Source organism: Poecilia reticulata, chromosome 17, assembly GCF_904066995.2.
Source record: "Poecilia reticulata chromosome 17, P_reticulata-male-v2, whole genome shotgun sequence".
Lineage (NCBI taxonomy): Eukaryota > Metazoa > Chordata > Actinopteri > Cyprinodontiformes > Poeciliidae > Poecilia > Poecilia reticulata.
In genome coordinates this window covers 24799723-24871811 of record NC_088846.1, presented here as the reverse complement: position 1 = coordinate 24871811, position 72089 = coordinate 24799723, and the positions used below count along the sequence as shown (strand labels likewise).

At 42.5% G+C, this 72089-nt stretch overlaps 1 protein-coding gene and 3 long non-coding RNA genes across 7 annotated transcripts in view; 2 read left to right on the top strand and 2 right to left on the bottom strand.

Moving 5' to 3' along the window:
- The window catches only part of LOC145548069 (uncharacterized), an 8984-nt gene extending 6387 nt beyond the window's left edge, over positions 1-2597 (bottom strand). The window contains exon 1 of the long non-coding RNA XR_014084359.1: positions 2305-2597. This is a non-coding gene — a long non-coding RNA (uncharacterized LOC145548069). The remainder of the gene's footprint in view (positions 1-2304) is intronic.
- Positions 2598-14993: 12396 nt separating this feature from the next.
- LOC145548094 (uncharacterized) lies at positions 14994-28284 on the top strand. Of its 3 annotated transcripts, none has more exons than XR_014084389.1 (5): positions 14994-15418; positions 26604-26706; positions 27186-27418; positions 27554-27657; positions 27795-28284. It is a non-coding gene; the product is annotated as an uncharacterized LOC145548094 (long non-coding RNA). The 3 variants fall into 3 exon arrangements; XR_014084388.1 differs by lacking the exon at positions 14994-15418 and having other exon boundaries at positions 25553-26706; positions 27795-28124; positions 28206-28284; XR_014084387.1 differs by lacking the exon at positions 14994-15418 and having other exon boundaries at positions 25553-26706.
- A 26711-nt stretch (positions 28285-54995) lies between these two features.
- LOC145548117 (uncharacterized) lies at positions 54996-57711 on the top strand. 2 transcript variants are annotated; one of them, XR_014084409.1, is made up of 5 exons: positions 54996-55627; positions 56021-56123; positions 56612-57084; positions 57222-57551; positions 57633-57711. It is a non-coding gene; the product is annotated as an uncharacterized LOC145548117 (long non-coding RNA). The 2 variants fall into 2 exon arrangements; XR_014084408.1 differs by having other exon boundaries at positions 55348-56123.
- An 11156-nt stretch (positions 57712-68867) lies between these two features.
- LOC103461088 (uncharacterized) overlaps positions 68868-72089 on the bottom strand; it is a 12695-nt gene continuing 9473 nt past the window's right edge. The window contains exons 7-9 of the mRNA XM_081598240.1: positions 70716-70888; positions 70360-70632; positions 68868-70262 (exon numbers count right to left, since the gene is read on the bottom strand). Of these exons, the coding sequence (XP_081454366.1) occupies positions 69985-70262; positions 70360-70632; positions 70716-70888 (724 nt within the window). The 3' untranslated portion in view covers positions 68868-69984. The remainder of the gene's footprint in view (positions 70263-70359; positions 70633-70715; positions 70889-72089) is intronic.

Here is a 72089-nt window from a genome sequence, read left to right as displayed (position 1 = left end):
TTGATTGATTGATTGATTAAAGCCACATTAGCAGCATTGAATTAAATCTCCCTGTTGCGGCCCTGCATGATGAGTAAATCACTGCGTAATGCAGCAGATTGCCTCATCATGCAGGGCCGGTCCAAGGCTGTTTGAGGCCTTGAGCAGAATTTGACTTAGGGGCCCCTCTAGCTGCTAAAATCATCAGCACCTCTAACATCTTCTGTGTTAGATTTAGTGAAATGTGGGAGAAGGGAGTAGTTTAATTGACAAACCTAAAAAGCAATAAGTTATTTGTATTTGTAAATTCAAAGATTAAACTCACAGCATCCGATTGTTGCTATGGTAACAAAACAATCTAACTATGAATATGGTTCTTTGAAGTTTTACAAAGTAAACTTGCCAGCTCCTTAAAATTTTGCACTTAAATGTTAAACAATTTAAAATCTTTTAATTTATGTACGCCTAAACAATTGAATCAAATTCGACAGCATTGATAATCTCAATAAACAAGTGTTACATTTATGTACCTGTGGTCTGTTTTAAAATATTAATGTTTATGGGGCCCCTGAAGCTCTTGGGGGCCTGATGGAGCCGCTGACTTAATTTGGATTAAACAGAAGTGGAAATTTGTTGTTTTTAGACTAATTTTGGGTTTAAATAGCATTTAACTAGAGATGTTTTCCTGTAACATATAATTACACAGTAATACTTTTACATTTCCTATCAACTTAACATCTTTTAATACAAAAACACGGTGGACCGTCTTTACTCCCCCACCACCACTGGGCTTAGCAAGTTTTCTGGGGGAAACCCTGGAGATGTGAAATTGGCTGTAGATTTAACCCCATTTGAACTGACATATTTATTTTACCATCACATCTAAATTCAAAACCACTGTGCTTTATTTGCAATGAGTGCATTGCGTGTTGGATTTTTAAAAGAACACATGATCCAGGGTTTCCGCCAGAAAACTTGCTAAGCCTGGTGGTGGGGGCGTCGAGGCGGTCCACCGATGGTTTACTGTGTTTTTGTATTCAAAGATATTGAGTTGACATGAAATATTAAAGTATTACTGTGTAATTATATATATATCACTGCCCCCTCCCCCCACCCGGGGCCGCAGCAACATTTCCAAGTCTTGACCGGTCCGCGGTAATAAAAAGGTTGGGGACCACTGATCTAATGTCGAGATCGATTCAAAACCTTCTGACGTATTGAGTTCAGAAACAATATGAAATGAGAAAAAAGCTATTAATCAACTGATTAAGTCGTGTTTTAGATTGCTCTTGAAAAACTAATTAGATTGTTCTTAAAAAAAAAAACTAATCAATCACTGCGAACTCACGGCTCACGGTGAATCCATTGATTATTTTTTTACAGCAGAGAGCCGCTCCTCTCTTGACGGTACTGCGAACCGTACCCCCTTAGTTTCACCCCTGCCTCACAGTAAGTTGATGTAAACATCCATACAGGTCAGCCAGCTGTGTGAAGCTGACACCCCACCCACGTCAAAAAAAAATCCAGCAAATAGTCTGAATGGTTAGTGCTCCGTTTGTGCCGTTAACATTTTCGTTTGTGCAGTTTTGGTTTCTGAGATATTAAACATTATTTCATCATCTAGAGTTCACCATCCCCCCATATCGCTCCAAAACAAACGTTAGTGCTCCGTTTGTGCAGGTTTGTTGCCGTTCAAAATGACGACTTGATTGATGGTCGACCATCAAACAGTAGATTTAATGCAGTAAACAATCTATTGTCAATATAAATTCTCAACACAGATTTCTTCAAATACACCCGTACCTGTCTAATTTTGAGTCTGAGAATATGAGACATGTCTCTGTCTGCTGCTGACCGAGGAGGGGGGAGTAAAACTAACGTAAGAGCCGTGGGGGAGGGGGGTGGGGTGTTTATGGGAAAACACTAATATGGGAGCAGGGTGAGAAAGGGGTGTAATAAACCGTAGTTTCCCTAATGAATACACCATCCATCCTGTGATGGGACTGGACCCGGTTCATCATTATGATGGAACAGAGACAAACTTTCTTCCCCGGCTTCAGTACACAACCTGCTTTCTGACCCGGACCCCGTTTCTGACCCGGACCCCGTCCACCGGCTTCCTGAGCTAACACGATGCACATTAGCTTCCTGAGCTAACAACACGATGCACATCATTTGTGGATACGTTTGAATCACCGAATTTATGTAGCATGACTAAACACAGCATACAAGTGAAAGAGAAGCGGTATCACCAACGTAACCCAGAGCTGCTAACACGACGTTAGCTCGCCAGTTGTCTCATAGTAAAAGAAAAGTACCGCTTACCTCTTTGTGCAACTTCAAATGCCGAACAGCTGAAAGTTGTATTTCCATCTGAGATCCTGGTCTGTTTTAGTTGGCTATTTCATGGTGGATGTACCCAAAAGGAGATTACTCACAGGACCACACCTTCGTTGAGCGGTTTATATGTCTCTCGTTTTTCTCCCTCCCTTTATTTTCTTCTTCTTCTTGTTGTTTAATGGTGGTTGGCAAACAACTTAAAGGTGCGCATTACCGCCACCTGCTGGTATGGAGTGTGGATCAGAATGAAACATATAATATATCCCCCCCCCTCACCCAAAAAAATATTAGTTTATTATGTAACGTAAATATTCAGACGTAGAAGAATTCCCCAAAACATCTTGTATTTTTAACTGTAACTTATTCTTTACAAGTCGACTTTCTAACTTCCTTCTCTCCTCAGAGACCTGAGGACAGAACAACTAAACATGTTTTACTGTCTCTGCTGGGAAACTAGAATCACAGTTTCCTGTTGGATGTTTCCCCGTTTTAAATAGTGAAACTGTTTAAACCTGAGTGACCAAAACGTCACCTGGATAAAATGTTTTCTTCTTTTCTGATTCTTCCTGTTCCCATCATTGGAGCAACTTTCTTTTGAATACTATAAAGCCATCTACCAGTTCTCTCTTCTTCCCACTGCTTCTGCCATCTTTCCTTTACCTCTTGTCTGAAATAGCTTCACAAATAGAAGAGTTTATACTATCAATATCCAAATCTAAATTAACCTTTAGCATTTCTTCATTACTTATTATTTTAGATTTTTCCCAATCAACATTTTTAAATCCTGTTAATTTGATTGGTTGTGCTGCAGCTTACGCACACATACATGTGGAGTGTCTGCGCCTGTTAATACGGAATAAGTGAAATGAATTAATGGGGCCACTTTATAAATAATGTGTTTTAAAGTTTTGACTTCAGTGAAATATCAAGTCTTTTCAAATAAACAGCTTCAACTCAAGTCTCAAGTGTAGATTTGAATGACTCGAGTCATGTGACTGGAGTTCGCACCTCCAGTCTATAGAAGAGCAGCTTAGCCAGTCTCATGATTAGATCATGCAGAGACAATAATCTCATCAATCTAAAGCGCAAGAGGGGTGAGGGGCACAATCTAAAAATTTACATTACAATGTAAAACTGGTATCAATGAGTTGGAACCAAGTTGAATAACATATAAAACACAGAATTAGGAAATAATTTTATGCTTAACAACCAACAACAAATTGAGAAGTAAATTTAAAAACTAGATCTACAATAAAATACAATAAATGAAATAGTTAAACAGTTTTATTAAATGGTTAATTTTTTGGATACTTGTCTGTAACACTTCTGTTTATTGCAACCTTTTGTTTAAACACCTCTCAGCTGAAGTTTCATTATTTTAAATTTTAATTTGACAATGGTGGTTTTTCTTGTTTATTTGCTCTTTGTCAGATTAAAATAATAATTTTATTTCCAAACTCAAAAGACATTACATATTCAAGTTAAACAGAATGTAATTTATGAAAAAACTGCAATTGTGTGTCTAATAGAATAAATAAAATATCTTCCACTTTTCCAGGATGTGGAAAAGTTGAAGATCTTGAGATCCATCAGCCGACCGATGTGCCGGTGTCTCTGGGGGATGGACTGGACGGTCTCCAGCAGAAAACCAAAGGCATCCTGCGCAGCGGGAGCCTCCCGTACCTGATGGACGTTTTGACTCGAGAAGGCAGTGGTTTAATCTGTGATGAAAATTAATGAAGTTTTTACATGTAAGACTAAAGAAATCTGTCAAATTAAGCTTAAAACACTCAAAACATGTATGATGTTTTATGTTAAGCACATAAACGCCGAGTCAGCTGTCAGCTTAACTTAATACTTTATTACACTGAAGCATCAGACATTGTCCCCTGGATGTCTCCCTGGTGAGGCACTCCGGGCACATCCCACCAGGAGGAGGCCTCGGGGAAGACCCAGGACACGCTGGAGGGACTATGTCTCTCGGGTGGCCTGGGAACGCCTTGGGGTTCCCCCGGAGGAGCAGGAAGAAGTGGCTGGGGAGAGGGAAGTCTGGGCCTCCCTTCTGAAGTTGCTGCCCCTGCAGACACCGTTAGCTTAGCTTATTCATGGAATTAGCATATCATGAAAAGGTTCTCTGAACGAGCAACTAACCTCATCATCTGAATCAACAAAGTAACTCTTAACACCTGCAAAAGATTCCTGAGGCTTTTAAAAACTCCCAGCCTGGTTCATTACTCAAAACCGTAATCACGTTTCAGACTGCTGACCTGACTGCTGTCCAGACGGCCATCATTGACGCCCTCAAGCAAGAGGGTGAGACACAGAAAGACATTTCTGAACGAATAGGCTGTTCCCAGAGTGCTGTATCAAGGCACCTCAGTGGGAAGGAAAAAGTGTGGCAGAAAACGCTGCACAACGAGAAGAGGTGACCGGACCCTGAGGAAGATTGTGGAGAAGGACCGATTCCAGACCTCGTGGAAGCAGTGAACCGAGTCTGGAGTAGAAACATCCAGAGCCACCGTGCACAGGCGTGTGCAGGAAATGGGCTACAGATGCTGTCAAGCCACTGTTGAACCAGAAACAGCGGCAGAAGCGCCTGACCTGGGCTACAGAGAAGCAGCACTGGACTGTTGCTCAGTGGTCCAAAGTACTTTTTTCGGATGAAAGCAAATTTTGCATGTCATTCAGAAATCAAGGTGCCAGAGTCTGGAGGGAGACTGGGGAGAAGGAAATGCCAAAAGGCCAGAAGTCCAGTGTCAAGTAGCCACAGTCAGTGATGGTCTGGGGAGCCATGTCAGCTGCTGGTGTTGGTTGGTCCACTGTGTTTTATCTAGGGCAGGTCAATGCAGCCGCTATCAGGAGGTTTTGGAGCACTTCATGCTTCCATCTGCTGAAAAGCTTTATGGAGATGAAAATTTCATTTTTCAACACAACCTGGCACCTGCTCACAGAGCCAAAACCACTGGTATTGTTTAGAGCTCTCTGGGTTTTTTTCTGCCTCTGGAAGTCGCTGGTTTTCTTTAACTTGCCGCCATGAAGCAACCTGTCACTGCACATCCCTCCACTCTCATCATTCATTGATGCTCTGAGCAGGAAAAACATTTCAAATTTCTCACCACACATCCTGCATGTTGAGAAGCTGCAGACCGAGATTTCAAACCCTGGAAAGACAAACAGGAGTGAGTTGGTTACGATAAGATTAGTTCTCATGTCCATGTTTAAAACTGTAACAAATAATATATGGCATTTATTGCTGAGGTAACACAGAGTTTCAGCTCCCTTCAAACGTTTACTGTTTGTTAGAGACGTTTTAGGGCATTCACTGCAAAAACACAAAATCTTACCAAGTATTTTTGGTCTAGTTTCTAGTGTAAATATCTTAGGACATTTAAAATAAGACACATTTAGTTTAGAAGTAACTTTTCAGCAAGATATAAGGGCTAGCTTCAAGTCAATAATTCATTTATATTAATTCAAAAGTACTAGTTCCACTTCAATTATAACAAGATATTTTTTCCATGTTAAAAGTGAAATATTCTGCCCATGAAACTAGAACTTCTTCTTCCATACCAATGCATTACTGAATTAAACTCCCATATCTTGCTGAAAAGTTGCTTATATGCTAGTTTTTTTCTCATTTCAAGCACACTAATCATTTGCACTAGAATCCAGACCAAAGACACTTTGTAAGATGTCATGTCTTTGCAGTGATGAAGTGGATATGGGAATAACATAAACAGACTCTCAGAATCAAGCCAAGTCTGACAGCAAACAACCAAATGAACTCGGGCCGTAACAGCAGCTCATACCGAGCAGCGCCAGAAAAAGCGCTCAGGTTCATGTTATCGGTTTGCAGAAAAAGCAGATGAACTCAACAGGTAGTCTCTCTCAAGTAGAACCCCCTCAGCAGCAGTTAAGTGCTTTGTGCACCAAACCAGCTCCCTGTGCAACAGTTAACAAGCCAAAAGGATTTATTAGTGATCAGGCAGAAAGAACTGTTATTGGATGCAAGACGGTAGCAAACACAAGTAGACTTGGGCTGGTAATTTATAGTCCCTGTAGTGACCATTTGTCTCTAAACTTAAATTCAAAAATCAAAAAACTCAAAACTCGAAGGTGATCTAAAGAAAAGGTGAATCAAACTCAAATAGTCACCTGATGCACCGTGGATTCTGGTTTACGCAGCAAAAAAGGATCAAAGGTCAAAATATAGTTCTTTGGTTTTATTTGCAGATCAGGCAAAAGGTTACAGGCTTCTGCTCCTATTCCTGCACCTGCTCTCTGACTGACAATAGAAACCGATATGACTTATTGGCTGATTCTGTAGGCTGGTAAAAAACCTTATGACCACCCACGTGCATAATATGCTACCTAAGACCCACCTATTTATACCGTGAAATGCCCACATCCCAACCTGAAATTAATTAACTAATTAAGTGAATTCCTAATCAAAGAACTTATTCTAAGCAGCAAATTAAACAAAAATTCTAATGATAAATCAACTAGGAAATAAACAATAAGAATAAACTAAACAATTTAAATTCTAAGATTTAACCAAAAAATGGGAAAATAGCTCCTACACTCCAGCCCCTAATTGTGCATTAAAAGTCACAATTACATCTATCACTAAAGGAGCTATTCTAACAGCAACCTCAAACTATATTATTGCAAAGACATAATTCTTCTGGTTCTTCATTTTCTTAATGATGAACCTGCAAAAAAAAGAAAGAAGAGAATAGAAGGGATAGAAATGTCTTTAGTCTGCTGATGCCTCCAGAAGCAGACAGAGCTTTGTCACTGGCCTCTCCAACCCACTGGTTTTGGTCTGAAGTTGCGCTGAACGAACCAGGACTTGTGCATCAGCTTTGACTGCCAGGACTCTCCCCATCTGCCAACATCCTCTGGGTGCTGCAGCATCTGCAATCAAGATAATATCTCCAAGAGAGACATGTCTTCTCCGTCTCATCCATTTTTGTCTTTCTCGCATTAAAGGCAGATACTCAGAGATCAATCTTTTCCAAAAGAGTTCAGCCATATACTGTGCTTGCTTCCGTCTGCGTCTGAGGTACAGATCTTGTTTTTGAAACAGTCCCGGTGGCATAACAGGTTTCCTCTTTAACATCAAGATGTGATTTGGTGTGAGGGCTTCTAAATCATTAGGATCATCAGAGACCAAAGTGATGGGCCTGTCATTCAAAATGGCTTCAGCCTCACAGAAAACAGTTTGCAGTGTTTCATCGTCCACAACCTGCTGCTTTAAAACTGAGGTGAGTACATTTCTAACAGAACGAATCAAGCGCTCCCAGATACCACCTTGATGTGAAGCTGCAGGGGTATTAAAATGCCAATTTACGCCATCCTGGACCAGAGCCTTTTGAATTTCACTCTGGTTCAAGACAGCTAAACTTTCTTTTAGCTCTCCATTGGCTCCCACAATATTTGTGCCATTATCTGATCTGATGGAAGAGACTGGACCACGTCTGCAGATGAATCTTCTAATTGCATTAATGCAGGAATCAGTGTCGAGGGTATAAGCCACTTTCAAATGAACAGCACGACTAGTTGGGCAAGTAAATACTACTCCATATCGTTTAAGAAGACTTCTGCCTCTCTTCACATCAATGGGGCCAAAATAATCAACACCAACATCTGTGAAAGGAGCTTTGTCTGGCAATACCCTTTCCTGTGGCAGGTCAGCCATTTTCTGTTCCAGAAGCTTAAATCTATTTCTTCTGCAGGTGACACAGTCAGACAGGATTTTTCTGGCAGCAGAGTTTGCATTGATTATCCAGTATCTCTGACGCATTCTGGACAACATGTGGCTTCTTCCTGCATGGCCAAGTAGATTGTGAATGTAACGCAGAATTAATGTTGCCACATGCATGTCTTTAAATTCTTCTGTTTTTTTTTCCAGTGACCATAATCTTCTTCTGTAAAATACAACAACTGAGAAATTATTTGTTTTTTTTATGACATTAGCAGAATATAAAAAGAAAGTTTTGCACACATTTGTAATAGAAACTTCTGACTGTGGAGAAGTTCTCGGTCAACAAGATTGTGCACAAACATTTCTGAGCACATGAGCCACAACGAGGCCTGTGGTTCACCAGGAAGCTGCATCCAGCCCCCTGACTCCACCAGCTCCCTCTACAGGTTACTCAGGTCAAATCAATCTCTGCTTTTAACCCTTGTGCGTGTGAGGACTGAAGCAAACGTAGAGGACTGAGGCAAATGGTACAAGTTTTACGTGTGTGGGGTCAGTTGGACCCCATTTGTAAACACAGGGGTTAAGCACAGGATGAATGATTTCTTCTCTCTCCATCTCCTGAATGTCTTGGTTTGCTTTGCATGTTGCATTTTCATTTCTAGCTCACTTTGATGCTGCTGAACAAAGATTTGTTTTCATTGTTTGCTTTTTGTTGTAACCTTTCCAGTTTTATCAGCTCTGCAAAATGATAGTTGTTTGTGTTTTATTCAGTCCAGCTGTTGCCGCTTCACCTCAGATAAGACTTTTGGTTTGAGTAGTTTAGAGTTCTACAGGGTGAGAAATAATAATTTAGCCTCCCACGTGCGATGGTTCAAAGCGGCCTAACTAACGCGTAGTCCTTCACAGTCTCCAGAAAATTCATCCGACATCTTTGGAAGCCCATTGACCCCCTGGTGCTTCAGGTCAAAATCATCTCTTGACCTGAATATTGGTCTTGTTATAATGGAAACTAGTAACTAAAAGCTGAGTTGGAATTTTGACCTCCTTGCTTTCCTGTGAACAGTAGCTGAATAGGAACTGGAACAGTTCGATGCAGTCAGATAGGCTCCTGTCAGGTCACTTTGTTCATTTCTACATGAACTATTCTACGAAACAAAATGCATATTTTATGGGCTAAATAGAAGCACTCTTATTTCCGGGAACATTTTGAACTTTGGAGATGTTTTTGGCTTTTGAATCCAGGCTTCTGTAAATATGAAAATGATGTTTAAGCCTCCTCCTACATGACAGGGCAGACAAGATGAGCGAAATAAAATCAAAATCTGTGGAGAATTATCCCTCTTTAATCACTGTGGGGGGGCTGCATAGTTAAAAAAAAAAATCTTCAAATTTACAGCAGCCTTCACAAAATAAACTTCTTGCTAAAATAAATACAGCAGCAGCATAATTCCACACTGATTTTAGTTTAATCCACCTTTTACTTTCGTCCTGTTTTTGCAGTAAGGATTAAATGGTGCACTTGGTACCAAAAATACCTTATAAGGTCTGAAAAAACTGTGAGCTACATTTGAGACAGACTCCTTTGATGTATGAAAGAGTGATGTCATCACTTCACTGCTGATGTCATTGTTACCATAGGAACTGAACATTCTAATGGTGCATTCACACCAAACACATTTTGAGCGTCAGGCGAGTCTGGTTTACATTCATAGTCTATGTGAAGCGTCCAACGCCGCGCTAGACGCTCGAAGAGCGCCATGATGGCCCTCGACGTGCCAACACATAGACTTTGAATGTAAACCAGATGCGCCTGACGGTCAAAACGCATTTGGTGTGAACAAACAGTGTCATATTAGGTCCATCATATTGGACCAAGGCCCGGTCCTAATATGATGGATTCATTGTTTTGGGTCAGGGATAAAGTTTAGAGGTAAAATGCCAATTAAATTTCAGTTAATATTAGTGTTAGGAATTGAGTGGGGTTAGGGAAAATGTTAGGGAAAATGTCTGGGTTAGGGCCACAGCTATTAAAATGAAGGGAAATGAATGCAAAGTTCTAATACGGGTCACAATAATTTTGACAAACCTGTATAGAATTTTGTTTTCTAAATCATTCTATAAATAACAATTATATAATGTTAGGTTGTTTTTCCGGGATTTGCATAGCTGCAGCATACCAGTAGACTGATGGGTTGAATGTGCTGAGACACATTAGAAACCAATCAGAACCAAAGGGTTTTTGGTTCTGGATTGGTTGTTTCTGGACAGAAGCAAAGACAGAGGAATTTTCACAGATTCTCTGTTTCATATTTTATTGTGAGACACTTTTAACAAATATTCATCCATCCACTTAAGTGTGTTAGACTTAAGTGTGTCTAAGTGTGTTAGACACACTTCAGTGTTAGTGTGTTAAGTCTAACACACTTATCCTTGCACACACTCAAATAAAGCTCAAATAAAGCTTTGAATTTTCATAAAAACCCAGTGTTGGCAAAACCTGGGTTTGCTAACACTCAGTTGCTAACGCCCACCTGGGTCTGGGTCGGTGTAAAGGCCGAGCTGGGCATAGCTTGGACTTCATGCCAGCATGAAGTCCCCCCATGTAACCAGTGGAGGTTGGTCGCATGGATGTCTGTCTTTCCTCAGACCTCCCTGGCTGATTGGAGGTCCATCCGTTTTCGGACCTCCCTGGTTGATTGGAGGTCCATCCGTTTTCGGACCTCCCTGGTTGATTGGAGGTCCATCCGTTTTCGGACCTCCCTGGTTGATTGATGGTCCATCTTTCCTCGGACCTCCCTGGCTGATTGGAGGTCCATCCGTTTTCGGACCTCCCTGGTTGATTGGAGGTCCATCCGTTTTCGGACCTCCCTGGTTGATTGGAGGTCCATCTTTCTTCTGACCTCCCTGGTTGATTGATGGTCTGCCTTTCCTTGGTCTCTTCTGTTGGTAGGGAGCCATCTCTTTGCAGGGGGACCTCTGGTTGGGTGGAAACTCTAAGATGGTTGTTTTCTAGAGCGAGCTTCAACTTCACCTTCAGGTCCGCAACCTGACCCTGCAGAGATTTCACCATTTCCTCCTGCTCTTTGAACTTTGAAGCTTGCTCAGAGTGACATTTGAGCTGCTCCTCGTATTTAAGCCTCACTCTATATTCTTCGACCATTACCTCAACCAGACCTTTATTGTGGGAGGCGTATTTTTCAGCCTCCCACTTGGAGCGCTCCAGCTGTCGAAGAAGGCTCTTGTCAGTTGTAACATTGGAAGAACAAGCAGCCTGTTCACGTTCAGCTCGCAAGTGACGTTCTTCTTCCAACATTTTTGCAGCTTTTGAATCTCCTCCTGCTGTGATGTCACTTCAGCCTGGTTTGCGATCCTTCGATCTTTTTCCTCGTGGAGTTCAAAGATCTTATTCTGCAGTTCTATTTTAAGATCGTCTACCTGCTTTCTCAGATCGCTAACGTGCTGGCTTGTCTCTTCCACTAAGGGGGTGATCTTGGAGTCAGCAGATGGAGTTGTTTCCTGCTTGACCTCCAATGACCTTGGATTCTTCAAGTCGTCTGAAGGACTTGATTCCCCCTGGATATCTGTCGATTCATCTTCCAACTTAAAGGAAGATGAATCAACAGATTCAACAGAATCGCTGTCATCTTCTACAGGGAAAATGATGGCGTCATAGTCAACTTGGATATTGAGATCCATTATGTCGACCCATGAAAGCTCAGATGGAATAGCTTCATGTTGACAAACAATCTGTTGTTGATTCATATTTAAACGGTGGTAAAATCTCGCTTCTTTAAAAGGAGTGTAGTATATGTAATCCGATAAACGTCGTACGTGCTCTGAAGAGGGATCTGCCGCAATTGAACTGTGGAACAGGTCAGAGAAAATGCTATCTGTGAGCTGCATTCAAGAGAAAGATTCCCTTATGACATCATAGAATGATGACATCAATGCTGATGCCATAGATGCCATTGGAACATTGGCACATTCTATTGTAGCCTGAAGTAAAAACATTTTGCTAGACAATATTAAACCATTGAGAAGTTTTAATTTTTGTTATCAAACATTATGAAGCAAAAAAAATAAAATACAACTCAGAAATATACAGGGCCAACCTCGAGAATCAACTCAAATCCAGTTTCACGCAAATACAAGGATGCTGGCATAAATGTTTAGCTTTTGAACGGCACCTTTCTAGGTTGCTATCAAGCTAATTTTCTCTTAGCTACTTTTCTTGTCTCTTCCACCAAGAGACATGCAAACATGCCTTTATCTTGGTTTTTTCTGTTCTTCCTCTTTTTCTCTCTCCCTAAAGAATAAGTTCTCTTTTGCGACATTAGTTTGCTTGTTTTTCTTCCACCGGTGTTTTTCTGAGGTTTGAAATGCATTGAACAGCAGCTCAAATCACAGGGCAACATTACTGACAGTGGCCACCAGGGGAACCCAAGAGCAATTTTTTTTTTCTTTTTGCCCATATCAAAATTGGTTTCTACATGACTAAATATATATTTAGTATTTGGAAGGAGTTTGTGAAAGGAGTGTGCTGCCCTATCATTACCCTATCATTATAAAATTTATAGGACTACTGATTGCTAAATGGAGGAGCAGGTGTGTGCAGTTTTCAACCTCTATTTTCCTCCATGCCTCTTCTCAGATACGTGGTGCATAGCTGAGGAAATCCTCAGGTTACAATTCAATAAAATCCAAACCATCTTTAAGTTTATAATAATATATATGTTCAATGGACAATGTACACTTCATGCATTAGTTTATTTTTGTCTAGTTAGTTTTTAGTTTATATATATCACTGAGGGGGCAGTGATATATATAATTACACAGTAATACTTTAATATTTCATGTCAACTCAATATCTTTTAATACAAAAACACGGTAAACCATCGGTGGACCGTCTCGACGCCCCCACCACCAGGCTTAGCAAGTTTTCTGGCGGAAACCCTGGACCATGTGTTCTTTTAAAAATCAAACACGCAATGCACTCATTGCAAATAAAGCACAGTGGTTTTGAATTTGGATGTGATGGTAAAATAAATATCTGTCAGTCCAAATGGGGTTAAATCTACAGCCAATTTCACATCTCCAGGGTTTCCCCCAGAAAACTTGCTAAGCCCAGTGGTGGTGGGGGAGTAAAGACGGTCCACCGTGTTGTATTAAAATTTGTATTAAAAGATGTTAAGTTGATAGGAAATGTAAAAGTATTACTGTGTAATTATATGTTACAGGAAAACATCTCTAGTTAAATGCTATTTAAACCCAAAATTAGTCTAAAAACAACAAATTTCCACTTCTGTTTAATCCAAATTAAGTCAGCGGCTCCATCAGGCCCCCAAGAGCTTCAGGGGCCCCATAAACACTAATATTTTAAAACAGACCACAGGTACATAAATGTAACACTTGTTTATTGAGATTATCAATGCTGTCGAATTTGATTCAATTGTTTAGGCGTACATAAATTAAAAGATTTTAAATTGTTTAACATTTAAGTGCAAAATTTTAAGGAGCTGGCAAGTTTACTTTGTAAAACTTCAAAGAACAATATTCATAGTTAGATTGTTTTGTTACCATAGCAACAATCGGTTGCTGTGAGTTTAATCTTTGAATTTACAAATACAAATAACTTATTGCTTTTTAGGTTTGTCAATTAAACTACTCCCTTCTCCCACATTTCACTAAATCTAACACAGAAGATGTTAGAGGTGCTGATGATTTTAGCAGCTAGAGGGCCCCCTAAGTCAAATTCTGCTCAAGGCCTCAAACAGCCTTGGACCGGCCCTGCATGATGAGGCAATCTGCTGCATTACGCAGTGATTTACTCATCATGCAGGGCCACAACAGGGAGATTTAATTCAATGCTGCTAATGTGGCTTTAATCAATATATCAATCAATCAATCAATCAATCAATCAATCAATCAATCAATCAATCAATCAAATTTTATTTGTATAGCACATTTCAGCAGCAAGGCATTTCAAGGTTCTTTACATAATTAAAAAGCCAAATAAAAACAGCGTGTGACATTGAATAAACAGTAAGAAAGAGAAAGAAAGGCTTTAGTAGCTCTTCCATTTCGTGTCTGTTTTTAAAAAGCCTCACAGAAACTATTTTGGTTGGTCGAGTTTATGGGACGAGTTTCTCAGATCTCCGTGTGGTTATTATAAACCTATCCTTTAGGAATAAATCTGCTCAGCTAGTGAAATGCTAAGAACAACAGAGATGCTTCTTTGCGGACCGACTTTTAATAAAAAAAAACGATTATTTTATTTTCCTAGAAACATAAACAAGCAACGCTTAGCCTGGCGGCGGGGCTAGTAAAGCATGGCGGCCGCCAGGCTTATAATACACTGGGGGAAACCCTGTGGTTTATTATTTACATTTAGCATAATTGGAACATTGTTTTTAAAACAATCAAATAAAAACGACTCAAAATGACTTGAAATTCCAAGCTGACGACTTGCGACTTGACTCGACTTTTGCCTGACTTGATTTGAGACTTGACTTGAGGACAAAGACTAGAGACTTACTTGAGACTTGACTTGAGGACAAAGACTAGAGACTTACTTGAGACTTGACTTGAGGACAAAGACTAGAGACTTACTTGAGACTTGACTTGAGGACAAAGACTAGAGACTTACTTGAGACTTGACTTGAGGACAAAGACTAGAGACTTACTTGAGACTTGACTTGAGGACAAAGACTAGAGACTTACTTGAGACTTGACTTGAGGACAAAGACTAGAGACTTACTTGAGACTTGACTTGAGGACAAAGACTAGAGACGTACTTGAGACTTGACTAGAGGACAAAGACTAGAGACTTACTTGAGACTTGACTTGAGGACAAAGACTAGAGACTTACTTGAGACTTGACTTGAGGACAAAGACTAGAGACTTACTTGAGACTTGACTTGAGGACAAAGACTAGAGACTTACTTGAGACTTGACTTGAGGACAAAGACTAGAGACTTACTTGAGACTTGACTTGAGGACAAAGACTAGAGACTTACTTGAGACTTGACTTGAGGACAAAGACTAGAGACTTACTTGAGACTTGACTTGAGGACAAAGACTAGAGACTTACTTGAGACTTGCAAAACAGTGACTTGGTCCCAACTCAGACATAAATGTTGTTGTTTATTTCTTAATTTAGTTCAACTTAATTTTATACTCTATTCAGGACTTTGGTTAATTGTTGCTTTGTTAAATATGCTATGAAAATAAAGTTTAACTTAATTTCTAAACGTTGTGTCTTGCAGGACCCAGAAAACTAGAGGAAGTTGGAAAATCTTCAGCTAAACTCAGAGACAAATATTGTTTTGGCTTTCTGCTTTTCTGGGAGCAGAAAAAGAAAACTCACAAGTTTCCTTTTTCTGTGCAGCAAAGGTAAGTGCACTATTTTCTCCCTGCAGCTACTATTTTCTAACTGCAGGGAGAATATTTTTGCTTTACTCTCTTGTATCCTTTTCTTTTCTTTTTTTTTTCCAGAAGTATAATGGCAAGACAGTGCAGATCAAGTTTGACACCTCTTCGCAATTTCAATGATTTTAAACAGGATAAATTCGCGCTTGATCTTTCATATGGTGGTACCTTTGAAACTTTAAACATTTTCGATGTTGAAGAAGCTTTAGATAACTTCAGGGACTCTTTCACTGCAGTGGTTGACAAGCATGCACCTGTTGAAAGCTATGAACATCACAAAAGATCTGGGGATCGATCCTTTCCACCGGAGGTCAATACAGGTGGAGGCCAAATATCAGATCCTAAACAGATCTGTGAAGCTTTCAATAAGCATTTTATAGATATAGGTCATCTGTTTGAAAGAACCAACAATGGGCCACCTGCCCTAACAGACGAGCTTGATGCCAGCATAACACCAGGGCGTTGTTTCAAGTTAAAAGAATTTACTTTTAACGAAGTTTGCACCGCCTTGCTAAATCTCGAAGATAGTGCCATTGATACAGACGGCTTTGAACCTTTCTTTTTAAAACATGGAGCTCCTATAGCAGCGATCTACATAACACACATCTTTAACCTCTCAGTTTCAACTGGAACCATCCCAAAAGCCTGGAAGGCTGCTTATGTGACGCCTGAACATAAAGCTGGTGAAACATCCGACCTTAATAATTACAGGCCTATCTCTAAACTTCCATGTTTAGAAAAGATTCTTGAAAGACTGGTTAAAAATCAGCTAACATCGTTCCTAACAGAAAACCAGATGCTACATGAACGCCAGTCTGCGTACCGAGAAAAACACAGCAATGTGACGGCTGCTACTGCTGTTTTAAATGACATAATAACTGATCTGGACGATGGCCAACACTGTGCAGTGCTTTTCACTGACCTCTCCAAAGCGTTTGATACGGTGGATCACGCTGTGCTTCTCACAAAACTTGAGAGGATTGGACTTGATGGAAAGGCCTTTAAATGGTTTGAAAATTATTTCCAAAACAGACACCAGAGAGTTACCAATGGAAATGTTGCATCAGATTTTCTACCTGTTGAAAGCGGTGTTCCTCAAGGCTCTGTTCTAGGTCCTATTTTGTTCAACATCTACATGGCAGACATCGCTTCATCCGTAACAGGCTGTAAATTTCACATGTTTGCTGATGACACTGTTCTGTACTGCAGTGCTGGTGATGCTGAATCTGCCGTCACAACCCTTCAGCAACACTTTGAGGATTTACAAAACCAGTTCAGGAAACACAAACTAGTTCTCAATGCAAAAAAAACAAAGTACATGATGTTTCCATCAGACAGGGATGTTGATGATGGACTTGTCCTCTCCAGTTTGGACGGCACAAATATCGAAAGAGTCAAAAAGTACAAATATCTGGGCCTGTGGATTGACGAGGATCTGAGCTTCGTCGATCATGTGACAACTTTGGCCAGTGATTTGACAGAAAGAATCGATTCTTTTCAAAGAAAAAAGTCACACCTTACCATGGAAAGAAAAAAAGACGTGGTTAGGAAAGAATTTTTGTCCAAGTTTCATAAGGGTCACATTTTGTACATGCATGCCTCACCTGAAGCTCTCACACAGTTGGATGATGTTTATCATTCTGCTTTAACATTTATCCAAGGGCATGGAGATGATGATGCTGATCATCATGCGCTGTATCGTGAAATGGGTCTGCTTTGTCCCTCCCTGATGCGTGAGAGAAACTTGTTACTCTTTATTTACAAAGCTCTGAAAGGTTTTTTACCCCCATACATTCAATCAATGCTTGTCGAAGATGAAGCCAGATCCGGTGATTGCATTTTGTTGCAGGAGCCAATGGCCTCTACTGAAGTTGGAAAAACCAGATTTAGTTACTTTGGACCCAGAACCTGGAATAAAATGCAGGAAGAACAAACACTTGATCCTTCTGAATCTGAAGTGGAAGCCAAGTCTTTAATTTTGTCCTATCTGACTTCCACATGTTCTTGTTGTTGCCGAGACTTGAGGAATCCTAAGTGGGGACTCTAGGTGTTATTTTCTTAGACATTCATTTTTCTGGGCACCAGATCAATACTAAGATGCATGTGTTCATAATATGATCATAGTTGACCTTCTAAACCGGAACGTGTCGCCGACGACACGGCCAAATTTGCAGTACCGTAATCCCGCCACACTTGGCGCTATCTGAAAAATTCGACCGGTTCCCGAAAGGGGAGACTTTCCACTTTTCAGCCAATATGGGGTTATTAGGGAAATTTCACAGCTGCAGAGAGTGAAATGAATCCAGGGGGAACTCGTTTAATAGACGGTAAATTACGAAAATAACTTGCTGGATATCGAAGGTTCCAGTTGTTATGGATAAATGGGTAAATATACTGCTCAAAAAAATAAAGGGAACACTTAAACAACACAATATAACTCCAAGTAATTCAAACTTCTGTGAAATCAAACTGTCCACTTAGGAAGCAACAGTGATTGACAACGGGGACCCTCGTCGGGTCAACAGGTCATATTGTGTTGTTTAAGTGTTCCCTTTATGTTTTTGAGCAGTATATATAATCTCACAGGACATTTAAAGAACTACTTACAATTAAAATAAGGAAGAAATATATAGGCAGACATTTTAAACTTGGGTGTAAAGGGTTAAAGATGCTTGTGTGGCGAAAGGGTTGTCTGCTATTAAATTTTTAAATATTGCAACCAAAAACGCCACCTGATATCTTAGAACCAGGACTAATCAGCTTCAAATATCTACAGAAAGGCCACGCCAGGTCGGGACAACAAAAAGAGGTGGATCATAATGTTTTTTTTTTAAATGAATGATTTATTTTCTACCAAAAATTTAAAATAGGCCTACAATGGAATAGATACTTTAAAAGAGACAGTTTACAAACTTCACAAAATACCTATTATACGTTAACTCTTCAGCGGCAAGTTGTTTTCCAACCCAATTAATAACAAGAATAATAATTGAATAATTGAATAATTTCAATAAACAAGAAATTAATCCAGAAAACAAAGAAAAACATGCAAAGCAGATGAACAGCAAAACAAAACAAGCAAAGCAACGAACAGGCTAAACAACAAAACAACTCATGCAAACAATTGACAAATTAAACATACATGCAAACAAAACAAAACAAAAAAAAGAATACAAATTATAAATAAACGTACTGAAAAATAATAGAGGGACTCACCAGAAACGGTTGAACCCTGGCCAAAATAAAGAATAACTCATTAATTGAGTAAAACACCCAGCTGAAAAGACGAAACAAAAGCATGGACAAAACAACGGCGTTGGCGTGGCTGCGCTCCCCTTGCGCCACAAACAATTAGGCCAGGTGTGCGCACCAGGAAGCAGCAGGAGGAGGGAGCGGGGAAACCACACAACAATCCACCGCCAAGTCCCGAACACCTCAGGATCTCGGTTAAGAACTCCACGCCCAAGACGCGTGCCTGACCACACGCACTCCCAGAGAGCAAAACGGGACCATCAACACAACCACATTCATCTTGGAGACCATTATTTGATGCTTATAGAAGGACAGGATCACGGGAGCTCACACAACGCCATCTCCACAGCCCAAAACAATTGCATGTGAGCACGCAACCCACACACCTGGCTTTAAAGGCTACATTGGTGCCGCCCACCACTCACCTTAAAGGTGAATCTGCACCAACATACCACATTCTTCCCCCCCTTTCTTTGTCGACGGCCCGACGACAACAGGACACTACCTACCCAGAAAACACAGTAATTTAAACCCTACACCAATCACGAAGATGACTCATCAAGAGCTCAGGGAAGATGATGGACATTGGAATGCTTCCCGGCACTCACACGAGTAGTTCGACGCAAGACTGAACAATCAGTACCTCTTGCTGCTTCCTCGGTGACTTGATTACCATTTTCTCTTACTGTTGCAGTCTCCGAGGGAGCAATGCCAGCCTGGCTAGAAGGGTCTGGGTCAGATGGAACCACAGAAGTTGGAAGAGAAGAAGTTGATGGAGCCACAACCCAGACATCACCATCAATAGAAGAGTTGCTGTCTGAATTGACCTGAGGAGATGGTCCGGTCTTATAAGATTGAGGCATGGGGCCTGAGATGACTTGAGCTTTAAGCATGTCCCGATGCACATTACGATGTGCATGCAAATTAGAAACTGGAGCAATGGTGTAGACTGGGCTGTCGCCAACAGGAACCTTCAGCACTTGAAATGGGTCAGAATGCCAGAGGTCATGAATTTTATGGCGTCCCCTGAAATTATGATCTCGTAGGTAGACCACCTGGCCAATCTGCAGAGGGGCTTCCCTAACCTTAAGATCATGTGTTGCCTTCCTGCGACTAGCATTCACCACCAGTCGATCATGGGCAACGGAAAAAGCTATTTTGAGCTTTGAACAATGCTCTGCAACCCAGTTTTGCACTGTCCCAGGAAGTGGGTCAGGTACTCAACCGAGGGCAAAGTCCACTGGAAGATTCGGCTCCCGCCCAAACATCAGGAAAAAGGGCGACTCCCCAGTGCTTTGATGGGGTGTGGTGTTGTATGAGAAAAGTACTTGAGGGAGACAAGCAGCCCAATCCTGTTTTTGAGACTGTGGAAGGGTTATAAGGAGGTTATGTAAAGTGCGATTGAACCGTTCGCATTGACCATTCCCAGCAGGGTGGTATGCCGTGGTTCGAGATTTCCCGACACTGCACAGCCAACAAAGCTGCTGGAAAATGGCACTCTCAAAACACCTTCCCTGATCTGAATGTATGCGGCTTGGCACGCCGAGCTTATAAAACCACTCCTGGGTAATTACTTTAGCCACAGTGGAAGCTCGTTGATCACGGGTGGGAACAGCTATAGTATACTTGGTGAACACGTCTGTCATAACAAGGACATTCTCAACCCCATTACGAGATGGTTCAAGCAACGTAAAATCAATAGCCAATATTTCATTGGGGCGAGAGGCAAGCAAATGTCCCATAAAACTGTGGGATGCTGGTGCAGAGTCCTTAGCCACCTGACACCTTTCACACTGCTGCACCCACTGCTTGATGTCGGAAGACATCCCTGGCCAAAAGCATCGCTGGCGCACCAGCTCAAGGGTTCTCTCAATACCCTGGTGGCCATGCTCCTGATGAAGCTGTTCAAGGACTTGCTCCTTAAGTGCTATAGGCAGGAGTAATTGGAGGTTTTCTTCCCCATCGGGCCGTAAGAACCGACGGTACAGTACTCCTCCTCTCTCTCTCAACCGATCCCACTGCTGAAGGAGAGCCAGTGTCTGCCTAGACAGGCCACGCCGTTCTGTTGGAGTAGGTCGTGTCCGCCTTTTCCAAAAAACCAGGACCTCCTTCAAACAAGGGTCATTCGCCTGCAGAATACAAATTTCAGACAATGAGCGTCCTGGCAAAGCACAAATCAAGGCTTGGCTGGCACAGTGTGGGCCTACAATATGCTGGAGGGCCAGTGGGACAGAACTGCCTGGTAGCAATTGAGTTGCTAGCTCAGAAGATGTTAAATACTGTCTAGATAGGGCATCCGCATTTCCATTACTACGACCAGATCTATATTTTATTTCAAAATCAAACGCAGCAAGTTGGGCAACCCACCTGTGCTCAAGCGCTCCGAGCTTAGCAGACTGAAGATAACTCAGTGGGTTATTATCTGTGAAAACCTGACACTTCTGCCCAAGCAAGTATTCCCTACATTTTTCAGTCATGGCCCACTTGAGCGCCAGAAGTTCCAATTTCATGGAACTGTAATTTTTCATATTGCGTTCAGTGGGCCGAAGACCACGACTGGCATAGGCAATGGGTCTGATGCCACCCTCAGTCTCCTGTGACAATACTGCCCCTAGACCATTGTAGCTTGCATCAGTCTCCAAGATAAAAGGTTTGGAGAAATCAGCATATGCAAGCACTGGAGCAGAGACTAGCTTGGCCTTTAAGGCTTCAAAGCTTTCTGCACACTGAGGTGTCCAACTCCCATCTAAAGTCTTTCCAGAAGCTTTTTTATGCTTAGCTCCAGCAACGTCCGCCACCAACTTATGTAGAAGGGCGGCTAATTTGGCAAAACCCGCAACAAACCGCCGGTAATAACTAGCAAAACCTAAAAAGGATCGTAGTTCAGTTACATGTTGAGGGTGCCTCCACTCAGCCACCACCTCAATCTTTGAAGGGTCTGTAGAAACACCCTCATGGGAGATGACATGACCCAAATATTTGACCTGGGGCTGGAAAAATGAGCATTTCTCCAACTTTGCCTTCAGGCCTTCTTGCTGGAGGCGACCCAAAACAAGCTCCAGTCTGTCCAGATGTTGTTGAACCGAAGAAGAGTACACAACAATATCGTCAAGATATAACAATAATGACTGACATTGTTGGTCTCCAAACAGCCTCTGCATTAGGCGCTGGAATGTACTTGGAGCGTTGCACAACCCAAATGGCATTCGATTAAATTTGAAGAGGCCAAAGGGTGTGCAAAAGGCAGTCTTTTGCTTGTCCTGCTCCGCTACTGGAACCTGATTATATCCACTTGCCAGGTCGATGGTTGAAAACCAACGAGCCCCCGACAGTACATCAAGGCTCTCCTCAATGCGTGGCAAGGGAAAGGCGTCCTTCCTAGTCTTGCCATTTAGAAGGCGATAGTCAACGCAAAGTCGAAGGCTACCATCCTTCTTACGAACCAGGACGATAGGAGAGGCATAGGGACTGCTGCTTTCCCGAATCACCTGTGCCTCAAGAAGTTGGTTGATATGGGCTTTCACAGCCTCATATTCTGAAGGGGGAATTCGTCGATAGCGCTGTCGAACAGGCACCTCATCCAACAACGGGATCTCATGGGTGATCAAATTGGTGCACCCAAGGTCACCATCATGCCTTGAAAAAACCATGTTATATCTCTGCAACAAAGACCTGACCTTGACCTGCTCCTCAGGGTTGAGCGCAGAGAGGTCCACTACACCCACTCTGTCCTCCAGCTCACCGGCTGCCTAGGCAGACACTGTAGCTGTTATGCAGTCAACTTCGGTGACCCCTGCTGGTAAACTCACCACCTCCGCCCTACTAAGGGTTCCAAGGCTGGTCCGAGGATAAAGAAGGACCTCCACTGTCCCAACATTGACCACTGGGATGTAGACCGTTCCTTTATCAACCTTCACCAAACATGGAGAGGTCAGCAATCCAGCTGGGAGGCCAGTTTCCGCAGGCTCAAAGAGAACAACTTGACCAGCAAACTGCCAGGGAGAGGTGCTGGCAACTAACTTCATAGTGCCACCCGATATCCGCACGGCTCGCGGACCTCGTATTTTTGCTGTCCCCGTTAATGTTTCCGGCTGATGAGCAGCTGCTTGATGGCATCTCTGTAAAGCCTCCAAAACTGGGCCTGGTGCCTGCACCACCACAGGAAGCTCAAAAAGGGAGTGGCCATAGGAACCAAACAGCTCTCTGTAACAGCGGCGAATTACATTCATCCCTAGGATACCGGGAACTGAAGGCCCCGCTGAAGGGGGATCCCTTACAACAAGTATTCCACAGTGATCTAACACTTTATGACATAGAGCCACATCTAGCTCCAAATATCCAATGTATGGAATTTCAAGCCCATTGGCTGCCCGCAACTGCAACCAATGGCAGGATAGAAGCCTATCGGTGCCCCATGGTTCGAAATGTTGCCTAAAAAAACTTTCCGTGATGGTGGAGACCATTGACCCAGTATCTAACAAGCAAGGGACCATTACTCCACCCATGTTAACCTCTATGGAGGGACAAGAGGCCATCAAATCAGAGAATCCACCTGTCCGTGAGCCCAAAAACACCCCTCCTGAACTTTGGCTCCCCAGTTCAGGGGGTTCTAGTTTCCCTGTGAAACTGCAGCATGAGAACTCCCGGAAGCAGAGTGTGTCCGACCTGAAAAGGGGACTCGCTCCCCGTCACACTCACTGGCATAGTGGCCAAACTGATTACACCTCCGACATTTAATACTACTACGAGGGGGCCTAGCGGCTTGGCGTGGAGCCTGAAGGGAAGCCACTGTCTTAGTCAACTGACTAAGTTGTTCTTGTTGTTTTTTAAGCAACTCCATCACTTCACTAAGCTCTGGTATTGATGAAGCAGAGGTACATGCACTATCTCGGACCTCATATTGGAGGCCATGAATAGATGGAAGGGAGAAACTGCGTTCCCGATGAACGGTTGGCAGCCCCTCCCGCTCCCAGGTAAGGGCCTCAGCTCGTACCTGCAACAAAGTAGCAGCTGGACTAACACGAACGAATCGCTTCAACTCCCTACGTAGTGCACTGTCCGTCACATACTCTATAAACTGGTCACGGAGTAGAACTGCCGCATTAGGCATTCCGCCAGGCGTACTCTGCTCAACCTGTTCCATAAGAGACATTAAAGCAAGTAAAAACTCCTGTAAGGTTTCTCCTTCTTGTTGTTTCCTAGAAAAGAAAGCGTGCTGTAAAGTTACATATGGCTGCATACAGTTCCCGAAGAATGTCCAAAATCCGAGTTGGATCCTGCCGATCCTCATTCGAGCGAAACTTAATCTCACTCTTAGCCTCACCTTCCAAATGATCAAAAATGAATAGTGCTTTGTCCCCTGTGGAAAGATGACGGGCCCGCATACAAGCCCGAACCTCCTCTATCCAGTCATCTAGAGACAACCCTGTCCTGCCGTTAAAAAGGGGACACTTGCGATCACGCGGCATAACCATTATGCGCTCAGTGGAAATAATTGGGGCTGATGAACTGCTGCCCATAGCAGTGCCTGAAGCCTGGCCACTCGGTCCAGCCTGGGCTAGAGCTCCCTCCCGGCGAAGTCGTTCATTGTCAGCCTTAAGCTGAGACAATTGATCTCTGAGCCGCTGAACTTCCTCCTCCATGCTAGCCACCAATATACACGCTCGCAATAAGAGAGAAAACTTTAATTTCTACTAATTCTGTTTGGTCCTAAAAAGAAAAGCCGTTGTTTTGTCCACCACAGAACAAACCCACTGTCATAGGTGCAGAGAGAAAATTATTATTATTATTTTTAAATCAATACAACAAAAAAAAAATTATTTTTTTTTTTCCAATACAAAAATAATCACACCTCTACTCAATGTCCATCCTCCCAACAACGCCAAATGTGGCGAAAGCGGTGTCTGCTATTAAATTTTTAAATATTGCGCCACAAACAATTAGGCCAGGTGTGCGCACCAGGAAGCGGCAGGAGGAGGGAGCGGGGAAACCACACAACAATCCACCGCCAAGTCCCGAACACCTCAGGATCTCGGTTAAGAACTCCACGCCCAAGATGCGTGCCTGACCACACGCACTCCCAGAGAGCAAAACGGGACCATCAACACAACCACATTCATCCTGGAGACCATTATTTGATGATTATAGAAGGACAGGATCACGGGAGCTCACACAACGCCATCTCCACAGCCCAAAACAATTGCATGTGAGCACGCAACCCACACACCTGGCTTTAAAGGCTACATTGGTGCTGCCCACCACTCACCTTAAAGGTGAATCTGCACCAACATACCACACTTGCAAACCCTCAACATGGATCAAAGTTCATTTTGTTATTTGTTTTAAGAGCAGTATAATAGTGGTAATGTAATGATCAGAACTGAGGACCCGAAATTTCAGTCAGACAAGATGTAAAAATCAGAAAATTCTTTATTGAAGACCAGGGTAAGGAGAGGCAAGCACGAGCAAGGAACAGGAACCTCTTCCTTGTGTAGTGGGGAAAGAGAGGTCCAGGTAATACAGTGGTAGCGGCCCGTAGCACACCCAGGGATGGACAGAGCTTGGAGGCCAAGGGATGGGGGCAGACAGATCAGGGCAACAAACTCTCAGAGGGTCAGACAAGGAGCAGTGGTCAGGGTGCGGAAAAAGGGTCAGACACTTGTAGGTAATATCAGGCAGACTGAATCCAAGGGCGAGGCAGGAGGCAGAAGTCAAAAGACAGAAACGGGGTCGAGACCAGAAGACCGAGGCCAGTGGAGGATCCGACGTGGGCAAGGCAAGGCAGGAAAATCCAAGGGACAAAAAAGAGTTCGAGGTCGAGGTCGAGGTCGTGGTTGTGGTTGTGGTCAGGTCAGGAAGGAATGCTGGATGTCTACTCACTCTAAGGCTTTCAAAAATCTGGCACTGTCTGCCTGCCTGAGAGCTGAATATAACAGTTGGTGAGCAGGTGGAGGACATGAGCCTGATTGTGCTCCAGCGCAGCAGCATGCAGGTGAGCCACATGAGCTTGATGAGAGGAGTAATGAGGAGAAGAGCATAGCAGGCAGACAGGCCAGAAACATGACAGGTAATGTTGGAGCAATTTTTTCTTTATTTCTTTATCAATTTGAATTTTATTAGTTTATTCTTAAATTAATTATTTTTTTTATTATTTACATAATTTAGTTGTAGGTTAATGATTGTTGACTTCATTTATTTAGTTTTTATTTATTTATTTTTATTTATTTTCTAAGTAACACAGGACTAAATGTGGGTGAGTCCACCTGCTGTGAGCGTAGGGGCCTGGTGAAGGACCAGCAGGCTTTTGGGTTTGGGGCTTATGGTTTTTATCAGAGCAAAACAACAAGTTTGATCAAGTGAGGAACCAGCAGCCTGTGGACTGAAGGGAATAATCCCTCCTCAGTTGACATGTTGGATTTATGGATCTGAAGGATTATCATCAAACAAAAGGTTTTGGACACGTCAAGGATTGAAACGTCACTCATTCATCAAACTGGTACGTGGCAATATAAAAGAAAACTGTGAAGCTACTGGAGTTTAAAGACATTAATTCACTGCAAAGACTGATGAGATGAGTTTGATGTGACAAATTGACGCATAATTGGATCAAGGCGTGTGCCGACGCCCATCATGGAAATGTTTATTATTATTATTATTATTATTATTATTACTATTATTATTATTATTTCCTAAGCTTTCTGACACATAATAACATGTACTGAAATGTATTTATTGATTATTATTTATTTTTATTTGACCTTTTGCCCATGATGCACGGCGCAGTGGGGTAAATGCCACGGGCTTCTGTTTTAGCACCTCTGTGTTTTTTTGCCACAGAATGGCTCCTGTGCTCAGGCAGCTGTACTGTATGCTAACAATTTCTTCTCGGTTGTTGCAGGACTATTAATGATGCCTATATAATTATTCGGACGTCCTGAAACGCCCCAACAACAACAAAGGATTCAAGATGGATGTGTCAAAACTTCACAATAACTTTGAAGGTAAGTTAATAAATTGTTTGTTTTCACCATAACGCCTCATATCTCTGGCAAAGGTGCTATGTAAACGTTAAGTGTTTTGATTATCTGTGCAATCTACATATCTACACTTTATAGAAAGATCTATGTAAACATATATAGATCTGTATATTGTGCCCAAGCTGTCAGTCGAAGCTGAAGTTAGCTTTCTAATGTAGCATCTAATTCAGAAAATAGCTAAAGGGCGATTACACTTAATTTTTCTCTATCTTGAGCTTTTTTAATGTGATATACTTTAAAAACTACAACAGCTAGACATTTCAAACCTAACTAGATTATTCTGCACTAACACCAGAATAAATAAAACATTTGTGAAACCTTTAATTGATTTGTGAAATTTGTAAAATGTCAATAATAGATTCCAGAAGGCATTAGATCTGAATTATTAAATTGGCGTTGTTTTTTAACTTTCAGTTGTTTTGTTTTTTTTGTCTTTACTGCAGCTGGAGCTGGACAGCAGTTCTGTTTGATGGCTTCCTGGAGGGAGAGATCGGCTGAGCTAATGCTGTCTGCAACTTTTCTCCTGCTATTATCTTTTATTTTTATAGAAAGTATTTCTATCAGTTGCTTTTTTCATTTTGTATAAAGTATTTGCTCCATTTTTTATTTTTTTTTACCTTAATGCTTACCTGGTCGGTTGAGGTGGAAATGTACATCCTCCTGATTACTGATAAATGTCAGAACCACATGGACTGAGCTGGTTACATCAGATCAATCTGAATCTATTTCTCATTAAAACGACTTCCTGTAATTTTAAGACTGTTGAGTTCGGGGTTTTCTTGGGGCGGCTGTTAATTTTATTCCCCATCAGATGGAGTCCGAGAGGCGGCTGAGCGGTGGGCTCCTCCTATGACGTCATCCCCACACTGGGGATCAATCATCTCATTATCGGCAGCTTAAGAGAGGCGGAAAACGGTACTTAGACGTCAGAGTGTCAACCTTTGATGGTACCTCTGAGCCCCTCAGAGTTTGCTCTGAGTTATCTCCTTGTGACCTGTCTTTTTCCCCTGCTGTTAGAAAGTTTACCTCATTGTGATTTTTGCTCTTTTCAGGATTCCTCTAAATCTGGATCTGGTTCCAAGTTTTCTGCTCACTCCTCGCGACGTCACGGGAAATCACCCCGTCGATGCCCGAGCTCCAAGACTCGCCTGTATCCGTTGTTTCTGCCTGCCATTCTGGACCGGTCGTCCCACCGACTCACTGCCGCCTTCAAGTGTAAGCCTGCCTGTCCGTCCGTCCTCCAACGCTGCTCACCGATCCTCTGCCAGCCGCTCAGCCGCGCTGGTCAAATCACCAAACCCGACGGAGAAAGAATCCCAGAGGCTTTAAAGAACCCCAGGACCAACATTTCTTCTCCCACGGGGTTGATGCCCACAGCTCAAGTAAGTTAGCAAACTTACCGCCAACAAATCATCTAAATTCCGATAACCTTGAACTCACCATCTTTCTCATTGTCTCCTCAGAGTGCCGTGTGCAGCCGTTCAATCCCAGGGCCCGATCCACATCTGATTATTCTTTGTAAATAAACTTTATATTATTGTTCATTTGTATCCGCTGGTGTTCTTGCATGTGGGCGAAATTGGTAAAGCCCACAATGCCGGTGTTGAATTAACACCCAAAAGTGTCTATATGTGTCCAAGTCAGCTGGTGTTAAATTCAACAATACAAAGTGTCACATTAACATTTACAACGGTGTTAGTGTTAAAATATATTCAAAGTAACACCAGTGTAGTGTTGATCATAAAACATAATGTGGTGTTAAAAAAGTAAATAATTGACCCACAAGGTGTCAATATCAATCAAATCCAGTGGAAAATATTCAAAACAATACACAGAAATGGAAAGTTTAACTTTTCTTAAACCCATTTCAGTATTATAGACCAATGTTCATTTAACAAAAAACTGGGTGTCAATTAGAGGTGTGCCGATCGATCAGTCACCGATCGGCAGATTTCCGTGAAAAAGTGTATGATCGGTGATCACGATTTCTTGTTGCCGATACCGATCACCTGCATCTCATTTCGCAGCCTGCCTGTGCAGCTGGTCTCCTCTTTCCTTCTCTCTGCGCAAACACACAGCAACAAATCCTAAGCGATGTGGAACTATAACGCACTGAGTGAATGTGGAAGTTTGCGTGTTGCGGCGGAAAATTGAAGCACGTCAAAATGCATCAACACAACGAATCTAATTTCTGCTTATGCTAATTTATGCTGACACATCCCACCAGGAGGAGGCCTCGGGGAAGACCCAGGACACGCTGGAGGGACTATGTCTCTCGGCTGGCCTGGGAACGCCTTGGGGTTCCCCCGGAGGAGCAGGAAGAAGTGGCTGGGGAGAGGGAAGTCTGGGCCTCCCTTCTGAAGTTGCTGCCCCTGCAGCAGCTTCAGAAGACAACGTTAGCTTAGCATATTCATGAAATTAGCATATCATGAAAAGGTTCTCTGAATGAGCAACTAACCTCATCATCTGAATCAACAAAGTAACTCTTAACACCTGCAAAAGATTCCTGAGGCTTTTAAAAACTCCCAGCCTGGTTCATTACTCAAAACCGTAATCATGGGTCAGACTGCTGACCTGACTGCTGTCCAGACAGCCATCATTGACACCCTCAAGCAAGAGGGTGAGACACAGAAAGACATTTCTGAACGAATAGGCTGTTCTCAGAGTGCTGTATCAAGGCACCTCAATGGGAAGGAAAAAGTGTGGCAGAAAACGCTGCACAACGAGAAGAGGTGACCGGACCCTGAGGAAGATTGTGGAGAAGGACCGATTCCAGACCTCGTGGAAGCAGTGAACCGAGTCTGGAGTAGAAACATCCAGAGCCACCGTGCACAGGCGTGCGCAGGAAATGGGCTACAGATGCCGTCAAGCCACTGTTGAACCAGAAACAGCGGCAGAAGCGCCTGACCTGGGCTACAGAGAAGCAGCACTGGACTGTTGCTCAGTGGTCCAAAGTACTTTTTTCGGATGAAAGCAAATTTTGCAAGTCATTCAGAAATCAAGGTGCCAGAGTCTGGAGGAAGACTGGGGAGCAGGAAATGCCAAAAGGCCAGAAGTCCAGTGTCAAGTACCCACAGTCAGTGATGGTCTGGGGAGCCATGTCAGCTGCTGGTGTTGGTCCACTGTGTTTTCTGAGGGGCAGCATCAATGCAGCAGCTATCAGGAGGTTTTGGAGCACTTCATGCTTCCATTTGCTGAAAAGCTTTATGGAGATGAAGATTTCATTTTTCAGCACAACCTGGCACCTGCTCACAGAGCCAAAACCACTGGTTTTGTTTAGAGCTCTCTGGGTTTTTTTCTGCCTCTGGAAGTCGCTGGTTTTCTTTAACTTGCCGCCATGAAGCAACCTGTCACTGCACATCCCTCCACTCTCATCCTTCATTGATGCTCTGAGCAGGAAAAACATTTCAAATTTCTCACCACACATCCTGCATGTTGAGAAGCTGCAGACCGAGATTTCAACCCCGGAAAGACAAACAGGAGTGAGTTGGTTACGATAAGATTAGTTCTCATGTTTATGTTTACAACTGTAACAAGTAATATATGGCATTTATTGCTGAGGTAACACAGAGTTTCAGCTCCCTTCAAACGTTTACTGTTTGTTAGATACGTTTTAGGGCATTCACTGCAAAAACACAAAATCTTACCAAGTATTTTTGGTCTAGTTTCTAGTGTAAATATCTTAGGACATTTAAAATAAGACAAATTTAGTTTAGAAGTAACTTTTCAGCAAGATATAAGGGCTAGCTTCAAGTCAATAATTCATTTATATTAATTCAAAAGTACTAGTTCCACTTCAATTATAACAAGATATTTTTTCCATGTTAAAAGTGAAATATTCTGCCCATGAAACTAGAACTTCTTCTTCCATACCAATGAATTACTGAATTAAACTCCCATATCTTGCGGAAAAGTTGCTTATATGCTAGTTTTTTTTTCTCATTTCAAGCACACTAATCATTTGCACTAGAATCCAGACCAAAGACACTTTGTAAGATGTCATGTCTTTGCAGTGATGAAGTGGATATGGGAATAACATAAACAGACTCTCAGAATCAAGCCAAGTCTGACAGCAAACAACCAAATGAACTCGGGCCGTAACAGCAGCTCATACCGAGCAGCGCCAGAAAAAGCGCTCAGGTTCATGTTATCGGTTTGCAGAAAAAGCAGATGAACTCAACAGGTAGTCTCTCTCAAGTAGAACCCCCTCAGCAGCAGTTAAGTGCTTTGTGCACCAAACCAGCTCCCTGTGCAACAGTTAACAAGCCAAAAGGATTTATTAGTGATCAGGCAGAAAGAGCTGTTATTGGATGCAAGACGGTAGCAAACACAAGTAGACTTGGGCTGGTAATTTATAGTCCCTCTGGAGTTGGTCTTCACAGCCGAAGGCACGAAATGATATTAGATTCCTACAATCAGTGGAAGCATTTAAAATGTACCTGGACCAGCTTGTATTTTCTCCAGCCTGGAGAACAGTATCGGTTTCATTAGATTGTAATAAACGCGTGTTCAGACTTTTCTCATTTGAGGTATTGACTGGAACGTATAAACACGCAGCTGAGCTGTTGACTGAGCTGTACAGTGGATCTGTGTGGACAGATGCTGGTGGTGACAGAAAGAGATCCTGTCACGGAGGCACGTAGGCCTGACGTCCAATTAACCTCAGATTATCCAATCAGACTGACTTAGATTATTCATCTGTTTTCTCAAATAAACCAGAAATCTCTCCAGAGGGAGATCCACAATTACTACTGCCATTAACTTAACGTGAATTGATTTTTTTTTTTTCTCAGAACCATAATTGTTTAAATTGTTTATGCACCATCAGACAACTCAAAACTAAAGCTGGCGTTCAGGGAGGATACGGAGCAGGTTTACAAATCCTACAAGGAAGAAGCAGAAAAGAGACCATTTTCACATGCTAACAACAAAACTGACATACACATAAGAAAGTTTGGTCATTTATCGTAGATTGACACAGAATTAGAATTCTGAGATTAAAATAAAAATTCTTCTGTTTTTTTCCAGTGACCATAATCTTCTTCTGTAAAATACAACAACTGAGAAATTATTTGTTTTTTTTATGACATTAGCAGAATATCAAAAGAAAGTTTTGCACACATTTGTAATAGAAACTTCTGACTGTGGAGAAGTTCTCGGTCAACAAGATTGTGCACAAACATTTCTGAGCAGATGAGCCACAACGAGGCCTGTGGTTCACCAGGAAGCTGCATCCAGCCCCCTGACTCCACCAGCTCCCTCTACAGGTTACTCAGGTCAAATCAATCTCTGCTTTTAACCCTTGTGCGTGTGAGGACTGAAGCAAACGTAGAGGACTGAGGCAAATGGTACAAGTTTTACGTGTGTGGGGTCAGTTGGACCCCATTTGTAAACACAGGGGTTAAGCACAGGATGAATGATTTCTTCTCTCTTCATCTCCTGAATGTCTTGGTTTGCTTTGCATGTTGCATTTTCATTTCTAGCTCACTTTGATGCTGCTGAACAAAGATTTGTTTTCATTGTTTGCTTTTTGTTGTAACCTTTCCAGTTTTATCAGCTCTGCAAAATGATAGTTGTTTGTGTTTTATTCAGTCCAGCTGTTGCCGCTTCACCTCAGATAAGACTTTTGGTTTGAGTAGTTTAGAGTTCTACAGGGTGAGAAATAATAATTTAGCCTCCCACGTGCGATGGTTCAAAGCGGCCTAACTAACGCGTAGTCCTTCACAGTCTCCAGAAAATTCATCCGACATCTTTGGAAGCCCATTGACCCCCTGGTGCTTCAGGTCAAAATCATCTCTTGACCTGAATATTGGTCTTGTTATAATGGAAACTAGTAACTAAAAGCTGGGTTGGAATTTTGACCTCCTTGCTTTCCTGTGAACAGTAGCTGAATAGGAACTGGAACAGTTCGATGCAATCAGATAGACTCCTGTCAGGTCACTTTGTTCATTTCTACATGAACTATTCTACGAAACAAAATGCATATTTTATGGGCTAAATAGAAGCACTCTTATTTCCGGGAACATTTTGAACTTTGGAGATGTTTTTGGCTTTTGAATCCAGGCTTCTGTAAATATGAAAATGATGTTTAAGCCTCCTCCTACATGACAGGGCAGACAAGATGAGCGAAATAAAATCAAAATCTGTGGAGAATTATCCCTCTTTAATCACTGTGGGGGGGCTGCATAGTTAAAAAAAAAAATCTTCAAATTTACAGCAGCCTTCACAAAATAAACTTATTGCTAAAATAAATACAGCAGCAGCATAATTCCACACTGATTTTAGTTTAATCCACGTTTTACTTTCGTCCTGTTTTTGCAGTAAGGATTAAATGGTGCACTTGGTACCAAAAATACCTTATAAGGTCTGAAAAAACTGTGAGCTACATTTGAGACAGACTCCTTTGATGTATGAAAGAGTGATGTCATCACTTCACTGCTGATGTCATTGTTACCATAGGAACTGAACATTCTAATGGTGCATTCACACCAAACACATTTTGAGCGTCAGGCGAGTCTGGTTTACATTCATAGTCTATGTGAAGCGTCCAACGCCACGCTAGACGCTCGAAGAGCGCCATGATGGCCCTCGACGCGCCAACACATAGACTTTGAATGTAAACCAGATGTGCCTGACGGTCAAAACGCATTTGGTGTGAACAAACAGTGTCATATTAGGTCCATCATATTGGACCAAGGCCCGGTCCTAATATGATGGATTCATTGTTTTGGGTCAGGGATAACGTTTAGAGGTAAAATGCCAATTAAATTTCAGTTAATATTAGGGTTAGGAATTGAGTGGGGTTAGGGAAAATGTTAGGGAAAATGTCTGGGTTAGGGCCACAGCTATTAAAATGAAGGGAAATGAATGCAAAGTTCTAATACGGGTCACAATAGTTTTGACAAACCTGTATAGAATTTTGTTTTCTAAATAATTCTATAAATAACAATTATATAATGTTAGGTTGTTTTTCTGGGAATTGCATAGCTGCAGCATACCAGTAGACTAATGGGTTGAATGTGCTGAGACACATTAGAAACCAATCAGAACCAAAGGGTTTTTGGTTCTGGATTGGTTGTTTCTGGACAGAAGCAAAGACAGAGGAATTTTCACAGATTCTCTGTTTCATATTTTATTGTGAGACACTTTTAACAAATATTCATCCATCCACTTAAGTGTGTTAGACTTAAGTGTGTCTAAGTGTGTTAGACACACTTCAGTGTTAGTGTGTTAAGTCTAACACACTTATCCTTGCACACACTCAAATAAAGCTCAAATAAAGCTTTGAATTTTCATAAAAACCCAGTGTTGGCAAAACCTGGGTTTGCTAACACTCAGTTGCTAACGCCCACCTGGGTCTGGGTCGGTGTAAAGGCCGAGCTGGGCATAGCTTGGACTTCATGCCAGCATGAAGTCCCCCCATGTAACCAGTGGAGGTTGGTCGCATGGATGTCTGTCTTTCCTCAGACCTCCCTGGCTGATTGGAGGTCCATCCGTTTTCGGACCTCCCTGGTTGATTGGAGGTCCATCCGTTTTCGGACCTCCCTGGTTGATTGGAGGTCCATCCGTTTTCAGACTTTCCTGGTTGATTGATGGTCCGTCTTTCCTCGGACCTCCCTGGCTGATTGGAGGTCCATCCGTTTTCGGACCTCCCTGGTTGATTGGAGGTCCATCCGTTTTCGGACCTCCCTGGTTGATTGGAGGTCCATCTTTCTTCTGACCTCGCGGGTTGATTGATGGTCTGCCTTTCCTTGGTCTCTTCTGTTGGTAGGGAGCCATCTCTTTGCAGGGGGACCTCTGGTTGGGTGGAAACTCTAAGATGGTTGTTTTCTAGAGCGAGCTTCAACTTCACCTTCAGGTCCGCAACCTGACCCTGCAGAGATTTCACCATTTCCTCCTGCTCTTTGAACTTTGAAGCTTGCTCAGAGTGACATTTGAGCTGCTCCTCGTATTTAAGCCTCACTCTATATTCTTCGACCATTACCTCAACCAGACCTTTATTGTGGGAGGCGTATTTTTCAGCCTCCCACTTGGAGCGCTCCAGCTGTCGAAGAAGGCTCTTGTCAGTTGTAACATTGGAAGAACAAGCAGCCTGTTCACGTTCAGCTCGCAAGTGACGTTCTTCTTCCAACATTTTTTGCAGCTTTTGAATCTCCTCCTGCTGTGATGTCACTTCAGCCTGGTTTGCGATCCTTCGATCTCTTTCCTCGTGGAGTTCAAAGATCTTATTCTGCAGTTCTATTTTAAGATCGTCTACCTGCTTTCTCAGATCGCTAACGTGCCGGCTTGTCTCTTCCACTAAGGGGGTGATCTTGGAGTCAGCAGATGGAGTTGTTTCCTGCTTGACCTCCAATGACCTTGGATTCTTCAAGTCGTCTGAAGGACTTGATTCCCCCTGGATATCTGTCAATTCATCTTCCAACTTAAAGGAAGATGAATCAACAGATTCAACAGAATCGCTGTCATCTTCTACAGGGAAAATGATGGCGTCATAGTCAACTTGGATATTGAGATCCATTATGTCGACCCATGAAAGCTCAGCTGGAATAGCTTCATGTTGACAAACAATCTGTTGTTGATTCATATTTAAACGGTGGTAAATTCTCGCTTCTTTAAAAGGAGTGTAGTATATGTAATCCGATAAACGTCGTACGTGCTCTGAAGAGGGATCTGCCGCAATTGAACTGTGGAACAGGTCAGAGAAAATGCTATCTGTGAGCTGCATTCAAGAGAAAGATTCCCTTATGACATCATAGAATGATGACATCAATGCTGATGCCATAGATGCCATTGGAACATTGGAACATTCTATTGTAGCCTGAAGTAAAAACATTTTGCTAGACAATATTAAACCATTGAGAAGTTTTAATTTTTGTTATCAAACATTATGAAGCAAAAAAATAAAAAAAATACAACTCAGAAATATACAGGGCCAACCTCGAGAATCAACTCAAATCCAGTTTCACGCAAATACAAGGATGCTGGCATAAATGTTTAGCTTTTGAACGGCACCTTTCTAGGTTGCTATCAAGCTAATTTTCTCTTAGCTACTTTTCTTGTCTCTTCCACCAAGAGACATGCAAACATGCCTTTATCTTGGTATTTTTCTGTTCTTCCTCTTTTTCTCTCTCCCTAAAGAATAAGTTCTCTTTTGCGACATTAGTTTGCTTGTTTTTCTTCCACTGGTGTTTTTCTGAGGTTTGAAATGCATTGAACAGCAGCTCAAATCACAGGGCAACATTACTGACAGTGGCCACCAGGGGAACCCAAGAGCAATTTTTTTTCTTTTTGCCCATATCAAAATTGGTTTCTACATGACTAAATATATATTTAGTATTTGGAAGGAGTCTGTGAAAGGAGTGTGCTGCCCTATCATTACCCTATCATTATCAAATTTATAGGACTACTGATTGCTAAATGGAGGAGCAGGTGTGTGTAGTTTTCAACCCCTAATTTCCTCCATGCCTCTTCTCAGTTACGTGGTGCATAGCTGAGGAAATCCTCAGGTTACAATTCAATAAAATCCAAACCATCTTTAAGTTTATAATAATATATATGTTCAATGGACAATGTACACTTCATGCATTAGTTTATTTTTGTCTAGTTAGTTTTTAGAGCAAATATCACATATATAACTAAACACAACATGCAGAGTTGAACACTGTGTTTGTCAAGGAATGTAGTAATATAATATAAAATAATAATAAAATAATGATATAAAACCTGAAATAATTGAAAGAGGTGAAAAGTAAAATATATAAATTAGAAGAAACTGAAATTAGTAAAAAAAAAAAAGAAACAGATTTGAACAAAGCATAAGAAGTAGGAAAAAAGCACAAAAAATGATAGAAAGTGGAAGGAGCATAAAGAAATCAGAAACACAAGCAGAAATGAAATTGAGCAGGAGAAATCACATTAAGCAAACAAATCCTACAAAGGTTAGCCTTTGTAGGATTAGCATAAATTAGCATAAATTTTTTCAAGAACACGACTTAATCAGTTGATTAATAGCTTTTTTCTCATTTCATATTGTTTCTGAACTCTTCATGCTTTGCTAGAGCAGCGGCGCAATATGTCAGAAGGTTTTGAATCGATCTCGACATTAGATCAGTGGTCCCCAACCTTTTTATTACCGCGGACCGGTCAAGACTTGGAAATGTTGCTGCGGCCCCGGGTGGGGGGAGGGGGCAGTGATATATATAATTACACAGTAATACTTTAATATTTCATGTCAACTCAATATCTTTTAATACAAAAACACAGTAAACCATCGGTGGACCGCCTCGACGCCCCCACCACCAGGCTTAGCAAGTTTTCTGGCGGAAACCCTGGACCATGTGTTCTTTTAAAAATCAAACACGCAATGCACTCATTGCAAATAAAGCACAGTGGTTTTGAATTTGGATGTGATGGTAAAATAAATATCTGTCAGTCCAAATGGGGTTAAATCTACAGCCAATTTCACATCTCCAGGGTTTCCCCCAGAAAACTTGCTAAGCCCAGTGGTGGTGGGGGAGTAAAGACGGTCCACCGTGTTTTTGTATTAAAAGATGTTAAGTTGATAGGAAATGTAAAAGTATTACTGTGTAATTATATGTTACAGGAAAACATCTCTAGTTAAATGCTATTTAAACCCAAAATTAGTCTAAAAACAACAAATTTCCACTTCTGTTTAATCCAAATTAAGTCAGCAGCTCCATCAGGCCCCCAAGAGCTTCAGGGGCGCCATAAACACTAATATTTTAAAACAGACCACAGATACATAAATGTAACACTTGTTTATTGAGATTATCAATGCTGTCGAATTTGATTCAATTGTTTAGGCGTACATAAATTAAAAGATTTTAAATTGTTTAACATTTAAGTGCAAAATTTTAAGGAGCTGGCAAGTTTACTTTGTAAAACTTCAAAGAACCATGTTCATAGTTAGATTGTTTTGTTACCCTAGCAACAATCGGATGCTGTGAGTTTAATCTTTGAATTTACAAATACAAATAACTTATTGCTTTTTAGGTTTGTCAATTAAACTACTCCCTTCTCCCACATTTCACTAAATCTAACACAGAAGATGTTAGAGGTGCTGATGATTTTAGCAGCTAGAGGGCCCCCTAAGTCAAATTCTGCTCAAGGCCTCAAACAGCCTTGGACCGGCCCTGCATGATGAGGCAATCTGCTGCATTACGCAGTGATTTACTCATCATGCAGGGCCGCAACAGGGAGATTTAATTCAATGCTGCTCTTGTTCTTGACTTGAGGACAAAGACTAGAGACTTACTTGAGACTTGACTTGAGGACAAAGACTAGAGACTTACTTGAGACTTGCAAAACAGTGACTTGGTCCCAACTCAGACATAAATGTTGTTGTTTATTTCTTAATTTAGTTCAACTTAATTTTATACTCTATTCAGGACTTTGGTTAATTGTTGCTTTGTTAAATATGCTCTGAAAATAAAGTTTAACTTAATTTCTAAACGTTGTGTCTTGCAGGACCCAGAAAACTAGAGGAAGTTGGAAAATCTTCAGCTAAACTCAGAGACAAAGATTGTTTTGTCTTTCTGCTTTTCTGGGAGCAGAAAAAGAAAACTCACAAGTTTCCTTTTTCTGTGCAGCAAAGGTAAGTGCACTATTTTCTCCCTGCAGCTACTATTTTCTAACTGCAGGGAGAATATTTTTGCTTTACTCTCTTGTATCCTTTTCTTTTTTTTACCAGAAGTATAATGGCAAGACAGTGCAGATCAAGTTTGACACCTCTTCGCAATTTCAATGATTTTAAACAGGATAAATTCGTGCTTGATCTTTCATGTGGTGGTACCTTTGAAACTTTAAACATTTTCGATGTTGAAGAAGCTTTAGATAACTTCAGGGACTCTTTCACTGCAGTGGTTGACAAGCATGCACCTGTTGAAAGCTATGAACATCACAAAAGATCTGGGGATCGATCCTTTCCACAGGAGGTCAATACAGGTGGAGGCCAAATATCAGATCCTAAACAGATCTGTGAAGCTTTCAATAAGCATTTTATAGATATAGGTCATCTGTTTGAAAGAACCAACAATGGGCCACCTGCCCTAACAGACGAGCTTGATGCCAGCATAACACCAGGGCGTTGTTTCAAGTTAAAAGAATTTACTTTTAACGAAGTTTGCACTGCCTTGCTAAATCTCGAAGATGGTGCCATTGATACAGACGGCTTTGAACCTTTCTTTTTAAAACATGGAGCTCCTATAGCAGCGATCTACATAACACACATCTTTAACGTCTCAGTTTCAACTGGAATCGTCCCAAAAGCCTGGAAGGCTGCTTATGTGACGCCTGAACATAAAGTTGGTGAAACATCCGACCTTAATAATTACAGGCCGATCTCTAAACTTCCATGTTTAGAAAAGATTCTTGAAAGACTAGTTAAAAATCAGCTAACATCGTTCCTAACAGAAAACCAGATGCTACATGAACGCCAGTCTGCGTACCGAGAAAAACACAGCAATGTGACGGCTGCTACTGCTGTTTTAGATGACATAATAACCGATCTGGACGATGGCCAACACTGTGCAGTGCTTTTCACTGACCTCTCCAAAGCGTTTGATACGGTGGATCACGCTGTGCTTCTCACAAAACTTGAGAGGATTGGACTTGATGGAAAGGCCTTTAAATGGTTTGAAAATTATTTCCAAAACAGACACCAGAGCGTTACCAATGGAAGTGTTGCATCAGATTTTCTACCTGTTGAAAGCGGTGTTCCTCAAGGCTCTGTTCTAGGTCCTATTTTGTTCAACATCTACATGGCAGACATCGCTTCATCCGTAACAGGCTGTAAATTTCACATGTTTGCTGATGACACTGTTCTGTACTGCAGTGCTGGTGATGCTGAATCTGCCGTCACAACCCTTCAGCAACACTTTGAGGATTTACAAAACCAGTTCAGGAAACACAAACTAGTTCTCAATGCAAAAAAACAAAGTACATGATGTTTCCATCAGACAGTGATGTTGATGATGGACTTGTCCTCTCCAGTTTGGACGGCACAAATATCGAAAGAGTCAAAAAGTACAAATATCTGGGCCTGTGGATTGACGAGGATCTGAGCTTCGTCGATCATGTGACAACTTTGGCCAGTGATTTGACAGAAAGAATCGATTCTTTTCAAAGAAAAAGTCACACCTTACCATGGAAAGAAAAAAAGACGTGGTTAGGAAAGAATTTTTGTCCAAGTTTCATAAGGGTCACATTTTGTACATGCATGCCTCACCTGAAGCTCTCACACAGTTGGATGATGTTTATCATTCTGCTTTAACATTTATCCAAGGGCATGGAGATGATGATGCTGATCATCATGCGCTGTATCGTGAAATGGGTCTGCTTTGTCCCTCCCTGATGCGTGAGAGAAACTTGTTACTCTTTATTTACAAAGCTCTGAAAGGTTTTTTACCCCCATACATTCAATCAATGCTTGTCGAAGATGAAGCCAGATCCGGTGATTGCATTTTGTTGCAGGAGCCAATGGCCTCTACTGAAGTTGGAAAAACCAGATTTAGTTACTTTGGACCCAGAACCTGGAATAAAATGCAGGAAGAACAAACACTCAATCCTTCTGAATCTGAAGTGGAAGCCAAGTCTTTAATTTTGTCCTATCTGACTTCCACATGTTCTTGTTGTTGCAGAGACTTGAGGAATCCTAAGTGGGGACTCTAGGTGTTATTTTCTTAGACATTCATTTTTCTGGGCACCAGATCAATACTAAGATGCATGTATTCATAATATGATCATAGTTGACCTTCTAAACCGGAACGTGTCGCCGACGACACGGCCAAATTTGCAGTACCGTAATTCCGCCACACTTGGCGCTATCTGAAAAATTCCAACGGTTCCCGAAAGGGGAGACTTTCCACTTTTCAGCCAATATGGGGTTATTAGGGAAATTTCACAGCTGCAGAGAGTGAAATGAATCCAGGGGGAACTCGTTTAATAGACGGTAAATTACGAAAATAACTTGCTGGATATCGAAGGTTCCAGTTGTTATGGATAAATGGGTAAATATACTGCTCAAAAAAATAAAGGGAACACTTAAACAACACAATATAACTCCAAGTAATTCAAACTCCTGTGAAATCAAACTGTCCACTTAGGAAGCAACAGTGATTGACAACGGGGACCCTCGTCGGGTCAACAGGTCATATTGTGTTGTTTAAGTGTTCCCTTTATGTTTTTGAGCAGTATATATAATCTTACAGGACATTTAAAGAACTACTTACAATTAAAATAAGGAAGAAATATATAGGCAGACATTTTAAACTTGGGTGTAAAGGGTTAAAGATGCTTGTGTGGCGAAAGGGGTGTCTGCTATTAAATTTTTAAATATTGCAACCAAAAACGCCACCTGATATCTTAGAACCAGGACTAATCAGCTTCAAATATCTACAGAAAGGCCACGCCAGGTCGGGACAACAAAAAGAGGTGGATCATAATGTTTTTTTTTTAAATGAATGATTTATTTTCTACCAAAAATTTAAAATAGGCCTACAATGGAATAGATACTTTAAAAGAGACAGTTTACAAACTTCACAAAATACCTATTATACGTTAACTCTTCAGCGGCAAGTTGTTTTCCAACCCAATTAATAACTAAACAAGAAATTAATCCAGAAAACAAAGAAAAACATGCAAAGCAGATGAACAGCAAAACAAAACAAGCAAAGCAACGAACAGGCTAAACAACAAAACAACTCATGCAAACAATTGACAAATTAAACATACATGCAAACAAAACAAAACAAAAAAAAGAATACAAATTATAAATAAACGTACTGAAAAATAATAGAGGGACTCACCAGAAACGGTTGAACCCTGGCCAAAATAAAGAATAACTCATTAATTGAGTAAAATACCCAGCTGAAAAGACGAAACAAAAGCATGGACAAAACAACGGCGTTGGCGTGGCTGCGCTCCCCTTGCGCCACAAACAATTAGGCCAGGTGTGCGCACCAGGAAGCAGCAGGAGGAGGGAGCGGGGAAACCACACAACAATCCACCGCCAAGTCCCGAACACCTCAGGATCTCGGTTAAGAACTCCACGCCCAAGACGCGTGCCTGACCACACGCACTCCCAGAGAGCAAAACGGGACCATCAACACAACCACATTCATCCTGGAGACCATTATTTGATGCTTATAGAAGGACAGGATCACGGGAGCTCACACAACGCCATCTCCACAGCCCAAAACAATTGCATGTGAGCACGCAACCCACACACCTGGCTTTAAAGGCTACATTGGTGCCGCCCACCACTCACCTTAAAGGTGAATCTGCACCAACATACCACATTCTTCCCCCCCTTTCTTTGTCGACGGCCCGACGACAACAGGACACTACCTACCCAGAAAACACAGTAATTTAAACCCTACACCAATCAGGAAGATGACTCATCAAGAGCTCAGGGAAGATGATGGACATTGGAATGCTTCCCGGCAGTCACACGAGTAGTTCGACGCAAGACTGAACAATCAGTACCTCTTGCTGCTTCCTCGGTGACTTGATTACCATTTTCTCTTACTGTTGCAGTCTCCGAGGGAGCAATGCCAGCCTGGCTAGAAGGGTCTGGGTCAGATGGAACCACAGAAGTTGGAAGAGAAGAAGTTGATGGAGCCACAACCCAGACATCACCATCAATAGAAGAGTTGCTGTCTGAATTGACCTGAGGAGATGGTCCGGTCTTATAAGATTGAGGCATGGGGCCTGAGATGACTTGAGCTTTAAGCATGTCCCGATGCACATTACGATGTGCATGCAAATTAGAAACTGGAGCAATGGTGTAGACTGGGCTGTCGCCAACAGGAACCTTCAGCACTTGAAATGGGTCAGAATGCCAGAGGTCATGAATTTTATGGCGTCCCCTGAAATTATGATCTCGTAGGTAGACCACCTGGCCAATCTGCAGAGGGGCTTCCCTAACCTTAAGATCATGTGTTGCCTTCCTGCGACTAGCATTCACCACCAGTCGATCATGGGCAACGGAAAAAGCTATTTTGAGCTTTGAACAATGCTCTGCAACCCAGTTTTGCACTGTCCCAGGAAGTGGGTCAGGTACTCAACCGAGGGCAAAGTCCACTGGAAGATTCGGCTCCCGCCCAAACATCAGGAAAAAGGGCGACTCCCCAGTGCTTTGATGGGGTGTGGTGTTGTATGAGAAAAGTACTTGAGGGAGACAAGCAGCCCAATCCTGTTTTTGAGACTGTGGAAGGGTTCTAAGGAGGTTATGTAAAGTGCGATTGAACCATTCGCATTGACCATTCCCAGCAGGGTGGTATGCCGTGGTTCGAGATTTCCCGACACTGTACAGCCAACAAAGCTGCTGGAAAATGGCACTCTCAAAACACCTTCCCTGATCTGAATGTATGCGGCTTGGCACGCCGAGCTTATAAAACCACTCCTGGGTAATTACTTTAGCCACAGTGGAAGCTCGTTGATCACGGGTGGGAACAGCTATAGTATACTTGGTGAACACGTCTGTCATAACAAGGACATTCTCAACCCCATTACGAGATGGTTCAAGCAACGTAAAATCAATAGCCAATATTTCATTGGGGCGAGAGGCAAGCAAATGTCCCATAAAACTGTGGGATGCTGGTGCAGAGTCCTTAGCCACCTGACACCTTTCACACTGCTGCACCCACTGCTTGATGTCGGAAGACATCCCTGGCCAAAAGCATCGCTGGCGCACCAGCTCAAGGGTTCTCTCAATACCCTGGTGGCCATGCTCCTGATGAAGCTGTTCAAGGACTTGCTCCTTAAGTGCTATAGGCAGGAGTAATTGGAGGTTTTCTTCCCCACCATCGGGCCGTAAGAACCGACGGTACAGTACTCCTCCTCTCTCTCTCAACCGATCCCACTGCTGAAGGAGAGCCAGTGTCTGCCTAGACAGGCCACGCCGTTCTGTTGGAGTAGGTCGTGTCCGCCTTTTCCAAAAAACCAGGACCTCCTTCAAACAAGGGTCATTCGCCTGCAGAATACAAATTTCAGACAATGAGCGTCCTGGCAAAGCACAAATCAAGGCTTGGCTGGCACAGTGTGGGCCTACAATATGCTGGAGGGCCAGTGGGACAGAACTGCCTGGTAGCAATTGAGTTGCTAGCTCAGAAGATGTTAAATACTGTCTAGATAGGGCATCCGCATTTCCATTACTACGACCAGATCTATATTTTATTTCAAAATCAAACGCAGCAAGTTGGGCAACCCACCTGTGCTCAAGCGCTCCGAGCTTAGCAGACTGAAGATAACTCAGTGGGTTATTATCTGTGAAAACCTGACACTTCTGCCCAAGCAAGTATTCCCTACATTTTTCAGTCATGGCCCACTTGAGCGCCAGAAGTTCCAATTTCATGGAACTGTAATTTTTCATATTGCGTTCAGTGGGCCGAAGACCACGACTGGCATAGGCAATGGGTCTGATGCCACCCTCAGTCTCCTGTGACAATACTGCCCCTAGACCATTGTAGCTTGCATCAGTCTCCAAGATAAAAGGTTTGGAGAAATCAGCATATGCAAGCACTGGAGCAGAGACTAGCTTGGCCTTTAAGGCTTCAAAGCTTTCTGCACACTGAGGTGTCCAACTCCCATCTAAAGTCTTTCCAGAAGCTTTTTATTCTTAGCTCCAGCAACGTCCGCCACCAACTTATGTAGAAGGGCGGCTAATTTGGCAAAACCCGCAACAAACCGCCGGTAATAACTAGCAAAACCTAAAAAGGATCGTAGTTCAGTTACATGTTGAGGGTGCCTCCACTCAGCCACCACCTCAATCTTTGAAGGGTCTGTAGAAACACCCTCATGGGAGATGACATGACCCAAATATTTGACCTGGGGCTGGAAAAATGAGCATTTCTCCAACTTTGCCTTCAGGCCTTCCTGCTGGAGACGACCCAAAACAAGCTCCAGTCTGTCCAGATGTTGTTGAACCGAAGAAGAGTACACAACAATATCGTCAAGATATAACAATAATGACTGACATTGTTGGTCTCCAAACAGCCTCTGCATTAGGCGCTGGAATGTACTTGGAGCGTTGCACAACCCAAATGGCATTCAATTAAATTAGAAGAGGCCAAAGGGTGTGCAAAAGGCAGTCTTTTGCTTGTCCTGCTCCGCTACTGGAACCTGATTATATCCACTTGCCAGGTCGATGGTTGAAAACCAACGAGCCCCCGACAGTACATCAAGGCTCTCCTCAATGCGTGGCAAGGGAAAGGCGTCCTTCCTAGTCTTGCCATTTAGAAGGCGATAGTCAACGCAAAGTCGAAGGCTACCATCCTTCTTACAAACCAGGACGATAGGAGAGGCATAGGGACTGCTGCTTTCCCGAATCACCTGTGCCTCAAGAAGTTGGTTGATATGGGCTTTCACAGCCTCATATTCTGAAGGGGGAATTCGTCGATAGCGCTGTCGAACAGGCACCTCATCCAACAACGGGATCTCATGGGTGATCAAATTGGTGCACCCAAGGTCACCATCATGCCTTGAAAAAACCATGTTATATCTCTGCAACAAAGACCTGACCTTGACCTGCTCCTCAGGGTTGAGCGCAGAGAGGTCCACTACACCCACTCTGTCCTCCAGCTCACCGGCTGCCTGGGCAGACACTGTAGCTGTTATGCAGTCAACTTCGGTGACCCCTGCTGGTAAACTCACCACCTCCGCCCTACTAAGGGTTCCAAGGCTGGTCCGAGGATAAAGAAGGACCTCCACTGTCCCAACATTGACCACTGGGATGTAGACCGTTCCTTTATCAACCTTCACCAAACATGGAGAGGTCAGCAATCCAGCTGGGAGGCCAGTTTCCGCAGGCTCAAAGAGAACAACTTGACCAGCAAACTGCCAGGGAGAGGTGCTGGCAACTAACTTCATAGTGCCACCCGATATCCGCACGGCTCGCGGACCTCGCATTTTTGCTGTCCCCGTTAATGTTTCTGGCTGATGAGCAGCTGCTTGATGGCATCTTTGTAAAGCCTCCAAAACTGGGCCTGGTGCCTGCACCACCACAGGAAGCTCAAAAAGGGAGTGGCCATAGGAACCAAACAGCTCTCTGTAACAGCGGCGAATTACATTCATCCCTAGGATACCGGGAACTGAAGGCCCCGCTGAAGGGGGATCCCTTACAACAAGTATTCCACAGTGATCTAACACTTTATGACATAGAGCCACATCTAGCTCCAAATATCCAATGTATGGAATTTCAAGCCCATTGGCTGCCCGCAACTGCAACCAATGGCAGGATAGAAGCCTATCGGTGCCCCATGGTTCGAAATGTTGCCTAAAAAAACTTTCCGTGATGGTGGAGACCATTGACCCAGTATCTAACAAGCAAGGGACCATTACTCCACCCATGTTAACCTCTATGGAGGGACAAGACGCCATCAAATCAGAGAATCCACCTGTCCGTGAGCCCAAAAACACCCCTCCTGAACTTTGGCTCCCCAGTTCAGGGGGTTCTAGTTTCCCTGTGAAACTGCAGCATGAGAACTCCCGGAAGCAGAGTGTGTCCGACCTGAAAAGGGGACTCGGTCCCCGTCACACTCACTGGCATAGTGGCCAAACTGATTACACCTCCGACATTTAATACTACTACGAGGGGGCCTAGCGGCTTGGCGTGGAGCCTGAAGGGAAGCCACTGTCTTAGTCAACTGACTAAGTTGTTCTTGTTGTTTTTTAAGCAACTCCATCACTTCACTAAGCTCTGGTATTGATGAAGCAGAGGTACATGCACTATCTCGGACCTCATATTGGAGGCCATGAATAGATGGAAGGGAGAAACTGCGTTCCCGATGAACGGTTGGCAGCCCCTCCCGCTCCCAGGTAAGGGCCTCAGCTCGTACCTGCAACAAAGTAGCAGCTGGACTAACACGAACGAATCGCTTCAACTCCCTACGTAGTGCACTGTCCGTCACATACTCTATAAACTGGTCACGGAGTAGAACTGCCGCATTCTGTGTCTGGCAGCTGAAGGAGGAACAGCTTATCCTGCTCTCTCCCGTCCTTACTGATAACTCTGCTTGTGGATTATTCTTAAAGTCACAATTTTTATGGTTTTATTCACATTATCGACATCATAACGGGATTACTTCAAACCTAAAGACCAGGAGATTTTCTCACTTTTATTTTTACCTCACTTTTCTTCACCTCCAAGTTGAACTAGGGCAAAATGCCCCCGTTCGACCCCAAGGACATTAGCAGTATTCTACAACGACTTCAGTTTTTAGAAACAAAGATTCAACGGCTGGAGGTGAACTTTGAGATCAACGCTACCTGTGGATATGAAACAACTCTTCCTCAAATCAGCGGAGAGGTTGTACACCCCGCACCAAGCAGCTCACCCTGGATCGCTCAGGGAGCCAAGCCAAAACAAAAGTCTCACACTGCAGATCCCATGAGACGACTAACGGGGAGAACCCCTCACCTGGATGAATCAGCGTGGCCAGCTCTGAGCAGAAACCCACCTTCAACCTCAACACCTGCTCCGCCAAAGAATAACAAACAAGCAGCCGGAACCAAAACGACTACACCGAGCCCACTCCCAAGGACAAAGCGACCAGCCCGAGCCTCAAAACATCCTGACTCCGTGGGAATCCCACTGAAAAACAGATTTTCTGCACTTCAGCACAAGCCTCTGAGTGAAAACCCACCTTCAAACATCAGCAATGAGGCTAAACCAACGCATCCACCGCACAAAGCTCCGAAGGACAAAGTGACCACCAGGAAAACGAAAGGTATGCCAAGAGTGCTTATTGTTGGAGATGAGGCAGTAAATAGAATCAGTCATGTTTGCAATCCCAAGAAAACGAGAGTGGTTTCTTTTCTTGGTGACACTGTATCTGATCTGACCCGCAAAGTGCTCTCTCTAACCACTGATCAGCCAAACATGGAGACTTTGGTTGTGCATGTTGGAGCCAACGATCTGGCAAAGCAAAAATCCGAGATTCTGAAAAAGGACTTTAATATTCTTCTGGACACTATGGGAAAATTAAAAATGAAGTTATTTCTCAGTGGTCCAATTCCATCACCTCAATGGGGAGACGAAAAACATTCCAGGCTGCTTATGATAAACAAATGGCTGATTAAAACCTGCTCTGCCAGCTCAGTGACCTTCATCGATAACCTCTGGATCTACTGGCAGCGCTTTCACCTCTTTGGAAGAGGAGGACGCAATCTTAACAAACACGGAATAAGGCTGCTCACTGCAAACATTTTTCATTTTATCAACAAGAACAACAATGTGACCATCGCTTCAGAAGAACAGGCTCAAGGATGTCTGATTAGGATGGAGCCCTCCGCATATCAAGAACAAACTACTCCAATACAAACTGATAAAACATCGGCTGTGAACAGAATGACTGGTTCCCCTCCGCCTTCACCCATCCCACATCTTTCCCCCTCCCTTCTCCTTCCACCCTCCCTTCTCCTTCCCCCCTCCCTCTCTGCTCCTACACTCACTCACACTTATTAGAAAGTGACCCACTAAAGAGAGTCGGGCTTCACCTGAGCCGCTTGAAAATGCTGGTGGAGAATTCAGGTCAGAGAGAAAGACGGACGGACTCTTTCTCATCCCAGCTGGATAGTATGGATCAACAGGTTCGCCTCGGCACAACTCTCACTTCATCTAAGCCACCTGCCTCTGACCTCCCTGAAGATCCAGCACTCTGCATTTCTGAGGTCTGAGACCGGGGTCCAGATATTATCCTTACACCCGTCTTCCTCCAGAATGTGTCTGGCCCCCAACATTGCGGAGCAGGACAATACCTGTCCGGATCACTACAAGAACAGTTACAAAAAACAGAAATACAAAAAACAGTGGTCTTAATTCAAACCTCAGACTGATCCCCTGTCTAAAGGAACCTCAGACTGAAGAGCTTTCAGCCTCCGAGTCACTTAAACTGGCTCTTTTAAATACCAGATCTCTCTGTTCTAAAGCTCTATTAATTAATGATTTAATCACTGAGCATAATATTGATGTTTTATTTCTGACAGAAACATGGCTGAATGACAATAATGAAGCAATCGTACTAATTGAATCAACGCCTCCTACGTACAATTTTTAAGTGAAAATAGAAAACACAAAAAAGGAGGAGGCGTAGCTTCAATATTTAAGAATACCATAAACTGTAGTAAAATCTCTTTGGGTAATTTATGTCTTTTGAATATCTTGGAATCGAGGTAAAAGGCCACAAACGAACTTTGACACTAACTCTATACAAAACACCAACATATGTGGAAAATTTCTTTGCGGACTTGAATGAGCTTCTATCTCTCATATGTATTGATTACGATTGTTTGATAATTGTCGGTGATTTCAACATTCATGTTGACAACCCCCAAGACCGAGGGGCTAAAAAGCTCTGTAATATATTAGAGAGTTTTGGTTTAACACAACATGTCAAACAAGCAACACACACTCAGGGACACACACTGGACCTGGTTATCAGTAAGGGTGTGAATATTTCCAATGTCTCTGTAACTGATATTGCCCTGTCTGATCATTTTGCTATTTTCTTTGACAGTTCTTTATCCGTTAACCCACTTGAACAAACAGCTACTATCACAAAACGTACTTTCACAGAAAACACAGCAGAAACATTTAATCAAATCTACTCTTCTTCCTCACTCTTAAGTTATAGTGACGTAGATAAGTTGGTGGATGATTTCAGTGCAAACTTTCAGATATCATTGATTACATTGCCCCCACTAAAGTGAAGGTTGTGACTGGTAGGAAGAAATCTCCATGGAGAAATGCACAAGTAGTTCAATCTGCAAGACAACTCTGCCGTAGGGCCGAACGGAAATGGCGTAAAGGTCAACTGCACGTTTATTATGACATCTACAAGGAAAGACTACGTAACTATCACACAACACTGAAACATGCGAGAGAAGCTTTCTTTGCAGATGTCATAAACAAAAACATTAACAATGCTCGAGCTTTATTTGCCACTGTTGACAGGCTCACAAATCCTCCAATGACGTTACCACCTGAACTTCAATCTATTGCCGCCTGCAACAAGTTTTCTAGTTTCTTTTCAGAGAAAATTCAAAAGATCAGAGGATTAATCTGCTCATCCACTCCAAAGACAGTACTAATGCTGGGCCCAAACAAAACAAATGCAGGAAAAATGACCCAATTTCTACTACTAAATTATAAAACCCTAGAAGAAATTATAAGTCAATTAAGCTCCAGTTCCTGCTGTCTGGATGTCCTACCCACACATTTCTTTAAGAAAGTCCTGCCTGTTGTTGCTAATGATCTGATCCAAATAGTAAACTTATCGCTCTCTTCAGGTGTTTTCCCCCAGGCTTTGAAAACAGCAGTTATCAAACCACTTATAAAAAAGAACAATCTAGACAAATCCCTACTGCAGAATTACAGGCCGATCTCCAACCTCCCATTCATCAGCAAAATTATTGAAAAAGCTGTTTTTAAACAATTAAATAACTTCCTAACAATAACAAACTGCTTTGACTCCTTCCAGTCTGGTTTTCGTGCTCACCACAGCACGGAGACGGCCCTTGTAAAAGTGTTCAATGACATCCATATAAATACAGACTGTGGGAGAACCACAGTGCTGGTTCTGTTGGACCTCAGTGCAGCTTTCGACACTGTTGACCACGACATTTTACTGAATCGACTGGAGAGTTGGGTCGGACTCTCCGGTCCAGTGCTCAACTGGTTTGAATCTTACATAAAGAACAGGGATTTCTTTGTTTCAATTGGAAACTTCTCATCAGAGAGGTCAAAGGTCACATGTGGGGTACCCCAAGGTTCAATCCTAGGACCCCTTCTTTTCAATATTTATATGCTCCCACTGGCAAAGATTATAACAGGACATAGGATTAGCTACCACAATTATGCGGATGATACACAGCTCTACATCACGATGTCACCAGGTGACTCTGAACCCATCCAATCACTGAATAGATGCTTAGAACAGATAAATGTGTGGATGTGCCAAAACTTTCTCCAGCTAAACAGAAACAAAACTGAAGTTATTATCTTTGGACCTAAAGAGGAACGAACTAGAATCAATGCACAGCTTCAGTTATTACAACTAAAAACCAGCGATCAGGCCCGAAACCTGGGAGTAGTGATGGACTCTGACCTGAACCTTCAGAGCCACATTAAGACAGTCACAAAGTCGGCCTTCTATCACCTGAAGAACATCTCTAGGATTAGAGGACTTATGTCTCAGCACGATCTAGAGAAACTCATCCATGCATTTATCTTTAGCCGCATTGATTACTGCAACAGCGTCTTCACAGGTCTGACTAATAAATCAATCAAACAGCTGCAGCTGATCCAGAATGCTGCTGCTCGGGTTCTGACTAAAACCAGGAAGATAGAGCACATAACACCAGTTTTAAAGTCCCTACACTGGCTCCCTGTAGCTCAGAGAATAGACTTTAAAATACTGATGTTAGTTTATAAATCTCTGAACGGTTTAGCACCACAATACCTTAAAGATCTGTTATTACTGTACCAACCATCTAGACCCCTCAGATCTTCTGGTTCTGGTCTGCTCTGCATCCCCAGAACCAGAACCAGACGAGGAGAAGCAGCATTCAGTTTCTACGCACCACAGATTTGGAACAAACTTCCAGAAAACTGTAAAACAGCTGAAACACTGGGTGCCTTTAAATCTCAACTTAAAACCCACCTGTTTAGAGTTGCTTATGGCTAAATTAGGGTTAGAGTGCGGGTTTTGATGTCTTCCATGTTTTTATGTCTTTAATGTTTTTAATTTTTTTCTTCTTTCTTTTCGACGTTTTAATGATGTGATGTTTTTTGTTTTTTTATTTTTATTTTTTAAATTTCTCTCTTTCTCACTGTTTATTTCTGTTTTTATTTTAATTATGTAAAGCACTTTGAAATGCCTTGCTGCTGAAATGTGCTATACAAATAAAATTTGATTGATTGATTGATAGGCATTCCGCCAGGCGTACTCTGCTCAACCTGTTCCATAAGAGACATTAAAGCAAGTAAAAACTCCTGTAAGGTTTCTCCTTCTTGTTGTTTCCTAGAAAAGAAAGCTTGCTGTAAAGTTACATATGGCTGCATACAGTTCCCGAAGAATGTCCAAAATCCGAGTTGGATCCTGCCGATCCTCATTCGAGCGAAACTTAATCTCACTCTTAGCCTCACCTTCCAAATGATCAAAAATGAATAGTGCTTTGTCCCCTGTGGAAAGATGACGGGCCCGCATACAAGCCTGAACCTCCTCTATCCAGTCATCTAGAGACAACCCTGTCCTGCCGTTAAAAAGGGGACACTTGCAATCACGCGGCATAACCATTATGCGCTCAGTGGAAATAATTGGGGCTGATGAACTGCTGCCCATAGCAGTGCCTGAAGCCTGGCCACTCGGTCCAGCCTGGGCTAGAGCTCCCTCCCGGCGAAGTCGTTCATTGTCAGCCTTAAGCTGAGACAATTGATCTCTGAGCCGCTGAACTTCCTCCTCCATGCTAGCCACCAATATACACGCTCGCAATAAGAGAGAAAACTTTAATTTCTACTAATTCTGTTTGGTCCTAAAAAGAAAAGCCGTTGTTTTGTCCACCACAGAACAAACCCACTGTCATAGGTGCAGAGAGAAAATTATTATTATTATTTTTAAATCAATACAACAAAAAAAAAATTATTTATTTTTTTCCAATACAAAAATAATCACACCTCTACTCAATGTCCATCCTCCCAACAACGCCAAATGTGGCGAAAGCGGTGTCTGCTATTAAATTTTTAAATATTGCGCCACAAACAATTAGGCCAGGTGTGCGCACCAGGAAGCGGCAGGAGGAGGGAGCGGGGAAACCACACAACAATCCACCGCCAAGTCCCGAACACCTCAGGATGTCGGTTAAGAACTCCACGCCCAAGACGCGTGCCTGACCACACGCACTCCCAGAGAGCAAAACGGGACCATCAACACAACCACATTCATCCTGGAGACCATTATTTGATGCTTATAGAAGGACAGGATCACGGGAGCTCACACAACGCCATCTCCACAGCCCAAAACAATTGCATGTGAGCACGCAACCCACACACCTTGCTTTAAAGGCTACATTGGTGCTGCCCACCACTCACCTTAAAGGTGAATCTGCACCAACATACCACACTTGCAAACCCTCAACATGGATCAAAGTTCATTTTGTCATTTGTTTTAAGAGCAGTATAATAGTGGTAATTGTTAAGGAAGAATTTTTATATCACTGGTAAATTTAGCAAAACTCTGGCTCTGATACTTCCTTTTGATCCCGGGTTTTCTCGCGTGGCCACGTGCGGGGACAAAAACACAACAATGCGTGTTGACGTCACAGAATTACAGGATTTAATCCAATCAGAAGAAAATATAAGATAGTACAGGAAACTAAAGAAAGACAGATACAAACATTGTTACCTGAGACAAGAAGACAAAGAAATATCAAGGACGTCCTTGGAGAAAGAGCTGGTGCAGAAGTAAAATAAATCAGCTTTTTTCTGAATTGTTTCCCTTGTGCACAAACTTTTATACCTGTAGGTGTGTTTTCCTCTTTAATGTATTCAAATAAGGCGTATCTCTACTTGACCAATTGGAAGACATCTCTGGCCCTTTTAAATCTTAGAAAAAGTCCCGCAGTTTGGTCGCAAGATCAAACACCTTTTGTTAAATAAGGTAGAAGCAGACTCTCCGAATTCATGGTGGTTTATGGCTTTCACAGATCAGTGTGAAAAGCTAGAACTTCCTACTGATTGTTTCCCAACAGACAAAGAGCAGATCAGAAGATCTTGGCAAACAATCTGCTTTAACTACAGTAAAATATATCAATAGGTCAGAATATGTTATAAATTTTAAAACTATAATTATGGTATTTCAATCAAGTCTTGATAAATTCTAAAACTAACTTATTTTAAATTTATTTTCTTAACACTATCCGGCCTCCTGTGGCTCTACAGCCATCTGGGCAAAGAGAAACAGATGCAGGAACCTCACAGGTAGCTGTGAAATTCTGGTTTCTCTTCTGCTCTGCCAGGAACAAACCTTTAATACTGTATTTTAATTCAATGAAAAGTTCTCCAAAAACCCAATTTGTTATTCTGCACTCAGCATCTCCAAAGTTTAGTTCTGATATCAAACCAAAAGCAATAGATAATAAACAGAAAATAATGAAGTACAATTCCTGTTTCTAATTAGGAATTAGAAACAAATAAGACTTAAGACATTCATTCACCATAAACCTAAGTATTTTCTAATACTAAACAAATCATTTTCATGTGATTCTAATATAGTCAGAAATAATACAATTTCAAATACATTCATCATTAACTAAATTAATTCTAAAACAAGATAATAGAATTTTTAGTCAAAACATATTGTTAATACTAAGAAAAATGTCTTACAAATTAAATGTTAGTGATTTAAAACATTTTATGTTATATTCAGTTTTTTGCACCATGTCAGATGTTAGTTCTGGAAGATTTCTCATCCTGGTTACGTGAACCAACCAAAGTTCCCTTTCTCACAGTAATTCAAGTGATTCTGTCCTCCACCTTCCTGCATATGTTAATTTATGACCTCCTGTCTTTAATGATAAGACCCCAGGGGTCTGAGCCGAGGCTCTCCTGCAGATCTATTTCAATACTTACCCAGCAATAGTATTTGTTTCAAATCACTAACAGAAACCTGTTCAAACTTAAGAAATTGGTTCTAAAAGGTTTAAACTGTGTTAAACACTCAAAATAATAATTTTTCTCAACATAATGTAATGATCAGAACTGAGGACCCGAAATTTCAGTCAGACAAGATGTAAAAATCAGAAAATTCTTTATTGAAGACCAGGGTAAGGAGAGGCAAGCACGAGCAAGGAACAGGAACCTCTTCCTTGTGTAGTGGGGAAAGAGAGGTCCAGGTAATACAGTGGTAGCGGCCCGTAGCACACCCAGGGATTGACAGAGCTTGGAGGGCAAGGGATGGGGGCAGACAGATCAGGGCAACAAACTCTCAGAGGGTCAGACAAGGAGCAGTGGTCAGGGTGCGGAAAAAGGGTCAGACACTTGTAGGTAATATCAGGCAGACTGAATCCAAGGGCGAGGCAGGAGGCAGAAGTCAAAAGACAGAAACGGGGTCGAGACCAGAAGACCGAGGCCAGTGGAGGATCCGACGTGGGCAAGGCAAGGCAGGAAAATCCAAGGGACAAAAAAGAGTTTGAGGTCGAGGTCGAGGTCGTGGTTGTGGTTGTGGTCAGGTCAGGAAGGAATGCTGGATGTCTACTCACTCTAAGGCTTTCAAAAATCTGGCACTGTCTGCCTGCCTGAGAGCTGAATATAACAGTTGGTGAGCAGGTGGAGGACATGAGCCTGATTGTGCTCCAGCGCAGCAGCATGCAGGTGAGCCACATGAGCTTGATGAGAGGAGTAATGAGGAGAAGAGCATAGCAGGCAGACAGGCCAGAAACATGACAGGTAATGTTGGAGCAATTTTTTCTTTATTTCTTTATCAATTTGAATTTTATTAGTTTATTCTTAAATTAATTATTTTTTTTATTATTTACATAATTTAGTTGTAGGTTAATGATTGTTGACTTCATTTATTTAGTTTTTATTTATTTATTTATTTTCTAAGTAACACAGGACTAAATGTGGGTGAGTCCACCTGCTGTGAGCGTAGGGGCCTGGTGAAGGACCAGCAGGCTTTTGGGTTTGGGGCTTATGGTTTTTATCAGAGCAAAACAACAAGTTTGATCAAGTGAGGAACCAGCAGCCTGTGGACTGAAGGGAATAATCCCTCCTCAGTTGACATGTTGGATTTATGGATCTGAAGGATTATCATCAAACAAAAGGTTTTGGACGCGTCAAGGATTGAAACGTCACTCATTCATCAAACTGGTACGTGGCAATATAAAAGAAAACGGTGAAGCTACTGGAGTTTAAAGACATTAATTCACTGCAAAGACTGATGAGATGAGTTTGATGTGACAAATTGACGCATAATTGGATCAAGGCGTGTGCCGACGCCCATCATGGAAATGTTTATTATTATTATTATTATTATTACTATTATTATTATTTCCTAAGCTTTCTGACACATAATAACATGTATTGAAATGTATTTATTGATTATTATTTATTTTTATTTGACCTTTTGCCCATGATGCACGGCGCAGTGGGGTAAATGCCACGGGCTTCTGTTTTAGCACCTCTGTGTTTTTTTGCCACAGAATGGCTCCTGTGCTCAGGCAGCTGTACTGTATGCTAACAATTTCTTCTCGGTTGTTGCAGGACTATTAATGATGCCTATATAATTATTCAGACGTCCTGAAACGCCCCAACAACGACAAAGGATTCAAGATGGATGTGTCAAAACTTCACAATAACTTTGAAGGTAAGTTAATAAATTGTTTGTTTTCACCATAACGCCTCATATCTCTGGCAAAGGTGCTATGTAAACGTTAAGTGTTTTGATTATCTGTGCAATCTACATATCTACATATCTACACTTTATAGAAAGATCTATGTAAACATATATAGATCTGTATATTGTGCCCAAGCTGTCAGTCGAAGCTGAAGTTAGCTTTCTAATGTAGCATCTAATTCAGAAAATAGCTAAAGGGCGATTACACTTAATTGTTCTCTATCTTGAGCTTTTTTAATGTGATATACTTTAAAAACTACAACAGCTAGACATTTCAAACCTAACTAGATTATTCTGCACTAACACCAGAATAAATAAAACATTTGTGAAACCTTTAATTGATTTGTGAAATTTGTAAAATGTCAATAATAGATTCCAGAAGGCATTAGATCTGAATTATTAAATTGGCATTGTTGTTTTAACTTTCAGTTGTTTTGTTTTTTTTGTCTTTATTACAGCTGGAGCCGGACAGCAGTTCTGTTTGATGGCTTCCTGGAGGGAGAGATCGGCTGAGCTAATGCTGTCTGCAACTTTTCTCCTGCTATTATCTTTTATTTTTATAGAAAGTATTTCTATCAGTTGCTTTTTTCATTTTGTATACAGTATTTGCTCCATTTTTTATTTTTTTTTTACCTTAATGCTTACCTGGTCGGTTAAGGTGGAAATGTACATCCTCCTGATTACTGATAAATGTCAGAACCACATGGACTGAGCTGGTTACATCAGATCAATCTGAATCTATTTCTCATTAAAACGACTTCCTGTAATTTTAAGACTGTTGAGTTCGGGGTTTTCTTGGGGCGGCTGTTCATTTTATTCCCCATCAGATGGAATCCGAGAGGCGGCTGAGCGGTGGGCTCCTCCTATGACGTCATCCCCACACTGGGGATCAATCATCTCGTTATCGGCAGCTTAAGAGAGGCGGAAAACGGTACTTAGACGTCAGAGTGTCAACCTTTGATGGTACCTCAGAGCCCCTCAGAGTTTGCTCTGAGTTATCTCCTTGTGACCTGTCTTTTTCCCCTGCTGTTAGAAAGTTTACCTCATTGTGATTTTTGCTCTTTTCAGGATTCCTCTAAATCTGGATCTGGTTCCAAGTTTTCTGCTCACTCCTCGCGACGTCACGGGAAATCACCCCGTCGATGCCCGAGCTCCAAGACTCGCCTGTATCCGTTGTTTCTGCCTGCCATTCTGGACCGGTCGTCCCACCGACTCACTGCCGCCTTCAAGTGTAAGCCTGCCTGTCCGTCCGTCCTCCAACGCTGCTCACCGATCCTCTGCCAGCCGCTCAGCCGCGCTGGTCAAATCACCAAACCCGACGGAGAAAGAATCCCAGAGGCTTTAAAGAACCCCAGGACCAACATTTCTTCTCCCACGGCGTTGATGCACACAGCTCAAGTAAGTTAGCAAACTTACCGCCAACAAATCATCTAAATTCCGATAACCTTGAACTCACCATCTTTCTCATTGTCTCCTCAGAGTGCCGTGTGCAGCCGTTCAATCCCAGGGCCCAATCCACATCTGATTATTCTTTGTAAATAAACTTTATATTATTGTTCATTTGTATCCGCTGGTGTTCTTGCATGTGGGCGAAATTGGTAAAGCCCACAATGCCGGTGTTGAATTAACACCCAAAAGTGTCTATATGTGTCCAAGTCAGCTGGTGTTAAATTCAACAATACAAAGTGTCACATTAACATTTACAACGGTGTTAGTGTTAAAATATATTCAAAGTAACACCAGTGTAGTGTTGATCACAAAACATAATGTGGTGTTAAAAAAGTAAATAATTGACCCACAAGGTGTCAATATCAATCAAATCCAGTGGAAAATATTCAAAACAATACACTCGGTGATCGGAAATCGGTGATCACGATTTCTTGTTGCCGATACCGATCACCTGCATCTCATTTCGCAGCCTGCCTGTGCAGCTGGTCTCCTCTTTCCTTCTCTCTGCGCAAACACACAGCAACAAATCCTAAGCGATGTGGAACTATAACGCACTGAGTGAATGGGGAAGTTTGCGTGTTGCGGTGGAAAATTGAAGCACGTCAAAATGCATCAACACAACGAATCTAATTTCTGCTTATGCTAATTTATGCTGACACATCCCACCAGGAGGAGGCCTCGGGGAAGACCCAGGACACGCTGGAGGGACTATGTCTCTCGGCTGGCCTGGGAACGCCTTGGGGTTCCCCCGGAGGAGCAGGAAGAAGTGGCTGGGGAGAGGGAAGTCTGGGCCTCCCTTCTGAAGTTGCTGCCCCTGCAGCAGCTTCAGAAGACAACGTTAGCTTAGCATATTCATGAAATTAGCATATCATGATAAGGTTCTCTGAATGAGCAACTAACCTAATCATCTGAATCAACAAAGTAACTCTTAACACCTGCAAAAGATTCCTGAGGCTTTTAAAAACTCCCAGCCTGGTTCATTACTCAAAACCGTAATCACGTTTCAGACTGCTGACCTGACTGCTGTCCAGACGGCCATCATTGACACCCTCAAGCAAGAGGGTGAGACACAGAAAGACATTTCTGAACGAATAGGCTGTTCCCAGAGTGCTGTATCAAGGCACCTCAGTGGGAAGGAAAAAGTGTGGCAGAAAACACACTTTTTCTGCACAACGAGAAGAGGTGACCGGACCCTGAGGAAGATTGTGGAGAAGGACCGATTCCAGACCTCGTGGAAGCAGTGAACCGAGTCTGGAGTAGAAACATCCAGAGCCACCGTGCACAGGCGTGTGCAGGAAATGGGCTACAGATGCCGTCAAGCCACTGTTGAACCAGAAACAGCGGCAGAAGCGCCTGACCTGGGCTACAGAGAAGCAGCACTGGACTGTTGCTCAGTGGTCCAAAGTACTTTTTTCGGACGAAAGCAAATTTTGCAAGTCATTCAGAAATCAAGGTGCCAGAATCTGGAGGAAGACTGGGGAGAGGGAAATGCCAAAAGGCCAGAAGTCCAGTGTCAAGTACCCAGAGTCAGTGATGGTCTGGGGAGCCATGTCAGCTGCTGGTGTTGGTTGGTCCACTGTGTTTTCTGAGGGGCAGGATCAATGCTCCCATATCTTGCTGAAAAGTTGCTTATATGCTAGTTTTTTTTTCTCATTTCAAGCACACTAAGACATTTGCACTAGAATCCAGACCAAAGACACTTTGTAAGATGTCATGTCTTTGCAGTGATGAAGTGGATATGGGAATAACATAAACAGACTCTCAGAATCAAGCCAAGTCTGACAGCAAACAACCAAATGAACTCGGGCCGTAACAGCAGCTCATACCGAGCAGCGCCAGAAAAAGCGCTCAGTTTCATGTTATCGGTTTGCAGAAAAAGCAGATGAACTCAACAGATAGTCTCTCTCAAGTAGAACCCCCTCAGCAGCAGTTAAGTGCTTTGTGCACCAAACCAGCTCCCTGTGCAACAGTTAACAAGCCAAAAGGATTTATTAGTGATCAGGCAGAAAGAGCTGTTATTGGATGCAAGACGGTAGCAAACACAAGTAGACTTGGGCTGGTAATTTATAGTCCCTCTGGAGTTGGTCTTCACGGCCGAAGGCACGAAATGATATTAGATTCCTACAATCAGTGGAAGCATTTAAAATGTACCTGGACCAGCTTGTATTTTCTCCGGCCTGGAGAACAGTATCGGTTTCATTAGATTGTAATAAACGCGTGTTCAGACTTTTCTCATTTTAGGTATTGACTGGAACGTATAAACACGCAGCTGAGCTGTTGACTGAGCTGTACAGTGGATCTGTGTGGACAGATGCTGGTGGTGACAGAAAGAGATCCTGTCACGGAGGCACGTAGGCCTGACGTCCAATTAACCTCAGATTATCCAATCAGACTGACTTAGATTATTCATCTATTTTCTCTAGATAAATAAACCAGAAATCTCTCCAGAGGGAGATCCACAATTACTACTGCCATTAACTTTAACGTGAATTGATTTTTTTTTCTTCTCAGAACCATAATTGTTTAAATTGTTTATGCACCATCAGACAACTCAAAACTAAAGCTGGCGTTCAGGGAGGATACGGAGCAGGTTTACAAATCCTACAAGGAAGAAGCAGAAAAGAGACCATTTTCACATGCTAACAACAAAACTGACATACACATAAGAAAGTTTGGTCATTTATCGTAGATTGACACAGAATTAGAATTCTGAGATTAAAATAAAAATTCTTCTGTTTTTTTCCAGTGACCATAATCTTCTGTAAAATACAACAACTGAGAAATTATTTGTTTTTTTTATGACATTAGCAGAATATCAAAAGAAAGTTTTGCACACATTTGTAATAGAAACGGCACTTCTGACTGTGGAGAAGTTCTCGTTCAACAAGATTGTGCACAAACATTTCTGAGCAGATGAGCCACAACGAGGCCTGTGGTTCACCAGGAAGCTGCATCCAGCCCCCTGACTCCACCAGCTCCCTCTACAGGTTACTCAGGTCAAATCAATCTCTGCTTTTAACCCTTGTGCGTGTGAGGACTGAAGCAAACGTTGAGGACTGAGGCAAATGGTACAAGTTTTACGTGTGTGGGGTCAGTTGGACCCCATTTGTAAACACAGGGGTTAAGCACAGGATGAATGATTTCTTCTCTCTCCATCTCCTGAATGTCTTGGTTTGCTTTGCATGATGCATTTTAATTTCTAGCTCACTTTGATGCTGCTGAACAAAGATTTGTTTTCATTGTTTGCTTTTTGTTGTAACCTTTCCAGTTTTATCAGCTCTGCAAAATGATAGTTGTTTGTGTTTTATTCAGTCCAGCTGTTGCCGCTTCACCTCAGATAAGACTTTTGGTTTGAGTAGTTTAGAGTTCTACAGGGTGAGAAATAATAATTTAGCCTCCCACGTGCGATGGTTCAAAGTGGCCTAACTAACGCGTAGTCCTTCACAGTCTCCAGAAAATTCATCCGACATCTTTGGAAGCCCATTGACCCCCTGGTGCTTCAGGTCAAAATCATCTCTTTACCTAAATATTGGTCTTGTTATAATGGAAACTAGTAACTAAAAGCTGGGTTGGAATTTTGACCTCCTTGCTTTCCTGTGAACAGTAGCTGGATAGGAGCTGGAACAGTTCGATGCAGTCAGATAGGCTCCTGTCAGGTCACTTTGTTCATTTCTACATTAACTATTCTACGAAACAAAATGCATATTTTATGGGCTAAATAGAAGCACTCTTATTTCCGGGAACATTTTGAACTTTGGAGATGTTTTTGGCTTTTGAATCCAGGCTTCTGTAAATATGAAAATGATGTTTAAGCCTCCTCCTACATGACAGGGCAGACAAGATGAGCGAAATAAAATCAAAATCTGTGGAGAATTATCCCTCTTTAATCACTGTGGGGGGGCTGCATAGTTAAAAAAAAAATCTTCAAATTTACAGCAGCCTTCACAAAATAAACTTATTGCTAAAATAAATACAGCAGCAGCATAATTCCACACTGATTTTAGTTTAATCCACCTTTTACTTTCGTCCTGTTTTTGCAGTAAGGATTAAATGGTGCACTTGGTACCAAAAATACCTTATAAGGTCTGAAAAAACTGTGAGCTACATTTGAGACAGACTCCTTTGATGTATGAAAGAGTGATGTCATCACTTCACTGCTGATGTCATTGTTACCATAGGAACTGAACATTCTAATGGGGCATTCACACCAAACACATTTTGAGCGTCAGGCGAGTCTGGTTTACATTCATAGTCTATGTGAAGCGTCCAACGCCACGCTAGACGCTCGAAGAGCGCCATGATGGCCCTCGACGCGCCAACACATAGACTTTGAATGTAAACCAGATGCGCCTGACGGTCAAAACGCATTTGGTGTGAACAAACAGTGTCATATTAGGTCCATCATATTGGACCAAGGCCCGGTCCTAATATGATGGATTCATTGTTTTGGGTCAGGGATAACGTTTAGAGGTAAAATGCCAATTAAATTTCAGTTAATATTAGGGTTAGGAATTGAGTGGGGTTAGGGAAAATGTTAGGGAAAATGTCTGGGTTAGGGCCGCAGCTATTAAAATGAAGGGAAATGAATGCAAAGTTCTAATACGGGTCACAATAATTTTGACAAACCTGTATAGAATTTTGTTTTCTAAATCATTCTATAAATAACAATTATATAATGTTAGATTGTTTTTCTGGGAATTGCATAGCTGCAGCATACCAGTAGACTGATGGGTTGAATGTGCTGAGACACATTAGAAACCAATCAGAACCAAAGGGTTTTTGGTTCTGGATTGGTTGTTTCTGGACAGAAGCAAAGACAGAGGAATTTTCACAGATTCTCTGTTTCATATTTTATTGTGAGACACTTTTAACAAATATTCATCCATCCACTTAAGTGTGTTAGACTTAAGTGTGTCTAAGTGTGTTAGACACACTTCAGTGTTAGTGTGTTAAGTCTAACACACTTATCCTTGCACACACTCAAATAAAGCTCAAATAAAGCTTTGAATTTTCATAAAAACCCAGTGTTGGCAAAACCTGGGTTTGCTAACACTCAGTTGCTAACGCCCACCTGGGTCTGGGTCGGTGTAAAGGCCGAGCTGGGCATAGCTTGGACTTCATGCCAGCATGAAGTCCCCCCATGTAACCAGTGGAGGTTGGTCGCATGGATGTCTGTCTTTCCTCAGACCTCCCTGGTTGATTGGAGGTCCATCCGTTTTCGGACCTCCCTGGTTGATTGGAGGTCCATCCGTTTTCGGACCTCCCTGGTTGATTGGAGGTCCATCCGTTTTCGGACCTCCCTGGTTGATTGATGGTCCGTCTTTCCTCGGACCTCCCTGGCTGATTGGAGGTCCATCCGTTTTCGGACCTCCCTGGTTGATTGGAGGTCCATCCGTTTTCGGACCTCCCTGGTTGATTGGAGGTCCATCCGTTTTCGGACCTCCCTGGTTGATTGGAGGTCCATCTTTCCTCGGACCTCCCTGGTTGATTGGAGGTCCATCTTTCTTCAGACCTCCCTGGTTGATTGATGGTCTGCCTTTCCTTGGTCTCTTCTGTTGGTAGGGAGCCATCTCTTTGCAGGGGGACCTCTGGTTGGGTGGAAACTCTAAGATGGTTGTTTTCTAGAGCGAGCTTCAACTTCACCTTCAGGTCCGCAACCTGACCCTGCAGAGATTTCACCATTTCCTCCTGCTCTTTGAACTTTGAAGCTTGCTCAGAGTGACATTTGAGCTGCTCCTCGTATTTAAGCCTCACTCTATATTCTTCGACCATTACCTCAACCAGACCTTTATTTTGGGAGGCGTATTTTTCAGCCTCCCACTTGGAGCGCTCCAGCTGTCGAAGAAGGCTCTTGTCAGTTGTAACATTGGAAGAACAAGCAGCCTGTTCACGTTCAGCTCGCAAGTGACGTTCTTCTTCCAACATTTTTTGCAGCTTTTGAATCTCCTCCTGCTGTGATGTCACTTCAGCCTGGTTTGCGATCCTTCGATCTCTTTCCTCGTGGAGTTCAAAGATCTTATTCTGCAGTTCTATTTTAAGATCGTCTACCTGCTTTCTCAGATCGCTAACGTGCTGGCTTGTCTCTTCCACTAAGGGGGTGATCTTGGAGTCAGCAGATGGAGTTGTTTCCTGCTTGACCTCCAATGACCTTGGATTCTTCAAGTCGTCTGAAGGACTTGATTCCCCCTGGATATCTGTCGATTCATCTTCCAACTTAAAGGAAGATGAATCAACAGATTCAACAGAATCGCTGTCATCTTCTACAGGGAAAATGATGGCGTCATAGTCAACTTGGATATTGAGATCCATTATGTCGACCCATGAAAGCTCAGCTGGAATAGCTTCATGTTGACAAATAATCTGTTGTTGCTTCATATTTAAACGGTGGTAAATTCTCGCTTCTTTAAAAGGAGTGTAGTATATGTAATCCGATAAACGTCGTACGTGCTCTGAAGAGGGATCTGCCGCAATTGAACTGTGGAACAGGTCAGAGAAAATGCTATCTGTGAGCTGCATTCAAGAGAAAGATTCCCTTATGACATCATAGAATGATGACATCAATGCTGATGCCATTGGAACATTGGAACATTGGAACATTCTATTGTAGCCTGAAGTAAAAACATTTTGCTAGACAATATTAAACCATTGAGAAGTTTTAATTTTTGTTATCAAACATTATGAAGCAAAAAAAAAAATACAACTCAGAAATATACAGGGCCAACCTCGAGAATCAACTCAAATCCAGTTTCACGCAAATACAAGGATGCTGGCATAAATGTTTAGCTTTTGAACGGCACCTTTCTAGGTTGCTATCAAGCTAATTTTTTCTTAGCTACTTTTCTTGTCTCTTCCACCAAGAGACATGCAAACATGCCTTTATCTTGGTTTTTTCTGTTCTTCCTCTTTTTCTCTCTCCCTAAAGAATAAGTTCTCTTTTGCGACATTAGTTTGCTTGTTTTTCTTCCACTGGTGTTTTTCTGAGGTTTGAAATGCATTGAACAGCAGCTCAAATCACAGGGCAACATTACTGACAGTGGCCACCAGGGGAACCCAAGAGCAATTTTTTTTTTTCTTTTTGCCCATATCAAAATTGGTTTCTACATGACTAAATATATATTTAGTATTTGGAAGGAGTTTGTGAAAGGAGTCTGCTGCCCTATCATTACCCTATCATTATCAAATTTATAGGACTACTGATTGCTAAATGGAGGAGCAGGTGTGTGCAGTTTTCAACCCCTAATTTCCTCCATGCCTCTTCTCAGCTACGTGGTGCATAGCTGAGGAAATCCTCAGGGTACAATTCAATAAAATCCAAACCATCTTTAAGTTTATAATAATATATATGTTCAATGAACAATGTACACTTCATGCATTAGTTTATTTTTGTCTAGTTTTTAGAGCAAATATCACATATATAACAAAACACAACATGCAGAGTTGAACACTGTTTGTCAAGGAATGTAGTAATATAATATAAAAATAATAATAAAATAATGATATAAAACCTGAAATAATTGAAAGAGGCGAAAAGTAAAATATATAAATTAGAAGAAATGGAAATTAGTAAAAAAAAAAAAGATCTGAACAAAGCATAAGAAGTAGGAAAGAAAGCACAAAAAATGCTAGAAAGTGGAAGGAGCATAAAGAAATCCGAAACACAAGCAGAAATGAAACCTAGTGGAGGGAAAAATGCAGTGCACATTTCTGCCAGACAATAAAAACCAATGTTTACTTGAAATGAATGAACTTTTCTTTATTTTACAAAAATGATTGAAATTTGAACAAAATTAAAATAATACAAAAAATATAGAAAGAAATATATCAACAGTTTGAACAATATTGGCAGCAAAGGGGAAAAAATAAATAAATGAGGGCTCGACTTCCTCCAAGGTCCAGGCACGCTCTGAAACGGACATGACGTCACGCAACTGAACAGTTCAGTAAAAACAAATGATTAGAAATGAACTAAAACTGGGCGCGTTTCAATCCGTGGGACACCAGCAGTGGTGGGAAGTAACGAAGTACCAGTACTTCGTTACTGTACTTAAGTACAATTTTCGTGTATCTGTACTTTACTTAAGTAGATTTAATAATGGATACTTTCTACTTTTACTCCACTACATTTTACAGTAAGTATCTGTACTTTCTACTTCACTACATTTCTACAAAACTGTCTCGTTACTCGTTACATCCAAGTCGCATTGTGTTTTTTTTTCCGTTAAAATGTGAAGTTCAGGGACTTAAGGTGGCGCCGTAAAATCCAAGCAATAACCTGACTTAGTGTCTGTTGTCACCCATCGGCTCCCCCTTTACTCGCACGCGGAGCTCCAGACATGCGCAGTGGTTTCCTCTGAGTGTCAGTAATATAATAGCGCTGCATAAATCATAAGATATGGCGACGTGTAAAATCAGCAGCGCTTCGCTTTCACAGACGGTGGGACTTCGTTCAATTTTTAACGTCACCTTGAAGGAAAGCTTAAAGAAAGGTAAGCTCTGTGGACGTGATGCTAGCAAAGCTAGCTGTATTGACTGAGACACATGTTGCATCTGCGATGACTGACATGTCGCATATATGGGACAACGCTGTGACCAAAGTGCAATATTGTAATATGACATTCATGGACGATCCGATTCTTCTGGACGGATCTTGACTAAGTCCTATAGTGCTGAAGCCTCACTGAGAGCCGTTCTTTGTTCTTGTAATGCTCTGCGTACACTGCAGTAGCTATTTTATTTCATTAAAATATCTTTATATTTAACTGGTGAATAAATAAAACAAGAACGTAAGAAGGCAGAGCATGCTCATTGCTCTTTGTTTTCGTCACCTGTCATGGTGGCAGACGTTGCAGCAGGAGGGAGGATGAGAACAGTCACGGTGCTCCTCCTGCTTGGTTACTTCTTGCTTATTGGGCCTTGGACAGTGTTCATAGTTGAGCGTTGTTAATTGCTATGTTTAATGGTGCAGACAATTATTATTTCTGCCATTGGCAATATGGGCAACCGCCCAGGGCGTTATTTTTTTAGGGATGGCAGGAGACCTCTGTGGATTGTGGCACAGAGATGAAAGCAAAACAGAATGAAGAAGAGTTTGAATTGTCACTGGTTAAATTTATTTCAGCTCTAAGTATTTAATATCTAGGTGTTTTTATGGGAAAGTAAATCTTTCAGATCAATTTGAGAAGCAATTTTGATAGGTGCACTTAATTTTATTGTCATGTAGCACGGGGTGCTGGTTTTGATTTGGTTTTGGGTTCGGTGGTCTAGACTACAACTCTGCTATGTGGCTCCTTGGTTCCATGTCCTCCTCTGCCAGTTGGATTTCTTTCAAAATAAATGTGTGGCAAAAAAAGTGAAGTTCATGTTATGTTAGGACAGGAGACGAGATGTTTCCATCCCTGAAATTATGATGCATAGAATCACATATCTAAGTCTAAACTATGTTACAGAGTAAACACAATAAAAACATGTTTTATCTGTGGCATATGATCATATGATCGGTACACTTAATGATATTAGTGATTAGGTAATGCATTCAGCAAGTACTTTTACTTTTAATACTTAAGTATTTTTAAAAACCAGTACTTTTTTACTTTTACTTAAGTAAAATGTTAATGTGGTACTTTGACTTTTACTTAAGTAAATTTTTGTCTGTGTATTTGTACTTTTACTTAAGTACATTTTTTGAGTACTTTCTCCACCACTGGACACCAGACACTTTGAACTTGATTTAAAAAAAAAAGAACAGATAGAAAGGAAGGAGGAAAGAAAAAAAGTTTGATCAATCTGCTTGAAGTGACATCAACAAAGAGATGCATCATGGGTAATGCAGTGAAAAACCCCCGGAGACGGACTTTTAACCACGTCTGGCTATTATACCAGACAATAAAACCATATTGATTTGAAAGAATGTGAAAAAAAAAGGTCAAGGGTAACTAACTGACAGACATTTTGTTTCATGGAAGCTTTACAAGTTGAATAGACTCTTTTTTAATCCAGCCTCAATGACGGCTGATATTTTTAAACACATGTGATGCATAGCCTCGGTCGAGTCAACAACGACCCCCTGGTGGACGAGAGACGAACCGCAGATAACCATTTTTCACCGAGCAGCATCAACACAAATGATGCCTAACCAAAAGTCAACCTGAGCTCGACTGGCGCCACCTAGTGGAGGAAAAAATGAAGTACACATTTCTGCCAGACATTAAAACCCATGTCTCTAATCAATATTATTTCATGAAAATGCTGCTCTTTGCGTGATTGTGCTGGGCTTTGACATGATTAAAGAGCATTTTGCCGGCTTCTAAGTCTTCCGAGTTGTTCTCGTTTTAACCAAATGGTGAGAACCTAACCAAATGGTTAGGTTTGTGAACCTAACCATTTGATTAGGTTCTCAAAACCTAACCATTTGATTAGGTTCTCAAAACCTAACCATTTGATTAGGTTCTCAAAACCTAACCATTTGATTAGGTTCTCAAAACCTAACAATTTGGAATCCCTAACAATGAGTGACCCCTGATTTCCCTTGAAATAATAACCTTAATAATTACCCCAATTAATAAAATCCTAACAATTTTTAGCTCTCCACCTAATGCCTCATTCCTATCCTTGGCTGTTTCAAAGATTCTTTTTCCCCACTCTACTTTTGTGTACTTTTCCACATAAAAATTGAGTTCCCTCGTCCTAACTCTAGACTCTAACCGTTCCTACCCGGCGCACGTCTCGGTCCTTTGGAACCCACACTTAAGCAGCCCTCCTCGGATCCGGCCGACATGACGCTCCTAGCCACAGATATCACATCACCAATACTGAATGATAGTCTATGGCAGCTACAAGAAGGGGAGGGGCTAGGACCACCAAACCTGGTGGGCAGGTGGGGCCTCCGGGGGGACCCATAGGGACCAAGTATCAGCCCACGAACCCTTATGGCTTTTGAGTCATTTACAATGAACCACTTTTTCAACTGAATGGGAGTCTATGGCAGCTACAAGAAGGGGAGGGGCTAGGACCACCAAACCTGGTGGGCAGGTGGGGCCTCCGGGGGGACCCATAGGGACCAAGTATCAGCCCACGAACCCTTATGGCTTTTGAGTCATTTACAATGAACCACTTTTTCAACTGAATGGGAGTCTATGGCAGCTACAAGAAGGGGAGGGGCTAGGACCACCAAACCTGGTGGGCAGGTGGGGCCTCCGGGGGGACCCATAGGGACCAAGTATCAGCCAACGAACCCTTATGGCTTTTGAGTTATTTACAATGAACCACTTTTTCAGATGAATGGGAGTCTATGGCAGCAACCTTAAGGAAATAGGCCACGCCCACCAAACTTTGATAGCTTGTAGGTACCCTCAGGGGCGTGTCTGTGCCAAGTATCAGCCCCCTAGCTCTTTTTCTTTTTCAGTTATAAAGAATGAACCAAATGATTTTCTGGCTTTCATCTGTTATCCTTCAGCCTGGTGTCCAAGTTAGGGAAGGCTGAAGCTCTCCTACTGCCTGGATCGGACTGAAACGCATGTGATGCAGAGCGCCGTCGGTCGAGTCAACGACCCCCTCTGGTGGACGAGGAACGAACCGCAGCAGGTTGCGCACAGACACTCAGATAACAGAATCTCACCGAGCAGCATCAACAGAAATGATGTCAAACCAAAACTCAACCTGAGCTCGACTGTGGAGGGAAAAATGCAGTGCACATTTCTGCCAGACAATAAAAACCAATGTTTACTTGAAATGAATGAACTTTTCTTTATTTTACAAAAATGATTGAAATTTGAACATTAAAATAATACAAAAAAATATAGAAAGAAATATATCAACAGTTTAAACAATATTGGCAGCAAAGGGGAAAAAAATAAATAAATGAGGGAAATGAAAATGTGGCTTGAACTATGCCAACTACTGTGGAAAAAAACAGTTGAACCCTAAAGCTGTGGACCGTAAAACCTATTCTGAGTCGCTGTCAGAGGGCTTTGCGGGCACCCTTACCCAGTTTGGTCGCCCGGAAGGTCCCAATCGTTTCTGCCACCCAGAAAAACACGAGGGATGCTGTTTTCCTGCCTCAGCTGCCATTTCTTTTTGACCGGCACTAGCCGGGGGGGACTTACGCCTCCCGGAAAAGGACGACGGACGTCGGTTCCCTGCGGCAGCGGCAGATTCCTTCTTGCCAACTAAGGGTCCCACCCCTGTTGCACCGAACCCATAAACACCTGCTGGATTTGCAGAAGTCGCCCGGTTCTGGAAACCGGACAAAGCGGCTCCGCCCCGTGACCCCGCAGAAGAGGAGGCCGGAACCTGCCGCTGTGATGATAACGGGGGGGCTTTGTAGAGACCCGGTGTGCTGCGGTATTTTGAATTCGGGTGCCAATCGTTTCTTGTCCGGATTTGTTCAGTTTTTTTGTACCGCTCCTTTCGCTATCTGTGCAATCGACCGATTTCCTTTTAAGTGTAAAGGAGAACTCATCTTCAAAATCGGAGCTTGACGAGTCCGCCGGCACCGAGTGGGAGGGCAGAAGGAGAAGGTCCTGGCTGACGTCCCCTGCGTTGGAGAGCAGCGGCTCTCCAACCCATCCAGCCCGGTCCTCCGCGCCGCTGCCCGAACGTGACTCCGGGGCGTCCTCCTCGTCCCCGGCATGGTGCGAGGAACCCGGCGCGGCCGGCGTCGGCCTGCGGAGATAAAAACAGAGGGAAAAAACAGCCTGTTTGAGTTTGACTTGGCTTAGAGGTGTTTTAGGAGCTTCCGTCACAAAACCGCAAGACTCACGTCGGTCGAGGTGGCCTGGGGCCCCGAGAAGGTGGCCTGGGGCCCCGAGAAGCTGGCCGCTCCCTTCAGGCCGGCGTCCAGCCAGGCCTCCTGCAGAACACTCCCGGGTCTGCACAGCCGGGCGCCGTGGACGGAGTGGAAGAGGAAACGGCACGAGGAGGTCCCGGAGCAGCAGGGGGTCCGGGTGAGGCGGTCCAGCCAGCCGTACTCCTCCTGGTTCAGCTGGAAGGATGCCGGGCCCCCAGCTCCGTCGGCCTCTCCTTGCTCGTCGACCTCGGTGAAAAGGACGGATCGTTTTATCGCGACCGCAAGGAGACGCGAAGAGGTGGTCTCGGGGAGCGGGGGGGGGAACTCACCAAAATCCTGAAGCCGGTCCCGTCCGCAAACACTTCCGCGCAGGCCACGTCCTCCTTCGTCGCCCAGGTGAGCACCTCCGGCCTGCGCCTGGTGGTCACAGCCAGGTGGCCGAGGACGTACCCCATCAGCAGATTGTGGAAGCGGACTCCGCCTCTCCTCTTTTTCACGTATCCTGAAAAACACACGCAGATCGAGGTACAGACCGAACGACTTCCACGCGCAGTGGCGGAGCCAGAGGGGGGGCCAGGGGGGCCAGTGCCCCCCCTGTCATCTGATTGGCCCCCCTAGTGGCCCCCCCAGATGATTGACATGTAACAGCACGAGGTCATTCCTGTACATTATTTGGAATCATTCTAAGCCAACCTAATGTCTAAAGAAGAAAAACAATAATAAATATATCAAAAGAAAATGTATAAAACTTTATATAAGTCCATGTGATGACATAAATAAATAGATTTTTATCAGGTGCGATACCCGCCTCCTTTATACTCATAACAACAAGCTGATATTCTTCTCCTGGGTGTTTCAGTTATACTGCGCTGTGGTGCAGCTCAAAGGCTAAAGCACTTCATACCTGGTGGTGATGGTAAAACACCAATAAGTTATTTATTGATCCTCCGCAAAAAGAGAAAAAAACGAAGAGGGGTCGACAATGTTCGTAGTTTGGATCAGAGGTGGCGCTACAGTTTTTTTCGTTGTCCGTCAAAGAAAAAAATAATTTTATTTCCAATTTGTAGTCATCAAACAAAACATTTATTATTTCTCTGCTAGAACGTTTTTGAAATCAGGTAACATTTCACGAAATGACGTGATTAGAAGACGGCAGAACTCTGATCGTTTCCTGATCCCGCATCACTTCCCTCAGCGGGGGAAAAACCCAGCAGAAGCGGATCAGCTGCGCTAGGAGCTCCAAAGTCTCTGGTCCGTTAAAGCGTCCAGATCAGAGATGATCCTATGACTGACATTGTTCTTAGTCTGATTAATAATGAGCTCCACGATGTTCTCTGTGCGTAAAGTTGAAACTGTCTGCGCACCAAGTGGTCAGCTGATCACATTCTGGACAGAAACCAGCGAACTGCTCTCTGTTCTCATCAAGACGAGGTGAGGAGGGAATCTGACATATTAACTCAGTTAAGTTTTTATTGGTTTTGTTTTTAAAACACCATTAACGTAAGCAGTGTAATTATATATTGTATATTTTGCGTTTGTCGTCTCATGTGTGATTAATTGGAGCGTAACCGTGGAGCATTTAAGCGCATTTATTGCCCAGCGCACTGCGCCTGTTTCTGCCTAAAGGATCTGCACTTTAATTTCTTTCCTCTCTCAACAGTCAGCTGTTATTCCTCTACATAAACTACAATAAGTAGATCACA